We start from the raw sequence: 72,089 nt of genomic DNA, 5'->3' as shown, positions 1-72,089 counted from the left end.
CAAGGCAATTGTTCCATTATCTTAAAAGATACTCTCTCAAAATGACCTGACAGATTCAGAGTCAATATTATCTCCCGGTTCGTTGAAAAATTTAACCCGGACGGAGCATTAAACACCTTTTCAGGAGTCAATCTAATAAATTTTTCTAATCCACAAAACCGCACTAAGTCCAGTCGAACGATGTTAAAACTTGAACCTCCATCCACACAAATGTCTGTTAAGAAATTATGTATTTTACCAACAACAAACGAAGCGACGGTATTATCCAATTCACTAGGAATTGTGTTAACTGAAGCATTAGGTGCTTTGAATTGATCAGACCGTTCATTCGGAAACTTGTTTTTTCTATGAACCTGAGGTTCTACTTTCAAACGATTCTTTACATTAGCAGGGTAAGAATTATTTAATCCTTTATTCAAAGAAAAATTTTTATCACCCACTGGAAATTCTCGCTCTTTAAAACCTTGATCAGGATTTAACATTACTAAATTAGTCTTTTTCCGAGAAGATCCCATCTCCTTATTATATTCCAATTGATTTCGAAAATTTAATTCATGTTTATCAGCAATGTCAATTAACTCGGATCGGGTAACTGGGATGTAATAATTTAACATTTTATATCTATGTTTAGGATTCATACCACATACTATGATGTTTACCATGTCTGACTCGCTATCCATAAAATTTAATACATTCATGGCAATTACTATAGATCTTACATACTGAGTAACTGATTCAGATAGGCGTTGACGTCTATAAATTCTCTCAGAAATAAGTGAATGTAATGCAACAGGCGTAATAAAATTGTTAACAAGCCTAGATTTTAACTCATTCCACACTATTTGATGATTTAATGCTAACAAAATTTCCTTTAATAACGAACCTTCACATTTCCCGACAAGAACAGAAAGAATCATACTCAAAGAGTAGCTAGTATCCATTAGAGTTTCCTCAATTTTAGCTAATATTTCAAAAACTAGGAAACTATTACTGCCATCTGTTATTTTTAATTCCTTAAATTTTGACTCTAGAAAATCATTAGTTCTTTTAAATGTATACTTCATCAGGAGATTATGCTCAACATTTGAAGATTCATTAGTACTAGGCAAAGTTGGCAACCCTGTTAACACATCTTCACCCATCTGAGTTCTCCTAGGTGGAGCACCATACCGCAGATGTAACGAAGTCTTGGGAGTGGAATTTCTAATTTGAGAAACCCTTCGGTAATAATCTCTAAGATTCAAATACCTGGAAGGAACCTCATTCTTATCAGGACCTGAATTTCCAAAATTTATCGAATTCCTATCATTATTTGAACCAGAACTCATTAAAGGCTCATTAAAGGTAACTTGCCTTTGATCTCAAAACGATTCATTCAAACTCCCAATATTAACAAATCTACTAAAATTGTATTCATCCGCACGTGACTGCGAACTACCTCCCTATTCAAAAGTATTAGCTCTCATAGATGGTTGTCTAATATGAAAACTCCCTTGAGTTGGCGGAGTTAGTGACATACTCAACCGTCCAAAATCAGATCTAGAATCTGTTTGAAGATTACCAGTTCTATCTACCGTTATCAATTCGGAATATTGCTCCGGAATATCAATACTGACATACTCCATCGGATGACACATAAGTATTATTATAGAACAATACAAATATAAATAGAATATAAAATAATTATAATGCATACAAAATACAATACTAACTACGAACACTACTGCAACCCAGACTTTTTTGACCAAATGGAAATAATCCTAATAATTCCTTGCTTCACCTTAATTTATCAAAGATACTAGTAATTTATAAATGAACCATAATTTTTAATTATCAATCACGAATTTAATTCTGACATGTAAAAGCAAGATGTGAACTACCATAAATAACAATGAGCTTAATCCTTAGATCAAAAGTAATAATAACGGATGTGAAATACTTACAAAACAAAAAAATTTAAGAGGACTTACCAAACGAAACAAAAAATTTAGAGCGGACTTACAATACAAACCCAAAAATTTTAGAAAGGACTTGGGCTGTGTTTCAAATTTGTAACGCCCCCATCCGTAGCCTAGCGGACAAGGTGGGAAAAACCAATCCAGCCTGACCTCAGAAGGGGCTTTACACGAGCAAGCACCCAGATAGCTCAGGCTGTTATTTCAATTCGGAAATCCAGAGGAGTAATAGTTCATAAATTAACAGTAAATATATATCCAAAAAATCGTCCGCTGAATCGTAAATCTTCAAAATTAAATAATAAAGCAAATTCTCCAGTCAAGTCAGGAACCTCTAAAGTTTGATGCAAATATTCGAGGCCAGTCAAGGACCTCTCACACTTAACTCTAATATGAATACTCAAGGCCAATCCAGGACCTCTCTTGTCTAGTACTAATATATATTCCTTTCTTTTAAAAATAAGAAATAAAATCGTACCTTTATTCGAGTGAAGATTTCCTTCCTTTCAAACCGAAGAACAAGTTTCATAAATACTTATCATAAAAAGAAATTATTTTTATTAATTTGTCGCAATTTAGTTTGAAAATAGAAATTTCCCGACGAAAAATAACCGCAAACAACTTTACTATACTCAATTGAATGCGTTGCAACATCGAAACATATCAAACATAAACCGGTCAAACATACATCAAACAGCACGAACAAGTCAAACGAAGTTTTACTTTCTAGAAAAAGAGAATTAAATTTTACTATCAATTCTTCAGCATTCAAAAACAGCATTAATAAGCCTTTCGGATTTTACTTCTTGAATCAAAAACATGAAAATCAGACCTGTAATGAACACAGGGTAAATGGCACATTTCAAAGGTTTCGGGTACAATCCCTCCACCTTTGTTCCCCTGGATTTGCCGAGCTTATTCGCGATAATTATATATATATTCCGCTGAAATCTAACCAAATGGATCCAACAAGACAACCCACAGAAAACACAGAATAGACGTAGACAGACAATCTAATAGAAAAATTGAAAATTAACTCACCTCTGAAAATCGACGTTTTTACCTCAACTTTCTGTAGTTTCTCTGCCCTCAATCGTCTCGGACTCTCTTATCAAAACAAGAATATTCCACTGTAACGTGAGGTTATGCTAAGGATTCAATTTAAATTATCTCAATTCAGTCAGAAACTCAATTGAGAAAATGGGACGTAGATCCACAATTTCCCACATTCACGAAATCGAAAAAAATGCAGAAACAATTATAATTATGTGATTCTGAGTATTACTCGTGCACCTTTCTGTAATTTGCTTGCTAATAGAAGCAGAGAGGGCTATACCAAGCCTCCCTTTCAACACCTTTATCGATTTTTCAAACAACACTCCTTTCACTAATTTTGCCAAAAAACGCAAATACACGAAATATTGCAGTACATGAAATATCACTATAATCATAATCCTCACTTGTAATGGATATTCTTATTTCTTTCAATAACACACTCTTCTACAAACGAAGACTTCAATACAAGAAACGTGTACCAACACGAAAAGTCCATTTAGATCCGTAATCCATTCGAACAACTGAATCCTCCAGATGTTACCCGTTCGCAAAACACAGCCCAAGTCAGCTAGCCGAAGCCAGCTGCTTGCGGCCGCAAAGGTGTGACCATGCGCAGTCGACGACCAGCGCATAAGCCAAGACCTTGACGTTCTTGGTTACGAAAGGCAAAGGAAATCTTCTCACAAACGTTATTTTTACATTCAATTCTTTCTCTCCTATTTTTAAAAAAATCCGAAGAAGGTTTTTTAAATATAAGCTTATGTCTCCTGTAACACATAATATTAAATACAATAATAGTAATTTTACCCTTTCCTAATCGTAGATTTACATTTTTATTTTTTTATAATTTCTTTTTTTTCCCTGTGACTTGTAACGGGCTCGTTACAAACTCGCCGCCCTGGAAAGAAAAATTCTCAGACCAAGAATTTTTCGACATCTTCTTCTTGGCAAGCTACGGAATACAAAAAGATTATAAGACAAAAAATTTTTAACAAACCTCTATAAACAACAATCAACTGACTAACAATATTATATTTATAACAAACAACGTTAAATATTCTAGACTATTTTCAATTTTTCAAAGACTTTAATATATATAAAGTTAATTTTACTATTATTTACAAATTCAAAATTTTACTTAAATATATATATATATAAATTAATTACTGTATTTACAAATTTTTTTTGTTTCACTATGGCCATAGTAAAATCTATATTTACAAGTAATAAATAATTATTTACAATTTTAATAAAAATAGCAACAATACTGATGAATTTTTATATATACTAACATAATTAATGCAATTGCAATTTTCATTGAACCATAACTAGACTCAAACTTTTAAGGATAAAGCAAGGTCTTTCAAGAAAATTTTTAATTTTCGTCCCCCACTCTATCTAGGTTTCTTCTATCTCTATATACTTTTACTTCTGAAACATGGGAACGGCGATAAGAATTTGGAGTATCATTTTCGTCAGAAACAAGTATCGTATTGGGAGTTAAGAAACTCCTCACTACAAACGGACCATACCACTTATCTGCTAAGGACTTAGCTATTTTATCCTTCAACGAAGATTTAATGTGAGTTTTTAATAACACCTTATCGACAATACTGAAATTTACAGGGTTTCTTCTTCTCATAATCAGCTTCCGCCGTTTACTCCAGCTCCTTTCCATGTTTTCAATAGCGTTATTCCACAATTCAGCCGATGACTTGCCACCATAGTCTGAACTGACGATGTTCCATCGATTCTCTAAAGGTGTAGAATATGGACGTCCGTAGAATAATTCGATAGGACACATCTTCAGTCCCTCATGCTCGCTAATATTCAGTGTAAACTGTAATTGAGGAATAAGATTGCTCCATAGATGTTGCCTTTTTGATATATAGGCACGTAACGCCGCCTTTAAGGTTTTTATAAATCTCTCCGCTGCGTTTCCCTTCGGGTGATAGGGACTGAGTCGGATATGACGAATCCCTAGTCCAAACAAGAAGGTTCTAAATTTCTCACACACAAAGATGGAAGCATTGCCAGTCGATATGGCCTCCGGAAAACCTATTCTACTGAAAATCTCCATCATTTTATTTGCCACCACAGTTGAATTTATGGTCCTCAATTTTTCCAACACAACGAAGCGACTGGCGTTGTCAACTCCTATCAAAATGAAGTTATACCCCTGAGAATTAGGGAGAACACCTACAATGTCAAACATCCAATGAGCATTTATTCTTTTACTGAATTCGGAAGCTAGATGCCCCATCTTCTTCTGATTAACCTCTTTGGATTTCTGACAAATATCACATGTAGAGACATAGTCTCTAACATCCTCTTTCATTTTATCCCAAGTAAATTTCCGCATCAGCTTTTTTAATGTCTTATAAGTACCAGAATGTCCTCCGACTATCCTGTCGTCATGATTATATTCTATCATAACCTTCCGTAGTTTTTTAGAAATTACCACCTTATATGAATTCATGACAGATTTAGTCTTCTTCATAAGTATTTTATTATTAAGAAGGAATCCTGTAATACTTTCCCCACGCTCTAACTTCTCTATTATTTCCATCAGCTCGAGGTCTTCTCGCTGTAATTTATCAATCGAATCTTCTACTAAAGGAAGTTTCCACTTATTGGCTATTTCCATGTTCTTCTTGAAAGCAGCTAGTCCTACAGGTCCTTCCATAATGTCGAACTCAAAAGGATCGTACATCCTGGTCAGAAAATCCGCAACGGTATTGTCTGCTGACCTGACATGTTTTATCTTAAAATTAAACTTACAAAGTATTTCTACCAATGGACCATATTTCAGGAGTCTGTTGCTGTTATTCAAAATCCATGTTAACGCTTTGTTGTCGGTGAGTACGTCAAATTCATTTACGAGATAATGCTTATAACGTGAAATAGTTTTAACCAGGCTGATAAACTCTATTTCATATATGCTTCGGTGCTTATCAGCCTCCGAAAGCCGTTTGCTGAAGTAGGCAACAGGTTGAAGATTGCCATTTTCATTCTCCTGAGAGACGCACCCAGCCACACTCTTCCCAGAGCCGTCCACGTTGACAATGAACCTCTTGTTCAAATCCGGCGTTTTTAAAACTACATTTTCAATTAAAATGTTCATTAATCTATCTAGCAACATTTGGTGCTCCTTCGTCCATTCAAATTTTACCTTAGTAGACTTTAAGGCACTCAACGGTCCCATTAGTTCTTGGAATTCAGAGGCAAATTTAGAGTAGTAATTAAATAAATCTAGTATTTTCATAAGGCCACGTCTATTTCTAGGAGGAGGAATATTTTTAATGGCTGACACCCTACTAGGATCGATTTCCATTTGATCCCCTTCTATCACGTATCCTAAATAGTTAATACGTCTATAAAAGAAGATACATTTGTCTGGGGATACAGTAATACCATAATCTTTAAATCGTTCGAATACCCTTTCAACAGTTTTCATATGTTCTTCGATGGAATTGGAAGCTATCAAGACATCATCGAAAAACAGTTTAACACCCTCGTCTCTCATATCTCCTAAGACTTTTTAAATTGCTCGAGACAAAATATTACTTCCAGTCTTAATTCCTACTGGAAGACGAGTATACTGATAGCACCCTTTTGAAGTTACAATAGTTGTAATGTCTCGGGAACCTTTATCCAACTGGATTTGGAAATACGCACGGCGTAAATCTATTTTCGTGTACACGCGCTTATCAGATAAACCTGTAAGTCATTCCTCTAAATTAGGAGACGGATATACGTCATTCACAATAAGTGAATTAGCCTTAATGTAGTTCCCAACAATACGATGAGTGTTATTCTTATTCCGGACTAGAAAACAGCTACTGGCAAAATTAGAGTGATCAACTTCCTCTAGAATACCTTGATCCAATAACTCTCGAATTTGATCATAAAAAATCTTTTCTTTATTTATTGGAATAGGAAATGGTGTGTCCTTGAATGGTTTATTATCCTTAAGATATAATCTACCAATAAAATTTTTATACACCCTACTTTATCTGATATCACGTCTTTAGACTTTATAGAATCAATGAAAGAGATCACCTCTGGTTCATTGAATCTCCAAGAATCCCGATTATCATTTTGGTTTTTCAACTGTGTGCATTCCGGATTTTTCACCTGCATAGTAGTCTGATCATGTAAACTATCGGATGTTCGAGGCTCGTCCGAAATAAACTTTTTATTTCTCTGAATCAATTTGTGAAAGTTTTCAGCGTGATCGATATCAATATCCGAAACTTCATAGCCGCAGCTACCATCTAAAGAATTCAGCTTATCTACTTTATTCACTGGACCACTGCTATGTCTAAGCTCCACTTTCTTTTCAGCTAAGTTTGTATCATGAGTTACCGCTAAAGTCTTATTCTTTAGTCCTTTCTTCCTACGATTCCTACGCTTGCTTTTCTTTCCACTAGTCTTTGCATCGGGTTTCACAACACTATCTTGATCCTTATCTGGCAACCTAGCATTGTTCGCCGAATGTTCACCTTGACCAAGTTCAACATTCAGAACTGCAGATGTTAAATCGACAACCAAAGGTTGACTCGAATTTTCTTTTGTACTACTATTCCCTAATTTGTCCATTAACTGAGAATTCGCAAAGCACTGTCCCGAATTCTCCAAGTTAATTACGGATATTTCATTTGCACCACTCTGATTTCCATGAAAACGATCAATCACTGAGACACAACTGCCCCTTGAAGATGAGTTATTATACTGAGTCCCAACTGGATTAGTAACCGGACCTTTCAATCGCACCACCCAGTGATTTCCCAAAATTCATACGACTTGCATCCTTCCTCATGGATTCAAGGGAATCTTCGATTTTTCGAACGTCTCCAACTTCTGAATCAATCATAGATATCAGATGATTCAGCTGGATAGCACTAGGCGCTGGAATTTCTAATAATTTGGATTCAAGATCTAAATAATCCAAATCACACTGAATACTCGCATCTTTTTTCCGAAAATTAAATCCATCTTCACAAATAACAATTGATACCATAAAGTTCGAAACAGAAGAACTATCATGTTCGGTAGAGTGATGATCCGTTAACATTTCTTCCCTTTGGCCAGACTCATCACCAGATTTAAATCCCCTCAGATGACTGTTATGTTGAATCATTTTCTTATAATTTAATCTAACCCGTTTCTTTCCACCGCGTAGAATGAAACAGTTTCTAGCATAATCTATAACTGAGTTAGTTGATCGTAAGAAAGGCGTTCCCAGAAGACACATGCAAGGCAATTGTTCCATTATCTTAAAAGATACTCTCTCAAAATGACCTGACAGATTCAGAGTCAATATTATCTCCCGGTTCGTTGAAAAATTTAACCCGGACGGAGCATTAAACACCTTTTCAGGAGTCAATCTAATAAATTTTTCTAATCCACAAAACCGCACTAAGTCCAGTCGAACGATGTTAAAACTTGAACCTCCATCCACACAAATGTCTGTTAAGAAATTATGTATTTTACCAACAACAAACGAAGCGACGGTATTATCCAATTCACTAGGAATTGTGTTAACTGAAGCATTAGGTGCTTTGAATTGATCAGACCGTTCATTCGGAAACTTGTTTTTTCTATGAACCTGAGGTTCTACTTTCAAACGATTCTTTACATTAGCAGGGTAAGAATTATTTAATCCTTTATTCAAAGAAAAATTTTTATCACCCACTGGAAATTCTCGCTCTTTAAAACCTTGATCAGGATTTAACATTACTAAATTAGTCTTTTTCCGAGAAGATCCCATCTCCTTATTATATTCCAATTGATTTCGAAAATTTAATTCATGTTTATCAGCAATGTCAATTAACTCGGATCGGGTAACTGGGATGTAATAATTTAACATTTTATATCTATGTTTAGGATTCATACCACATACTATGATGTTTACCATGTCTGACTCGCTATCCATAAAATTTAATACATTCATGGCAATTACTATAGATCTTACATACTGAGTAACTGATTCAGATAGGCGTTGACGTCTATAAATTCTCTCAGAAATAAGTGAATGTAATGCAACAGGCGTAATAAAATTGTTAACAAGCCTAGATTTTAACTCATTCCACACTATTTGATGATTTAATGCTAACAAAATTTCCTTTAATAACGAACCTTCACATTTCCCGACAAGAACAGAAAGAATCATACTCAAAGAGTAGCTAGTATCCATTAGAGTTTCCTCAATTTTAGCTAATATTTCAAAAACTAGGAAACTATTACTGCCATCTGTTATTTTTAATTCCTTAAATTTTGACTCTAGAAAATCATTAGTTCTTTTAAATGTATACTTCATCAGGAGATTATGCTCAACATTTGAAGATTCATTAGTACTAGGCAAAGTTGGCAACCCTGTTAACACATCTTCACCCATCTGAGTTCTCCTAGGTGGAGCACCATACCGCAGATGTAACGAAGTCTTGGGAGTGGAATTTCTAATTTGAGAAACCCTTCGGTAATAATCTCTAAGATTCAAATACCTGGAAGGAACCTCATTCTTATCAGGACCTGAATTTCCAAAATTTATCGAATTCCTATCATTATTTGAACCAGAACTCATTAAAGGCTCATTAAAGGTAACTTGCCTTTGATCTCAAAACGATTCATTCAAACTCCCAATATTAACAAATCTACTAAAATTGTATTCATCCGCACGTGACTGCGAACTACCTCCCTATTCAAAAGTATTAGCTCTCATAGATGGTTGTCTAATATGAAAACTCCCTTGAGTTGGCGGAGTTAGTGACATACTCAACCGTCCAAAATCAGATCTAGAATCTGTTTGAAGATTACCAGTTCTATCTACCGTTATCAATTCGGAATATTGCTCCGGAATATCAATACTGACATACTCCATCGGATGACACATAAGTATTATTATAGAACAATACAAATATAAATAGAATATAAAATAATTATAATGCATACAAAATACAATACTAACTACGAACACTACTGCAACCCAGACTTTTTTGACCAAATGGAAATAATCCTAATAATTCCTTGCTTCACCTTAATTTATCAAAGATACTAGTAATTTATAAATGAACCATAATTTTTAATTATCAATCACGAATTTAATTCTGACATGTAAAAGCAAGATGTGAACTACCATAAATAACAATGAGCTTAATCCTTAGATCAAAAGTAATAATAACGGATGTGAAATACTTACAAAACAAAAAAATTTAAGAGGACTTACCAAACGAAACAAAAAATTTAGAGCGGACTTACAATACAAACCCAAAAATTTTAGAAAGGACTTGGGCTGTGTTTCAAATTTGTAACGCCCCCATCCGTAGCCTAGCGGACAAGGTGGGAAAAACCAATCCAGCCTGACCTCAGAAGGGGCTTTACACGAGCAAGCACCCAGATAGCTCAGGCTGTTATTTCAATTCGGAAATCCAGAGGAGTAATAGTTCATAAATTAACAGTAAATATATATAAAAAAAATCGTCCGCTGAATCGTAAATCTTCAAAATTAAATAATAAAGCAAATTCTCCAGTCAAGTCAGGAACCTCTAAAGTTTGATGCAAATATTCGAGGCCAGTCAAGGACCTCTCACACTTAACTCTAATATGAATACTCAAGGCCAATCCAGGACCTCTCTTGTCTAGTACTAATATATATTCCTTTCTTTTAAAAATAAGAAATAAAATCGTACCTTTATTCGAGTGAAGATTTCCTTCCTTTCAAACCGAAGAACAAGTTTCATAAATACTTATCATAAAAAGAAATTATTTTTATTAATTTGTCGCAATTTAGTTTGAAAATAGAAATTTCCCGACGAAAAATAACCGCAAACAACTTTACTATACTCAATTGAATGCGTTGCAACATCGAAACATATCAAACATAAACCGGTCAAACATACATCAAACAGCACGAACAAGTCAAACGAAGTTTTACTTTCTAGAAAAAGAGAATTAAATTTTACTATCAATTCTTCAGCATTCAAAAACAGCATTAATAAGCCTTTCGGATTTTACTTCTTGAATCAAAAACATGAAAATCAGACCTGTAATGAACACAGGGTAAATGGCACATTTCAAAGGTTTCGGGTACAATCCCTCCACCTTTGTTCCCCTGGATTTGCCGAGCTTATTCGCGATAATTATATATATATTCCGCTGAAATCTAACCAAATGGATCCAACAAGACAACCCACAGAAAACACAGAATAGACGTAGACAGACAATCTAATAGAAAAATTGAAAATTAACTCACCTCTGAAAATCGACGTTTTTACCTCAACTTTCTGTAGTTTCTCTGCCCTCAATCGTCTCGGACTCTCTTATCAAAACAAGAATATTCCACTGTAACGTGAGGTTATGCTAAGGATTCAATTTAAATTATCTCAATTCAGTCAGAAACTCAATTGAGAAAATGGGACGTAGATCCACAATTTCCCACATTCACGAAATCGAAAAAAATGCAGAAACAATTATAATTATGTGATTCTGAGTATTACTCGTGCACCTTTCTGTAATTTGCTTGCTAATAGAAGCAGAGAGGGCTATACCAAGCCTCCCTTTCAACACCTTTATCGATTTTTCAAACAACACTCCTTTCACTAATTTTGCCAAAAAACGCAAATACACGAAATATTGCAGTACATGAAATATCACTATAATCATAATCCTCACTTGTAATGGATATTCTTATTTCTTTCAATAACACACTCTTCTACAAACGAAGACTTCAATACAAGAAACGTGTACCAACACGAAAAGTCCATTTAGATCCGTAATCCATTCGAACAACTGAATCCTCCAGATGTTACCCGTTCGCAAAACACAGCCCAAGTCAGCTAGCCGAAGCCAGCTGCTTGCGGCCGCAAAGGTGTGACCATGCGCAGTCGACGACCAGCGCATAAGCCAAGACCTTGACGTTCTTGGTTACGAAAGGCAAAGGAAATCTTCTCACAAACGTTATTTTTACATTCAATTCTTTCTCTCCTATTTTTAAAAAAATCCGAAGAAGGTTTTTTAAATATAAGCTTATGTCTCCTGTAACACATAATATTAAATACAATAATAGTAATTTTACCCTTTCCTAATCGTAGATTTACATTTTTATTTTTTTATAATTTCTTTTTTTTCCCTGTGACTTGTAACGGGCTCGTTACAAACTCGCCGCCCTGGAAAGAAAAATTCTCAGACCAAGAATTTTTCGACATCTTCTTCTTGGCAAGCTACGGAATACAAAAAGATTATAAGACAAAAAATTTTTAACAAACCTCTATAAACAACAATCAACTGACTAACAATATTATATTTATAACAAACAACGTTAAATATTCTAGACTATTTTCAATTTTTCAAAGACTTTAATATATATAAAGTTAATTTTACTATTATTTACAAATTCAAAATTTTACTTAAATATATATATATATAAATTAATTACTGTATTTACAAATTTTTTTTGTTTCACTATGGCCATAGTAAAATCTATATTTACAAGTAATAAATAATTATTTACAATTTTAATAAAAATAGCAACAATACTGATGAATTTTTATATATACTAACATAATTAATGCAATTGCAATTTTCATTGAACCATAACTAGACTCAAACTTTTAAGGATAAAGCAAGGTCTTTCAAGAAAATTTTTAATTTTCGTCCCCCACTCTATCTAGGTTTCTTCTATCTCTATATACTTTTACTTCTGAAACATGGGAACGGCGATAAGAATTTGGAGTATCATTTTCGTCAGAAACAAGTATCGTATTGGGAGTTAAGAAACTCCTCACTACAAACGGACCATACCACTTATCTGCTAAGGACTTAGCTATTTTATCCTTCAACGAAGATTTAATGTGAGTTTTTAATAACACCTTATCGACAATACTGAAATTTACAGGGTTTCTTCTTCTCATAATCAGCTTCCGCCGTTTACTCCAGCTCCTTTCCATGTTTTCAATAGCGTTATTCCACAATTCAGCCGATGACTTGCCACCATAGTCTGAACTGACGATGTTCCATCGATTCTCTAAAGGTGTAGAATATGGACGTCCGTAGAATAATTCGATAGGACACATCTTCAGTCCCTCATGCTCGCTAATATTCAGTGTAAACTGTAATTGAGGAATAAGATTGCTCCATAGATGTTGCCTTTTTGATATATAGGCACGTAACGCCGCCTTTAAGGTTTTTATAAATCTCTCCGCTGCGTTTTCCCCCTGGTGATAGGGACTGAGTCGGATATGACGAATCCCTAGTCCAAACAAGAAGGTTCTAAATTTCTCAGACACAAAGATGGAAGCATTGCCAGTCGATATGGCCTCCGGAAAACCTATTCTACTGAAAATCTCCATCATTTTATTTGCCACCACAATTGAATTTATGGTCCTCAATTTTTCCAACACAACGAAGCGACTGGCGTTGTCAACTCCTATCAAAATGAAGTTATACCCCTGAGAATTAGGGAGAACACCTACAATGTCAAACATCCAATGAGCATTTATTCTTTTACTGAATTCGGAAGCTAGATGCCCCATCTTCTTCTGATTAACCTCTTTGGATTTCTGACAAATATCACATGTAGAGACATAGTCTCTAACATCCTCTTTCATTTTATCCCAAGTAAATTTCCGCATCAGCTTTTTTAATGTCTTATAAGTACCAGAATGTCCTCCGACTATCCTGTCGTCATGATTATATTCTATCATAACCTTCCGTAGTTTTTTAGAAATTACCACCTTATATGAATTCATGACAGATTTAGTCTTCTTCATAAGTATTTTATTATTAAGAAGGAATCCTGTAATACTTTCCCCACGCTCTAACTTCTCTATTATTTCCATCAGCTCGAGGTCTTCTCGCTGTAATTTATCAATCGAATCTTCTACTAAAGGAAGTTTCCACTTATTGGCTATTTCCATGTTCTTCTTGAAAGCAGCTAGTCCTACAGGTCCTTCCATAATGTCGAACTCAAAAGGATCGTACATCCTGGTCAGAAAATCCGCAACGGTATTGTCTGCTGACCTGACATGTTTTATCTTAAAATTAAACTTACAAAGTATTTCTACCAATGGACCATATTTCAGGAGTCTGTTGCTGTTATTCAAAATCCATGTTAACGCTTTGTTGTCGGTGAGTACGTCAAATTCATTTACGAGATAATGCTTATAACGTGAAATAGTTTTAACCAGGCTGATAAACTCTATTTCATATATGCTTCGGTGCTTATCAGCCTCCGAAAGCCGTTTGCTGAAGTAGGCAACAGGTTGAAGATTGCCATTTTCATTCTCCTGAGAGACGCACCCAGCCACACTCTTCCCAGAGCCGTCCACGTTGACAATGAACCTCTTGTTCAAATCCGGCGTTTTTAAAACTACATTTTCAATTAAAATGTTCATTAATCTATCTAGCAACATTTGGTGCTCCTTCGTCCATTCAAATTTTACCTTAGTAGACTTTAAGGCACTCAACGGTCCCATTAGTTCTTGGAATTCAGAGGCAAATTTAGAGTAGTAATTAAATAAATCTAGTATTTTCATAAGGCCACGTCTATTTCTAGGAGGAGGAATATTTTTAATGGCTGACACCCTACTAGGATCGATTTCCATTTGATCCCCTTCTATCACGTATCCTAAATAGTTAATACGTCTATAAAAGAAGATACATTTGTCTGGGGATACAGTAATACCATAATCTTTAAATCGTTCGAATACCCTTTCAACAGTTTTCATATGTTCTTCGATGGAATTGGAAGCTATCAAGACATCATCGAAAAACAGTTTAACACCCTCGTCTCTCATATCTCCTAAGACTTTTTAAATTGCTCGAGACAAAATATTACTTCCAGTCTTAATTCCTACTGGAAGACGAGTATACTGATAGCACCCTTTTGAAGTTACAATAGTTGTAATGTCTCGGGAACCTTTATCCAACTGGATTTGGAAATACGCACGGCGTAAATCTATTTTCGTGTACACGCGCTTATCAGATAAACCTGTAAGTCATTCCTCTAAATTAGGAGACGGATATACGTCATTCACAATAAGTGAATTAGCCTTAATGTAGTTCCCAACAATACGATGAGTGTTATTCTTATTCCGGACTAGAAAACAGCTACTGGCAAAATTAGAGTGATCAACTTCCTCTAGAATACCTTGATCCAATAACTCTCGAATTTGATCATAAAAAATCTTTTCTTTATTTATTGGAATAGGAAATGGTGTGTCCTTGAATGGTTTATTATCCTTAAGATATAATCTACCAATAAAATTTTTATACACCCTACTTTATCTGATATCACGTCTTTAGACTTTATAGAATCAATGAAAGAGATCACCTCTGGTTCATTGAATCTCCAAGAATCCCGATTATCATTTTGGTTTTTCAACTGTGTGCATTCCGGATTTTTCACCTGCATAGTAGTCTGATCATGTAAACTATCGGATGTTCGAGGCTCGTCCGAAATAAACTTTTTATTTCTCTGAATCAATTTGTGAAAGTTTTCAGCGTGATCGATATCAATATCCGAAACTTCATAGCCGCAGCTACCATCTAAAGAATTCAGCTTATCTACTTTATTCACTGGACCACTGCTATGTCTAAGCTCCACTTTCTTTTCAGCTAAGTTTGTATCATGAGTTACCGCTAAAGTCTTATTCTTTAGTCCTTTCTTCCTACGATTCCTACGCTTGCTTTTCTTTCCACTAGTCTTTGCATCGGGTTTCACAACACTATCTTGATCCTCATCTGGCAACCTAGCATTGTTCGCCGAATGTTCACCTTGACCAAGTTCAACATTCAGAACTGCAGATGTTAAATCGACAACCAAAGGTTGACTCGAATTTTCTTTTGTACTACTATTCCCTAATTTGTCCATTAACTGAGAATTCGCAAAGCACTGTCCCGAATTCTCCAAGTTAATTACGGATATTTCATTTGCACCACTCTGATTTCCATGAAAACTATCAATCACTGAGACACAACTGCCCCTTGAAGATGAGTTATTATACTGAGTCCCAACTGGATTAGTAACCGGACCTTTCAATCGCACCACCCAGTGATTTCCCAAAATTCATACGACTTGCATCCTTCCTCATGGATTCAATGGAATCTTCGATTTTTCGAACGTCTCCAACTTCTGAATCAATCATAGATATCAGATGATTCAGCTGGATAGCACTAGGCGCTGGAATTTCTAATAATTTGGATTCAAGATCTAAATAATCCAAATCACACTGAATACTCGCATCTTTTTTCCGAAAATTAAATCCATCTTCACAAATAACAATTGATACCATAAAGTTCGAAACAGAAGAACTATCATGTTTGGTAGAGTGATGATCCGTTAACATTTCTTCCCTTTGGCCAGACTCATCACCAGATTTAAATCCCCTCAGATGACTGTTATGTTGAATCATTTTCTTATAATTTAATCTAACCCGTTTCTTTCCACCGCGTAGAATGAAACAGTTTCTAGCATAATCTATAACTGAGTTAGTTGATCGTAAGAAAGGCGTTCCCAGAAGACACATGCAAGGCAATTGTTCCACTATCTTAAAAGATACTCTCTCAAAATGACCTGACAGATTCAGAGTCAATATTATCTCCCGGTTCGTTGAAAAATTTAACCCGGACGGAGCATTAACCACCTTTTCAGGAGTCAATCTAATAAATTTTTCTAATCCACAAAACCGCACTAAGTCCAGTCGAACGATGTTAAAACTTGAACCTCCATCCACACAAATGTCTGTTAAGAAATTATGTATTTTACCAACAACAAACGAAGCGACGGTATTATCCAATTCACTAGGAATTGTGTTAACTGAAGCATTAGGTGCTTTGAATTGATCAGACCGTTCATTCGGAAACTTGTTTTTTCTATGAACCTGAGGTTCTACTTTCAAACGATTCTTTACATTAGCAGGGTAAGAATTATTTAATCCTTTATTCAAAGAAAAATTTTTATCACCCACTGGAAATTCTCGCTCTTTAAAACCTTGATCAGGATTTAACATTACTAAATTAGTCTTTTTCCGAGAAGATCCCATCTCCTTATTATATTCCAATTGATTTCGAAAATTTAATTCATGTTTATCAGCAATGTCAATTAACTCGGATCGGGTAACTGGGATGTAATAATTTAACATTTTATATCTATGTTTAGGATTCATACCACATACTATGATGTTTACCATGTCTGACTCGCTATCCATAAAATTTAATACATTCATGGCAATTACTATAGATCTTACATACTGAGTAACTGATTCAGATAGGCGTTGACGTCTATAAATTCTCTCAGAAATAAGTGGATGTAATGCAACAGGCGTAATAAAATTGTTAACAAGCCTAGATTTTAACTCATTCCACACTATTTGATGATTTAATACTAACAAAATTTCCTTTAATAACGAACCTTCACATTTCCCGACAAGAACAGAAAGAATCATACTCAAAGAGTAGCGAGTATCCATTAGAGTTTCCTCAATTTTAGCTAATATTTCAAAAACTAGGAAACTATTACTGCCATCTGTTATTTTTAATTCCTTAAATTTTGACTCTAGAAAATCATTAGTTCTTTTAAATGTATACTTCATCAGGAGATTATGCTCAACATTTGAAGATTCATTAGTACTAGGCAAAGTTGGCAACCCTGTTAACACATCTTCACCCATCTGAGTTCTCCTAGGTGGAGCACCATACCGCAGATGTAACGAAGTCTTGGGAGTGGAATTTCTAATTTGAGAAACCCTTCGGTAATAATCTCTAAGATTCAAATACCTAGAAGGAACCTCATTCTTATCAGGACCTGAATTTCCAAAATTTATCGAATTCCTATCATTATTTGAACCAGAACTCATTAAATGCTCATTAAAGGTAACTTGCCTTTGATCTCGAAACGATTCATTCAAACTCCCAATATTAACAAATCTACTAAAATTGTATTCATCCGCACGTGACTGCGAACTACCTCCCTATTCAAAAGTATTAGCTCTCATAGATGGTTGTCTAATATGAAAACTCCCTTGAGTTGGCGGAGTTAGTGACATACTCAACCGTCCAAAATCAGATCTAGAATCTGTTTGAAGATTACCAGTTCTATCTACCGTTATCAATTCGGAATATTGCTCCGGAATATCAATACTGACATACTCCATCGGATGACACATAAGTATTATTATAGAACAATACAAATATAAATAGAATATAAATAATATAATTATAATGCATACAAAATACAATACTAACTACGAACACTACTGCAACCCAGACTTTTTTGACCAAATGGAAATAATCCTAATAATTCCTTGCTTCACCTTAATTTATCAAAGATACTAGTAATTTATAAATGAACCATAATTTTTAATTATCAATCACGAATTTAATTCTGACATGTAAAAGCAAGATGTGAACTACCATAAATAACAATGAGCTTAATCCTTAGATCAAAAGTAATAATAACGGATGTGAAATACTTACAAAACAAAAAAATTTAAGAGGACTTACCAAACAAAACAAAAAATTTAGAGCGGACTTACAATACAAACCCAAAAATTTTAGAAAGGACTTGGGCTGTGTTTCAAATTTGTAACGCCCCCATCCGTAGCCTAGCGGACAAGGTGGGAAAAACCAATCCAGCCTGACCTCAGAAGGGGCTTTACACGAGCAAGCACCCGGATAGCTCAGGCTGTTATTTCAATTCGGAAATCCAGAGGAGTAATAGTTCATAAAGTAACAGTAAATATATATATATATATATATATATATATATATATATATATATATATATATATATATATATATATATATATATATACAAATAACAACACAACCAATTCAGGAATAAACGTTTATTACAAATAAATTACAATAATCTTTCTTCTCGCTGCCAAGTCAAAATCTGGTTTCAACAATTATTTTATTTCTCAGTTTGAGAAAAGAGCAAAAATTTAATATAGTTCCAAAAAATCGTCCGCTGAATCGTAAATCTTCAAAATTAAATAATAAAGCAAATTCTCCAGTCAAGTCAGGAACCTCTAAAGTTTGATGCAAATATTCGAGGCCAGTCAAGGACCTCTCACACTTAACTCTAATATGAATACTCAAGGCCAATCCAGGACCTCTCTTGTCTAGTACTAATATATATTCCTTTCTTTTAAAAATAAGAAATAAAATCGTACCTTTATTCGAGTGAAGATTTCCTTCCTTTCAAACCGAAGAACAAGTTTCATAAATACTTATCATAAAAAGAAATTATTTTTATTAATTTGTCGCAATTTAGTTTGAAAATAGAAATTTCCCGACGAAAAATAACCGCAAACAACTTTACTATACTCAATTGAATGCGTTGCAACATCGAAACATATCAAACATAAACCGGTCAAACATACATCAAACAGCACGAACAAGTCAAACGAAGTTTTACTTTCTAGAAAAAGAGAATTAAATTTTACTATCAATTCTTCAGCATTCAAAAACAGCATTAATAAGCCTTTCGGATTTTACTTCTTGAATCAAAAACATGAAAATCAGACCTGTAATGAACACAGGGTAAATGGCACATTTCAAAGGTTTCGGGTACAATCCCTCCACCTTTGTTCCCCTGGATTTGCCGAGCTTATTCGCGATAATTATATATATATTCCGCTGAAATCTAACCAAATGGAGCCAACAAGACAACCCACAGAAAACACAGAATAGACGTAGACAGACAATCTAATAGAAAAATTGAAAATTAACTCACCTCTGAAAATCGACGTTTTTACCTCAACTTTCTGTAGTTTCTCTGCCCTCAATCGTCTCGGACTCTCTTATCAAAACAAGAATATTCCACTGTAACGTGAGGTTATGCTAAGGATTCAATTTAAATTATCTCAATTCAGTCAGAAACTCAATTGAGAAAATGGGACGTAGATCCACAATTTCCCACATTCACGAAATCGAGAAAAAATGCAGAAACAATTATAATTATGTGATTCTGAGTATTACTCGTGCACCTTTCTGTAATTTGCTTGCTAATAGAAGCAGAGAGGGCTATACCAAGCCTCCCTTCCAACACCTTTATCGATTTTTCAAACAACACTCCTTTCACTAATTTTGCCAAAAAACGCAAATACACGAAATATTGCAGTAAATGAAATGTCACTATAATCATAATCCTCACTTGTAATGGATATTCTTATTTCTTTCAATAACACACTCTTCTACAAACGAAGACTTCAATACAAGAAACGTGTACCAACACGAAAAGTCCATTTAGATCCGTAATCCATTCGAACAACTGAATCCTCCAGATGTTACCCGTTCGCAAAACACAGCCCAAGTCAGCTAGCCGAAGCCAGCTGCTTGCGGCCGCAAAGCTGTGACCATGCGCAGTCGACGACCAGCGCATAAGCCAAGACCTTGACGTTCTTGGTTACGAAAGGCAAAGGAAATCTTCTCACAAATGTTATTTTTACATTCAATTCTTTCTCTCCTATTTTTTAAAAAAATCTGAAGATGATTTTTTTTATATAAGCTTATGTCTCCTTCTGTAACACATAATATTAAATACAATAATAGTAATTTTACCCTTTCCGTATCGTAGATTTACATTTTTATTTTTTTATAATTTCTTTTTTTTCCTGTGACTTGTAACGGGCACGTTACAAGGAGCGCAGGCTTGATGATTGTGTGTTAGAGAAAACTCCGGTTTACTTGAAGAGCAGTGGACGGCATTCTACAGTCAAGTGAGTAAACTATGATATTGTAAAATGGATGACCTCTAATTTTCAAAGAGAGCAAATTGTTGGCACACGGTTATGTGGCACGAACGTAATGAAGACATTCATGAAGCATGGAGAGATGTATGTTAGAAATTATTCACAAAGATAGGAAAAGAGTTGCATCTATCAGAAAGATGAAGAATGATATATCTATATTATAGAGTCAAATAGGCTTAACGCAAGAGAGAAAAAATGTCCTTCATTGATAACTTTATTCTGATACATAATGAGTCATATCAGGCCAAGCCTAACATTATTTGACAACTAGTGGATGTGCAAGAAATGTTGGAATTCCTGTAACCAGATGTAATGTATTTCGCCGTGAAGGTAAATGAACTTTCCGCAAAATTGTGCTACATGTTATAATTTTATTTATAAAAAAGATGCAAATACTTGCTGTTCATGGGCAAAATGCGATATCAAAAGCAACAGCCAAGAGATTGTTAAATCGGTTTTGTTCAAGAAATTTCGATGTCCAAAATGCTCCTCATAGTAGACCAACCACAGAAAACTAGATGATGTGCTCGCAAAAGTCGAGCAAGATTAATATCTAAGCAATCATAATATTGTCAATGATTTAAACACCCATCACCAAATAGTATTAAACAATATGAAAAAAATGGCTACAAAACAAGCTCTACGTTTGGGTGCCACATGATATGACTCAAAAGCATTTAGTCGATCGAATCTCTATTTGCGACTCTCTACTGAAATGTAACGAATTCAGTCATTTCTGAAGCGGTTCAGAGTGATGGGGAGTGCAATATGCGAAGAAAAAATCGAGGCTGAAGCAAAATCTGTGTGCAAAATCCACAGTGAAACCCAGGATTGTTATGGTGAGCATTTTGGTGTGATCGGAAAGATATCGTGCATCATGATCTGCTGCCGCTGGGAAGAACAATAAACTCGGGCCTATGCTGTTGAAATGAAATGAAATCTTTGAGTTTTACGTCCCACGGTTATGCCGGTTAGGCTAAAGGAGACGGTGATTATGAGAAATGAATGAAATGGTGGAATGAAGAAAGTGGGAGGAAACGGGAGAACCCCGAGAAAACCCATGCACACGGTGTTTGTCCACCACAAAGTTCACTTGGCAGGAGCAGGGTTTGAACCCGGGACCCCATACACCAGAGGTGAACAGTTTTGTATTCATATACGGAACAAATATGAGGGAAAAGCTTGTATAACAATACACATTTTCCCCTCATATCTATTCTGTCTATCAACTCAAAACTTGGTATATCCATTTATTATCCCTTATAGTATTTTGCGAGATATACTTGGATTGTGTGCTTTTACCCGGGGCCACTCCAGAGGGGTCCAAAGTTGATGGCAGGTTTCTGCAGGGAATTCTCCCGACATTCTTCCAATTTTCCCTGTTCAAGTACATTATGGGCCCCAATACATAGCACAGCTTGTTTCATGCAGAAAAGAATGAACTATGAACCATGACTTTCCAATGAACAGTGTTGATGCAATAGCTATTTCACTGCGAGTCTACGATTTTCTTTATACTAACAGGGTTAATGGGTCCCAGGGACTTACTCCGTTGTCCATAGCACTTAATTTTTTGTTCATGAATATATTTTTGTTATGTTTATCGAATGGACTAGGTTTGATTCGGATGTCCGGATGACAGGTTCATATACGTTCCTTATTAGAACGGGTTAAAGTTAAGTAAGATGAAGTATATAAATGGTAGATATGCGTCATTCGTGTTAGAACAATGATAGGTATCAGTTAATACGTTAGAAAGGTTAGGTATAAACTATAACATTGACTAATGTAAGGAGCCATAAGAGCTTACCTAAATTTCCATATTTTGTATTTAACCACAACAACGACAAATAGACTGTTTTCCATCTCTATCTTCCACAAAACATCACGGTTATATCTCTTACAACCCTTGCAATGAATCCAACCTCCCTTTTTAGCAGAAATTCCTAAATAGTAATTGGGAAGGCAAAAAACACAATGTAGGAATTTCTAGTTCATATTTACACGCATACAAATAGCCTGCTACACCCACTTCTTTCGAAGTAACGCCAAGTCTTTCGAAGTAACATTTTACTCTACCTGCTAGTTTTCTTCTCTAAATCACCGGAAAACAACTTGATCTTCCAATATCACCTAGTGTTTTCTTTTTAGATGTATTGCCTAGAGTAGGAACTAAATCATCTACACAAATTAATAATGTTTGTTGTTATTTAATTCGTTTATATAAGCTTGTGAAAGGGACATTAAATAGCTCTGGCTCCAGTATAGAGAGATCATCATTTACGACAGAAATAAATATTTGCTCCATGCTTTGTTTGCTCCGTTTTAATTCTTTTCTTTTTCTTCTACTTTCTGACCATCTGAAAAGATAAATCATGCGGACGCTTGATGAGAACTGATATAAAGAAATATCATAAAATATGAGTTTTAATTGGATTGTCATTTAAACTGCGGCCTTTTGATTTACCCAAATTACCACGCAAACAGTGAATATTTAATACAAAACGTGGTATAGAAACTACTCACCAGCTGGAGCCAGCGTACAATGCACCAAATGTAACTGATATTAGAATTCCAAACGGTTTCCTTTGTTTACATTTAATAATAAAAACAGTTTAAGGAAAACGAAGTTGAATATTATAACGACATAAACATTGGCACTTCAATACTTAACTTGCTGCAAACAAAAAATCGCGTACCAGGGTGCGAAATCATCTCATTCAAAGTGAGAGGGAAGTTCTTTTAAACGTAATACTTGTACACAAAATCGTAACCTATCAGAAAGAAAACCAGGTAACCTAAGCTTACAGCTTGTCGCAAAACACACTCATTTCCAGCTAATCTGCATTAAATTATAATGAAACCATGAAATAAGAATTTTAAAAAATCATCATTTTTATTCATAAAAATAATAATGGCAATTTGGTAGGTGAAAATGGAACAAGTTTTTTTTTTTTTTTTTTTTTTTTGTAATTTCTAACTGTTCGATACGTGCATAACATTATTTTTAAAAATCACAAGAAAAATATTTGTAATCAAGAAATCGTTGGAAGCAGAAGCAAAATAGTCAAGAATCACCTGTAGTCAAATAACAATGCCTGTCAGTAGTAATTAAAAATTCGGATAAAATCACGAGAAAGACGAAAGCAAACCTCAAGGTAAATTCAAAATCAAGTTAAAAAATACTTATTTTTACATCATTAGATAACAACAATATTTTTCAGAAAATGTAATTAGGACTTTCCTAAGATTTTGTAAATTTTTATGTTAGTGTTTGGCAAAGTAAAAAGGAAAAATAATTAAAACAAACAAGGACAATAGTCCATATAAAATGACCAAGTTTGCAACTAAAAAATAATTTTGTATTCTGAATTCTGGGTCCTGCATCCAGCATCGCAATGGAATGGTCTATACGAAATTACAAATACCGCAAGAGAGACCATTGTTCGGTCAAAACCAAGCGAAATATGCAATAAGGTAAAGTATGACTACAGAGAACTTTAACTGTCTATTTGGCATGTGACATGATATTAGGAGGTCTCTGAAAGTGACAGGAAGATTTGGATGTTTAAATATTTAGCTTATTTCTGTTATAATTGGCCTAGCATTGAGTGATTCTAAAAATTATCCGTTATACAGTTAAGCTAACCTACTATGTCTGGTTTTGAACTCAATACTCTTGATTGTTCACAGTCAAATGATTATATTGTTACCAAATACTATATACTATACTACCATTGTAAGCTAATTTGGTCATCAATAAAATATTGTCATTTGTGACAATAAGAGATTGCAACCATTCGTTTTAATTTCACTCTTTATTTGGGGTAGGAATTCCTAATTAGTTTTAGTTATTGGTCTAATTTAATTTGATCTTTATTTTCTTTAATATTTTAATTTTTTTTCAGACTTACGGTACAGAATAAAACTTGAACAATGCAAGAAAAGTGTACCCTGAACTAAAACATTGTGCTTTATTTTATTGAAATTCAATGTGTTCTACAAGCTTGCATTAATAAACCATCAAGAATAGAAACAAGGGTATTGTTCTAACTGGTGACCTACCAGGCGTGATCTAGTGTTACACCATGGGCGGAGTTATGGGGACGTTGCCCCTCAACTTTTTGACAAAAAATAAAAATGCCACCTATAAGATGGCCATCTACGAAGACCTCCGAGACCAACCAAAAGATCTGCCCCCAGCAGACAATTCCTAGCTCCGCCTATGTGTTATACTTAAAAATGATTGGCCATTTAAGTATTTAATTTTATTTTTGTTCAAATATAAATCCGTGTCTATTGGCTCATGTCCTTTATTAATATAACCACAAGTTAAAAGAATACTGGTTAGATTAGAGTAGAGATGCAAAAAAGCCGGCTTTTTTGAATCGATGTTTTTTTTCACATAAAAAGCCGGCTTTTTTGGGAAAAAAACGAGAATTTTGGAAATTTTGGCTTTTTTCAACTTCATGATTTTTCTATCTAAATAGCTTTCTTATAGTATATTCTATAGTTAGATAAGAATTCCATGACCTGAATGTGATATTTCGCTCTGAAATTCACCATCAAGATGGATGGAGCACATGTTTTACGAATTAAAGCTAACATGAAGAATGTAGTATTTGAGGGTAATTTTAGAGGCTATTTAGCTTTATTTTAACTTTTGAGTTATCGACATCTTTTTTCTTCTCTAGTTTGTCATCCGTGTTTCATTTCTAAGAGCTTTTAGTACTCTAGCTTCTAGCGCAAAAGTTAAACTTGCCCGTTTTTCTATTTATCCGTCAAAGCGTACGTTTTTCAATATATCCGTCAAACCGTACTTCCACATTTCTGTTATACTGTAGCTGTGAAGTGATTTAGCAATAATTTCCCGGACACAACCTTGAATACCAAAGTAGCGGATTTAGAAAAGTACTTTAGGACGGTTTTTTTCTGATTGTTTCGTTTCCTAAAAAGTCCTAATTTTATTTGGGAAGTGCTTGAAGTTTATGAGTACAGGCATAACTAATATTTCGTTTCGTTTATATGTTTAGCAATAATCTTCCGGATACAACTTTAAAAATCATTTTATACTGAGAATCAGTGGCGGATTTAGAAAAGTATTTTGGGAAGGATTTCTTACTAATGTTTAGTTTTTTTTAAACATTCGTAATTTTTATTTGACGGGAGCTTAAAGTTTATGAGTAAAGGCATAAATAATAGATATTTTGTTTGTTGCAGACATTCCGTAACTTTGGGGAATGGGCTTCAGTCCGAAAGACCGCCCCCCTAACCTTCGCAAAACCGTCACTGGTGGTAATTAGTAATAATAACGATTTAAAAGCAATAAGAAAGGAAGTCGCCCAACTCACAGTACACGCACTATTTCTACATTCACAGATGGAATGAAGAAAAGCTTTGTCAGAATGGTCGAATGCTGGTTGAATCCCGGACTTCCCGATAGAAGCGCAAAAGCTAATCACTCAGTCATGTTTGTTGTGCAGTTGTATTTATCTTAACTTAAATATATTTCGTAGTCTTTTTTTTGGGGGGGGAGGGGGAGTTCCGTAATGATATGTTGAATCCCTCTTGTTAAAAATTCAGAAAACTTGAGGATTGGGTAAACTGTGATGGTGGTTCTATAAAACTTAACTGTAGAATTTCAAGAATATACAGAACCAAAAGTTCTAGATGTGCAGCCTTTAAGTGTATCATATAAATCTAGGTATTTCTCTTATGTTTTATTTTAATTTTATTTTGTTTCAAAAAGAGGGCATGGAATATTTTGAAGTAAAAATACTACATACTATTTTGCTAGTTATTTGTGTATTCTTTAAAAAGAAGTTTTACTTTTAGGGTTGGCTGGTTTACACCAACTTTTTTTTTTAATAACTGGTTTAAACCACAAAAATAAAAAGAATGAAAAATGCGAATCGTGTGAACTTCATGGTAACGTTTCCAGATATCAAACCACCTGCAATAGTTTTATTTCCCTTTCACCTTTTAATTAAAGTGTCCCATGTTCAATTCTCTGTCGAACTACAAACCTCCTTTCACGCGTAACCCAAGTAGCGGTTCGGATGTCAGTTTAAGCGAAAGTCTTCTCCTTGATAACCTCGGTATTTCGTAAGGATGTTAAGCCTAAATATACGAAACAAACCAAATTGTATATTTCTACATGCCTAAATGCGTGTTGTTTTATAAAGAAGCCAATATTGCTTAAATATATTGATAGAAATTGGCAAAATTTATCGATTGCCTACGTAGCTTCCAACATTAGCTTGGATTGGACTTTCAATGATATCTACGTACCGGTACTAAATTTGTAATTTAATGCCTCAGTTTTAGCGTACTGATTATGGTACGTTGACCTTTAAATTTTACATGCAAAGCAATAACAGGATTTTCCCGTTATTGTCTTACATTTCAAGTAATGACGGGATTTTCCCAATGGCTAGAGCGGGAGATTCTCAACTTAAGAAATTTACTGACTGCACTTCTTTAAGCTTATGGGAGTTCTTCCGGCATAACCCCGCTGTTGCATAATAACATCAAGGCGAAACAAACTAATTTCTGTGAATATGTAATATAAATACATAAAGCAAAAAATCTAAGTCAAAAAAGCCTGATTTAAACCAAAAAAGCCTTTTTTAAACATCCCCCAAAAAACGGGTTTTTGGCATTTTCAAAAACAACCACGGTTCTTGCCAACTCTGCTTACTTTTGTATATAGGAGGTTAAAAAATTCATATTATATACATTGGTTAATCCTTTGGAATTCTTAATGTAAATATGTTGAAGAAAAATTGTTTGAAATATTTTTTCGAAATTCATAGTTTATTTTCGATGTTTTACAATATTATCAGCATCAACCACTAATTAAATGACTTTTTGTGTTATAGAGAAGCGATACAAAGTCTGTTTTATCAATTTAAAGCAGTATTTTGAAAAAAGCCCAAAATTTTCGAAGCAAAAAAGCAAAGCAGAAAAAAACGAGTTTTTTTTCCAAAAAAGCCGTTTTTTTTTTCAATTCCTTGCATCTCTAGATTAGAGCTCGGTAGGTTACCAGTTAGAATACCGAAATGAGAAGCTGTATTTAAAAAAATAATTACAGCCATCCGTTAAATCTGACAAACATGAGACTACCGGTAACCTGCTAGTACTCTTTATAGAAACAAATTATGTTCATACTCATCTTCATTGTTCTGTATAGTGGTATATTTACTGTCTGCCATATGATTCCCCTTCTTAACCCAAGACTGTGCCACAATTAATGTATTCCACAAATTTAAGTGTGGTCCACACAATTTAACTGTCATTAGGGCTTCTAATGTATCTATTGTTAATCGATTTCTTTCATAGCTTTTCAAGTCATGTGCAACACTGAAACCACGCTCACACTCTGCAGTCGACAGTGGAACTGATTTTATTTTCCGCAACAGCAGTTAAAATACGGGAAGATCATTAATAGATTTGAAACCAGATTTCAAATGTCTCCATTCCATTACGGCTATAGATGGATCTGTACTCAATAATTCAGTAATCTTATAGACATCAGAATTGCCGTAGAATGGGCTGTTTTTTTTTTAAACTTAAAACTTCATCAAATACTTTGAAGCAGGAAATCAGTTCATCTGCTGGAAATCTTCTTCCTAGTTCATCTAAAATCCATTGTAAGATTTGACATCTTACTCGCTCAAATTGAAATGACGTCGAGTCACTATCAACACTATAACACAGATACTTCTCTTTGCAATTCGTGAGATAAACGTCATCATTTTCTTTCATTTCAGTAAGAGTTGTGCACGCAATATGTAGCTGAGTTTCTATTTCTCGATATAATACATTTTTTTTTTTTTTTTTTGCATTTTACTGACCGTAGTTAATACATGTGCAATGTATAAAAACAACCCTAACATAAGTACGGTTTGTCTTGAAGTTAGCTTACGATACAAACCTTCAAATTTTGCCATCGTTTGTTCACTTGACTCTTTTGTCACTTCGGCAGAATACAAATAATCAATTATGGATGGATAGTTTCTATATACTGCTAAGAGCACATCTTTTTCACTGGGAACCCAACAGATTCGAAACAGTTTCTTTACTTTCAAAACACCTTCTTCGCCAATTACTTTGGCAATGTCTCCGAGGCGAGCAAATGCAAAAGGCTTACTGAAGACTTTATAAGTTTGTCAGGCAGATTTTCGAAGTGCTGTACTGCGTTCACGACTCCAAAAACTTTTTTCTGTTACAAAATCAAGCCTATGAGCCATACAATGAATACTGACTAAGAGGGGAGCAAAATTTCTTCTAATGCGAGCAGCAACTCCATCGATCAGATGGTGCTTACCTATGAAAACCGATGCACCATCTGATTCAAGACCCACAAGCTGCTCTTTAATAATATCAGAATCAATGCCATCTTTTGAGAAAGCTCCAATGATCATTTCTATTGCTTTTGTGTCTGCTTTCTCGATGCGTACTATTTTATGAAAACAGCTTTGAGCAATATTCCTCTCATCCACGTACGTAATATACAGAATCAAATGCTTTTCAGAGAGTCGATCTGTAGACTCATCAACGGATATAGAGAAGCAATCAGTAGATTTCAAAAATGTTACCAATTTCTTGTGTAGCTGGTCTGCAATGAAACATGTTATCAAAGCAGCACATTTGTCTGTATGTGTTGTAATTTGATCAGTTCTGGGTGATCCCTGAAACTCCGACCTTGTTTTGCACTAGTATATACAGTACGAAATACTTTTACCGTTATATCCAATTGCTGTTTTTGCTTTCTCAGACATGTTTCCTTTGCTGTTTTTGTGCTTTTTTCCAATGTCTTTTTGTAACTTCTGCATTTAAGCACAATCGATGAACTGAATTTAGTTCATGTCTGTAAAGGGCATCCAAATTTTTGTTTTTACTTTTCTGAGAAACACCTTTCGATGATCACGGCTAGTCATTATTGGCAGTTTTAATCTTATTGTTTTTACACACGAAAGAAGCATGCAGTCAAACAAACATTACACATCATCACCTTCTGTCCTGTTTTCATCTCGGAAACAAGCCATGGTCTATCTTCCACAAATTCTGACATCTTTTCCATTCCATGGGCGGTTGATTTTCTAACAATGCTACATTTTGGTTCATTTTACTTGACATTTTTATCACTTTTTTCACACGAACTCTGTGACAAATGTATTTTAGAAGCTTCCATCACATTTGCACAAAACACTTCTTTTCAGCTTCATCCGTTTCACCACTACTGCATTTGTCAGTGCTTTTGTTCGTGAATAGCGACCCATTATTAGTAACATGCGAATTGTCACCATTTAGTTTGCGCACTTTATTGTCTGACTCAGAATTAACGTTGAAGTATTTTGTAATTACATTATTCGTAGCACTCTTCCTACGTTTCATTTTTGTTACATTCAAGAAGTCAATAACACCACACTCAGTAGGATCACCTTAGTGGTAGAACGACATAAAAGAATAGTTACTTCGGATCTCATCTCTATTTTGTTTTCAGAGTTGCCAGATCAAAGCACAGTTTAATTATTCACTGCATTTTTATTTTTGATTAACGCTAACTGCACTTCGATGACTTTCATTATACTTTTTCTACTGAAATATTTGCAAATATGTTGATAAGTGTGTTGAACTTGTATTAATGGGGAATGTTTGTCTTTGAAAGTATTTTGTAGGGAAACTAACGCTACATTTTCAAGAAATAAGTATGACTTCTGACAAATACCTGCATATTCTCTTTCCCCCAGTAATTCTGCGGTGGGGGGATTATTTTCCAAAATGCAGTGAGGGAGAATTCTCCCTCATTCCCCCAGGATTTTTTACCTTGTCGCGTACTCCTTCAGAACGGGAAGAATGCTTTGTGTTTCTGCGAGTAACTTCGTCAAACCACCACCTATAAATCCACTACAATTTTGCTAATATGGTGAAAGAGCCCTGCTTGTATTACAGTTAAGAAAGTGGTAATCCTGCACATCATAATATTAGAAATGGATATTAAGTTTGTCAAGATCTACCACCGTGATAATTTTGGACAAGAGGATGAATTTCATCGACAGCGTATGATTTATATTAGTCTTGTAATTGACTTTTGAAATGAAAAATCAAGTGAAGGATGAAACAAAATATCCAAAGATAAAAGATGTGTATCAATCGATTATCAAACATTGTTAAGGTTATGAAGTTTAGGAGGCTCAGGTCGGTAGGTCATGTAGCCAAAATGGAAGAAAGTAGAAACGCTTTTATAGTTTTAACTGGAAATCTAAGCGAAAAACGACCAATAGGAAGACCTAGGTGCACATGAGAGGACAATATTAAGATGAATCTCACATACAAAGTAGAAATTGGGTCTAGTTGGCTAAGGACAGAAGTAAGTGAAGAGAATTTGTGAACGCGGCACTGTTCCCTCCGGGTTAGATAGTTAGTTAGTTAGTGTATCACTCGTTAGATCTCATTAAGCTGAACTAAGTAATGAGATTGAGATACCAAAACGTGTTCAAGAATCTAAATATTACACTTATTGATGAATATTTAAATAATTGCTACTTTATTAATAAAAGAACAACGAAACTTCAGTAAATTTAAAACGTTAGACACACAGGGCCGTATGCAGAGTCATTTTGACGCGTGATTAGTGCCATACTAAAGAGTTCGACTAACATATGTTTCCTGCAGTAGTCAGGCCTTTAGTATGACGCTAATCATACGTCAAAACGACTCTGCATAAGGCCCATTGTGTCTAACAATTAACCTGTCTAACAGTCTCGATTTAATCTTCATTCGTGGTTTTCGAGAAAATCGAGAAAAATGTAATTTCTAGAGCGCTAAAAATGTCATTCGTGGTCAACTGAAACAGGCTCAAAAATGGTACTTATTAAAGTGAAATCTATACTGAAATATAATACCAGCAAACCTTTCAATATGACACTAAAAAGATGGCAGCATACACTATGGTTAATAATTAACTCTCTAATTTTAAATATTGCCAACGTTTTTCGAGTTGTGTGTATTTTCTGCTAAATATTCTGGATTTTTTTTTCTCGAAAAAAGTGAAACTTTGATAACAAGTATTTGGTTCACTTTATGCTTATAAAGTAAGATAATCTGAAAATACAAGTCCATGCAAAGGCACTTTACTCCTTAACTAGTTGGATCCTTTAAATTATCCTTATGAATAAATTTATTGTAAAGGAACACAGAAATAAAGACATTAAAGAACTCAACTCATTACGTATATATGTAAATGGATTTTAATCAAGTTTTAAAGTGTCTAAATATCCGTTATACATTTCTAGTCTAAAAGAACGCAAAGCTAATGTCGTATTTCTTAAGCGAGCAGAGCGATAGAATAAAGAATGGTGTTGTAAAGATCAGACAGGAGTTTAAGAAGTTTCGCTTTTCGTCTTCATCTTGCGTACCTTTTCCATGCAGAGTTCCCAGCGTCGACTTATCGCCCTCGCCTGTCACACCGAGTTCGAATTTTCCGCTACATAAACCTTCTTAAGAATCCGCCTAAAAAAGAGGCTGCAGGAGAAATGGTTGAATTATGGGGTGTAAAAATAAGCGATATGTGGTTGATCCCTTTATTGCCTTTAAGGCTGTAAATTACCACGAGAACAGATGCCCTGGAAAAATCTTTACTGGAAAAAGGTGATGGCATTCAGTGTTGCAAACTATAGAGATATTATCACAATATTGTCGTCTAGTTAAAGGACATAATTTAATGTTCAAATACAAAAGTTTCCCGCATTAGCTAAACTGTTAGTACATATTTCTTATCTATATATTACACCCAACTTGGAATCAGTATTACTATTCATAACAATCTCTAGATAAAAATACTTACTTATAACTTCTTAAGATATATTGACATTTATTTAGAAACACTTCTAATAATAATAGGTCCAGTCTCACACATAGCATCATTAAACTTAATGGACGTCAAACCCAAGTAAATCCAAATTCAGTGAGAATAGAACACTCATGTTCGAATTCGAGATTGTGTATTCCATAATTGTAAATTTAGGTTAGTTATAATAGTGTAGATTACATAAATATAGATTTTGGGTACCCCTTGCTTAAACAAACGCTTTTGGTTTAAATTCTTGTGAGAGTTCACTTATTTCGGATATTATGTTATGCTGTAGATTCACGATCCATTTAGCCCAAGGTCTGAAACGGGACTGTAAACTCTAAGCAAACAAACCAACCATAAACAAGTTTTAATATTAATACTTGTAGTAATGATACGTTACTATTTGATACTAGTTTAGGTCAGTTTGAAAATAGGAACGTTTCAAAGAGAAGAGAGAAATAGCATTCTATTATTATTAAAATTACCCTATTATTAAAAAATAACTTCGCATTAAAGTGAACCCTTTATCTAGCAGTTTTGTTCTGTGGTTTTATTGAAAACTTTATTATTCATTCCGGATTTTTCTGAAGAGATATAATTTGTCTGAGGGGATTCATCTTTAAACATGGATATTTAAAAAGTGTGGCAACTTAATTTTGTGAATTCACACATTTTTATTTGTAATGTTTACATCAAACAAACGATTATTAGTCGATTCTAATACATCATGTAACTCAATATCTAAGTTCAGCATTCACTTTACACGTAAATGCTTGACTTTGATATTGAATTATATGAAGTATCAGAATCAAGGAATAATATGCTTTTTTTTTTGATGCAATTCAACGGTAATTCGCTTTCCCGCTCAAGGCACATAGTGTGGTCTGTGCTTAGTACAAACCTCACTCCTATAATTTCTATTATAGAAAGAGGACACTGAAATATAAATACGAATAATCTTACAAGGCAGGGTACCTCGGTGTAACACACCGATTTTGATAAGATTGTACAGACATAGAGAACATCGAAAAAGAAACGACACGTTTTTTCTTTTTATTTTGGCCAACAAGCGCATTGAAAGGGTCAAATATGGGGTCAAAATGATGTTATGTGGAATATAGCGAGAAAGAAAAAAGATGTCGGAAAATGTTCAATATACGAAATACTATCCATAGTCGACGCAAGGCAATGAGGTAGAACGTACCCATGCGAAGAGAGCGGAACATCCAGAAACGGACCAATCACGTGTACAACATTGTCACAATATGTTACGAAAATGAGTGAAAAGGTTGGCAATGAGCAGGGAGAAGGAATAAACGAAAACAGAAAATACGTGTTTTTGCTTTGGGTACATATGTACGAAAGAGACGCAGATTCATCTCAATGCACGAAGATGGGAGAAAACGCAGGAAGGATGCAAATGCCGTTCGTATAGACAGCCAGCGAGACAGTACTGTGCGGTGGGTTGCATATATCGTGTAATGGAACAAAAATACATAGGACAGTAGAATGTAATAGCAGGTAGTCCACATACATAAGATAAACAGCAATATTGGTATCAGTACCACGCACAAGTATCAACATTATATCACTATGAAAATACACGTACAACATAACAGTAATAGTAACATTTTTGTTTTTGGGTTTAACACCTGAATATATATATATATATATATATATATATATATATATATATATATATATATATATAGGGTGTTAATGAACTATACTGACAAATTTTAAGAGGTGATTCCTCACATCAAAATAAGAGAAAAACTTCATATGAACCTATGGCAAAAAGCGCTTGCTTCGAAGGGATGCTTGAAGAATTTAAAATGAATTTTCGAACATAATAAGTAGCAACTCTAAGCTGACTTTTTATAATGTTATTTTGATTAAAGAGTGTCTCCTAAAGGGGAAGGGGGTTGAAGATGCATGTGAAAATACAGTATATCACGAGCTAGCCTAGTTAAGAAGATAAAACTTGGTATATAAACATCTCATTAAACATAAAGGGACTAGTGTCCCAGTATCTTAGATAATTCCCTTTTTAAGGGAGGAAGGGTGGCATTTTCTATAATTTCTTTCTTCACATTGAAACCGCGGAGTTGTTTGTTTCTTTTTTATGACCGCATCATGTAGAAACAGTTGATCCATTTGAGATGAACTTTGAAACTAAGTTAGTACCTGCCTCAAGCTGGAATTTTACTATGTCCGTTTGATTGAAACCCAACCGGGTAGAAGTTCAAAATTTCTGCGAAAAATAAAATGTCTTATGTGCTTTTATCATTTCATTCCCTATGGGTGGTTCAAAAATTTTTCATAAATCTATTCTTTCCTGTTATTTGGTTAGTCTATTATATAAAAATGAAAGCGATCTTAACTGTGATTGAATCACGGGAAGGCAGCTGAACCGTTTAAACTGAATTTTTGCTTGGAAATGATTATCATCTACCTAGAATTAATATTTTATTATGTTACGTTGATTAAAATGCATATTCTAAGAGGAAGGAGGAAAGCAAAATTTATGCTAAAAATTAAATATCTCACAAGCCTCTCAAGTTAGGAAAATGAAACTTGCTATATAAAATCCTTATTTAAATTAAGCGGACTCTTGTTCCAATGTTTTTAAGGATTCCTGTTTTATGAAGGGGGGGGGGGTTCCTACAGCTTGAAAGCGATGTTGCATTTTGTTTGCGATCGCATCACGGAAAAACGGTTGAAAAGTTTGGATATCAATTTTAAAACATACATCCTAAGGGAGGGGGATAATGGTTTCAAAATTTCTGCAAAAAATAGAGTCTTTCATGGGTTTTCATCATTACACTCTCATTGAAATGCTTATCCTAAAGATGGTTCAAACATTTTCAATAACCTCATTCAGCGGTACGAAAAACAAACATTTCAGTTACTCTTTACTAACAATTAATATTGAAGAACAACTTGCATATCACAAGAAATATTTTATATATGCATAAGAAGCGTTCGGACAGCGAAATCTAATAAGAGAGTGGTTTTGTTTATGGAAATATCGGCAAGTGCTTATGTTTTCCTACCAAAAATGGATAAACATATGGTAAGAATTTACCAGTTGGTAGATGAGGATATTAATGTGGTCAGCTTGATCAGGAGATAACAGTGAGGAGTGTAATGTTAGCGGATATTGTAGTGATGTGCAGCACTGAAACAGTCTAACATACTACTATAGGTTGCATTCAGATGCATTGAAACCAATAAAATTTGGTGCTTAGCTAAAAGAGTGACTTTAAGCACTATTCCCGAGTTATTTCAGTTATGACTTGATGATTTCTAAATTTCCAAAGCATGGGAGGCTTTGTGAAATGGTTATGTGCCTAAGTCCATTTAATTATTAACAGGTATCAGCTCACAAAGATGAACCTATAAAGAGAAACATTTTTCATATTAATTTAGTGTCCCAAGAATACACGACATTTAGACTTTAGTCCCTCTATTGTGAAGTAAGTGGCAGAAATAATCTTTTCTGGTGTCAATATTGGTTGCCATATACAGAAACGGATTTAAGATTGATGGGGCCCTAAGCTATTGAAGGTAATGGGGCCCTTTATATATCCAGCTATGCAACCAGTTTGTTCAGAACGTAGGGACCCTATATATAGAAATAAGCAAAGGAGTGATATTTTACAGAACAGGATAACAGAAGGGGGATCCATTGTTTACATCTAAGAAGCTATATATAACGCAAATTACTGTTGCTTTTATTTGTTTTTTGAACCTTATATATTGGAAATATACAACCAGTTCTTTTTTCCTTTAATTTTTTGGGCCCCCAAACAAGTGGAGCTCTAAGCTATAGTTTGTTTATCTTATACGTGAATCCGACATTGGCCATGTAGAAAGTAAAGAACAATAATTGACAACCGTTCGCTTGATATATGAAGAGCGTTTCTTCAAAACTTGATAGAGCACAAAACATCTTTTTTACAGGAGTTGCATTTTTGTTATTATTGTATATACATAATTTCAATCGAGTCCTGACAAAACGCTCATCATTTAGTATTCTATACACACACTATATATATATATATATATATATATATATATATATATATATATATATATATATATATCCATTTCTCAAAATTTACTCTATCGAGTTTTGAAAAAAAAAGCTCCTCACATATTTAGGAACACAAAAATAGGTTCTATCTTAGCTCTAATCCATCTATCGAAATTGAAGAGGTAAAAGTTTGTTCAGTTTTAATATTGATCGCTACAAAGTCAAAATGGCAGAGGATAGCGATAAATGGTTTTTGATATGGATTCAATATTCCATAAGCAAGTTCCATCACCGCTATTTTTGTTAGACTGAAATCTACTACTTCCAGTTTAAAGGTACGGATTCTGATAGGGAAGAATCAATAAATGATATCGAGAATATTTTTTTAGGGTGCCAATTAAACGTACCAAGAGTATATGCCGTCTCCGCACAAACCACCAATGGTAAGAGTGTCGCTTTCAGGTATATAATATAGTCTTCTTGAGATAGTAATGGAATATATTAACATTTTCAATTTGTATATGAAAATTACATTCAGTATATTGCATGTAGCTGTGTAATGTATTAATCGCTTTTCTGATTTTTGGAATTAAGAATAGGAATTGGATTTCTAGGCTTTCCGCATTTATGCCCATCTTAGCCCGTCTCGTATGAGTGATGATGTCCCACAGTAATCACACTGCCTGAGGAATTGGGAAGAAACAAAGGAATAGAAGGAAGAGAACGACCTGGGACCATTGTGTGAGGTACCATCCTGATGTTTGCCTTGTATGAATGAGGAAAATCCAGGAAAGTCTCACTCAGGATGGCTGTTCTGAAGATGGTTTACACTTTTCGACCGAGTATCCCCGCCTGGAATCGAACCCAAGATCGCTCGTACAAAAGTGAGAGTGGTAATAAGTACGCTACACCGGACAACGCTTGTCTGATTTCTGTTAAGGGTAATTATTTAATACTAAATTGTTGTTAGGCTATTATTGAACTACTTTTTGAACAGATTAGATAATTTGGTTTGCAACATTGATGAGGAAGCCAAAGTGGATGCTCGTGCAAGAGAGAGAGAAAACTAAACAGGAAGATATATATGTGGTATGGGAGAACACTAATGGGACGAAGTCACGGGAGTTGTCTGCCAAAATACTCAAAGTTCCCCTCTCCCTAACATTCTACAAGGCAAAGGTCGGAAAAGGTTCACATTTTCAGTCCAAACTAAAGACCGTCAGCTGCATAACATTGCATTGAACAAATGTGACACTGACAGATATTTCGTTCCACCGACAACAGGCTAACTATACAGTTGCTGCGAGAAAAGATTGAAAGAAGCTACGCATGTCTTCCAAACGATCACTTTCTTTGAGTTCATCGTCACACGCGCACTCATCTCTTCAGTGCAAGAGATATACTCACAGCTAAGACTCCACAAGTATGTTGTGTCTTCAGATTGGTCTGTGCTATCTTTGGCATCCTGATATACTAGGTATCTATCCTTGATCCTTTGTAACAGTGGTGGAGAAGCTATTGCTTAACACAAATGATCACAAAAATGTTATTATTCACGTAAGACAACACAGTAAGGTTGTCTTAGGAATCACTATTTGGAACATGCGACAAAAGGATGACTATTATCACTTGAATTATCTATGTTTTCTCAGGGAATTGATGTGATTTTGAAAATTTATTGCTTTACGAAATCTCTGCATTCATCTAGTAATTTTTAAAATGAAATTTTGTATTTTAAGTGTTGCTTTGAGACATACAGTATGTACGCACATGAAATATTTTACTTATTCCATGCTCTAAGCTGCCAAGTCCTAAAAATTATTTAGCTGATCAAGTACTAAAACGCTGAGGTCCTAAAGTGCTGAAGTCCTAAAACTTCAGAACACTTAAATTTAATATTTTTGCTAATAATTTGAGGACTTATGCAGTTTAGGATTTGTGGACTTTAGGACTTATGAACCTTATACAATCAAAAGGTACTGACCACTACATTAAACCTTCTTGCTTCAATTTGTTAAACGAAATCATGTTATACTGCACTTACTAACGAGAGATGTTATAGTAGTAAAGTATAAACAAAATTATAAGGGTTTTTCGGAAAACTTTGTCCAAAGGAAGTTCACTCCCAAAAGTAAACTACCATTTGAGGTTATTTATTTCAGAAATGACTAATGACATATATTAGGAGAGTTTATAAAATGTAAACTAAATTACACCAGTCTTTTACTTTTCAGCAAATCGAAAAAAAATCGTCCCCAAAAGTTAATTGCTCCTCGCAGAATTTTTTTTATGGTAAATGAGTTATGCTGTATTGTCAAGTTATTAATTCAATATTTATTCATAAAACATGAACAGCAACGCCTAAACCAATTTTGAGAAAATTGTACGAAAAAACTCATTGCGAAGAATAAACTACTACTAGTAGATGTTTTCAGGGAAAATATGTTATGCTGTATTGTCAGGTTATTAATGAAATATTAGTTTATGAAATACGAAAAAAATCGCTTGAGTCGTTTTTCAGAAAATCGTCCGAAAAGAGTTTATCCCCAGCATAAATTACCTCCATAGTTTGTTTCCATAGAAGTGGCTTAAACCATAGTATAAAGTTGTTAGTGAAATGGTATTTATATATGAAATATAAACAAAATCATTTTCGAGAAAGTCACGTTTATTTTGTTTTCACTCACGAGTAAACTACCTTTAATTTTGGGTTAGTAAGAAAATTAAAAAAAAAACTCTTTTAGAGAATCATAAAAAACTGAAGTTCAAAACTTTTTGCGGATACATTGAAATGCATTGAATCTGGGCAAGTGAACATGTTTACGTTGGATGAACAGTCGGACATGTGTTCTGAAACTACTTTTTCGGTATGTAGAGAATCATGAAACATGTAAATTCGTTGAAATCTCGAATTCGATTTTTTGACAATCGCCATATTTGTTTTGTAATCGTAGGCTGAATATGGACCACACAAGTTTGGTTTCAATTGTGTCGATCCTTCTAGGCTAGACCCAAAATCCGTAACACTTTCATTTTACAGAAACTACAATTTTGCATGTACAAACGATCCCTTAACGATTGAGACCATTTTAACGCCAATTGTTGATGGTGGAAGAGCTGGCGCCTAACTTAGATACATCAATATCTCACGCATTCTTCTGTACACAAACAAAAATTAGTGGCACCGACCTTACTGATTTTTAAAATATTTTTTGGACAGCCCCTTACCCTGCCCCAACGAACTTAAAGCTTCTTAAGTGTTTAGTTAGGCAACACACACAAAACCTATGACAGAAAAGCTACTTGTGGTCGTTTTTAGAGTTGCCTGATGGCTATAATACAATTATTTTATTAAAAGAAACTAGCAATGCCAGTGAATAATTTTAAAATGTTTATGAGTCAAAGTACAGCCATATTAGCTCAGTTGTAGGAATTAATATCCAGATTTTGTTTGGAATGCCACGTTAAGTATGATTATAGGCATAGCCCTTGATATAACAGGATTTTCTTTGTGCAACCCTTCGCTTATTTTGCTCTGTACGCAAAATAAACCAGAATTCATCACGGGAAAATGGTTGCACATCGAGTTACGCCCACCCACCCACCCAGTAAACATACGTTGACATCTGACCTGGTCTTGAAGCGCGGCATTCTTGTTCTAGACTTCAGTTTGGCTTTAATGTAGATATCTCTTGCGTTCTGGCGGCACTTTTTCGACGCTGCCTCGGACACCAGCTTCACTGTGAGTTCCACAGCTTGACTATGGCAAGGGAATGTTGTTGTTAGAGTAGCTGAAGTTCGGATGTTTTCTTCAAGCTGCTGATTCGTTATGTTTCGTATGATTGGCGGCTATGTTAGACATTTAAGCCAATTAATCATGTCGTAGTAGTTTTAAGCTGTAAAGTTTTATTTAGGAATAACGAAGTCACGCGGGCGGCTTGATCTCAGAGTCTCCTGGTTGTGGCACTTTTTAAATCCTTCTCCAGCCTAACGTTCGAATATGCAGATTTTCATCTGATGTCATCGCTATCAGCAGGTTTTCATAATGAGTGTAGTATCCGTTTGTTTGTAGAACAGAATGAACTGTGTGTTGTAGATTTTCTGGCAGAAAACGTGATAGCTTAACTGTGCTAAACAGATGTATGGCGCCCATTTCGCACGAAGGATTTCGCAGTATTGAAAACCATACGGGAGCGTATACTTTAACAATGTAAAGGCAAAGTAGACACAAACTTGAACTAGGTTTATCAGTACTGATGTAGTGGCAAAGCATCCTACAGGCCAATGTAAGCCATCGTGAATGTGATAATGGTCCTGGTTTTCTGTCTGCTAGATCGGTAGTACACATTCCTGTAGCAACAGCCTTACAAATTTCAAAGAGATAATTCTGGTCGCTGCTTAAACCATCTGTTTTTTCCATTTCACACACCCATTCAACGGGAATGGGTGTAAAGGAGATGATCGGTGAACGTTCACAATCCTTTAATTTCTTTCCGATGGGGCCGGAAAAAGCGTTGGGTCCGGTCGTCCCACCATCCAATTCGGTAACCAGGTGTCGAAATGGCAACTCGTTGGTATGAAGAAGGCAAATGAGATGCTGTAGTTCCTTTCCTAGGGATCTTTGTATCTGACTTATCACGCCGTTATCCCATCCTGTGACTATGGCTCCATTGCTGCCGACTGCCTCAAGACTTGACACGTCGTATTGGTTCTTCTCTAAAAGCTCCAATATAGAGTTGGCACTATCCTTGCCAGTGCGGTGGCATGACCCAAGTATTCTGAACCGGGCTCCGATAGAACTGTGATATGCTTTTCTGTAACCTCTCGTCTTCGTAGTTTGCAGTTAATTTTTTCTTGCACAAGAGTTGCATCATTTTTTCCGTAGAAGTAGATACTTGTAATCGCCCGGCCTAGGTGAGCCTTTTCTTTCTGGATCTTCTCACCCAGTTTATCTTTTCCTTTTCGTACCTCAGATCTGTCAGCAACAAAATTTTTGTCCTCTGGCTTTATGAGTCTCGCGTCCTGAAGTACAGCAGAAGCGATCAAAGCAACCTGTCTGTCTGAAACTCCAGTTCTAAACTCTGCCTCGCTCTATTTTGAAGACAGATGCGCTTTAGGCTACGTTTCCTTCTTGGTCGCGCCTCGGAGTCAGATCCCGACGTGCTTCCCGATTCAACAGCTTCGCTGGATTCCTCTGACGACGCCAGTATCTTTGACCTGTGCCTATGCCTGTTCCCACTAGTTGATGAACTTGCTTCAACACTTCCAGCGTCTTTCTTGGTTATCTGCCCCTTAAATCTGCTCATTTTACGGGAAAACATCTTTGACAGAGATTTGCTTGTTCGGACGTCAATGTTACCAATGCTCAATTTCCGTGATGTTCTCTGGTCCAAAAGAAACTTGAATTCTCGTTTTGGAATCTTGCGTGTTCTCTCACAGTTGCATTCTTCGGCGGTTTTACATTTGCTAGACGCATCATCTGTATGGTCTCCGTGTAAGGACCTCAAGCTTGTTTTGTTAAACTTTGCTCATCAAAAGATTTCTAAAACTGCCTTACTAAAATATGAAATGTAGAGTGGGGCGGTTGCTCTCCTGTCCCACTGACGCCCCTGTTTAGCGGCTGTCATATGAAACTATCCCACACCCTTTCGCATGGTTTAGTTACATTTGTTTTGGACTCTTGGCGGCGAAGATATTACGTTTTGAAATACAATTCATTTGCTGAGCAAAAGTGAACTTTGGATTGAAAGTGGATTTGGATCCATTCTGCTCTGAACGCCCCAAACTTTACCTTTATTCAATAAATTATTGATTTAAAAAACAACCAATTACATAGACTTGCAGAAAATATTCTAAAGTTAACACAACATGAAGTGCGCTTCAAACATTACTTTTAGAAAATTTATTATTTTTAAAAAAAATATTATCATCGGTGTTCTGAAATAGTAATCAAATTTTGCAACAAAAATCTCACTCGTCTCAACAAAACGCGATCTTAGCCCCCAAAAGGCGTAATTAGAAAACTTTCACTAGCAGAAACTCCGAAATGACTTGTTTTAGGGCTAAAATAACCACACAAACGGATTTCTGATAAAATTATGGCCTTAAAACATGTAACATGACTCCCTTTGCATTTGAAATTTCGAATACCCATCAAAGACGCTCGCCATAGCACCATCTGATATGTCAGACCACTTCCAAGTTTCATCATTCTCCCTCAATCCGTTCTCAATACACAATGATGGTGAGGACTTTTGTTTTGCCATGTATATTGATAGATTGTGTTAAATCTCTATACAAAGTAGATTTTAAAATCTACCTAAAAAAGCTTATTACAACCAAGAAAGTACTTACGAGAGTTACTGGCAAGAGGGTGTAATAAAGGGGGTCGTGATATGAAGTTAAGAATTACTAAATTATACTGCAATATACTGTACCCAACACAGTGTAGTCTTAACGAGAATAAAATAAATGAAAATATCGGTTTCAAGAGCAAAAAAGTCTTAATAAATACGGTAATACATGATTTTGAAATATGTTTAAAACCATGTTTTAAACTGTTCAAAATGTTTAAAACGTATTTATTTCTTGTGTGTTTTAAAACATGTTTAAAACATTTTGAACACCTTTTTCATGTTTTAAACACGTTTCGTTCTTCTTTAAAGAAAACTATTTTTTCCAACCCTATCAATAACTAACGGAAATTTTCTCATTAGATTTACTTTATGAAAAATTGAATTATCTAATGTATGGTTATTATTTTTCTCTACAGAGTTAATAGGTGTAATCGAATTGTGAAGCCAATTTCCATACTGACACTCGTGAGAAACAATCTACTATAAATGATAACTATTGTGTAAAATAAACCAATTTATTTTGGATAATACATTTTATAGTAGTACCGAACATGAAATGAAGGGTCTAGCGCCCTTCTTCCATGATATGGTCTTCGATGAACAGGACATAGGTCCTGTTTGGAAGATTCTTTCTCCTAAAGAGAAAAACAGAACCATACAGCTTGTGTTGGAATATGAGAACTTCTACATTTGTAGAATAAATTATTAATGCAAAACATAAGCCTAAGTAGAGATCATTTTACACTAAAAGGGGTGTTAATATATTGCCAGATTTACCTAATCTTGTAATTACAAATTAGCGAACTATCTAATTAACGTTAACTATATGAACTATAGAACATGAAAGATTTCTGCAACGCTGGCAAAATTCTTACTATTAAAAATTTATCTATAATCAACAAGATTTGATTTTCACTATGTATTCATAACAGAACGAGAATTATCTTAATATTGTCTCCCATCTTAATATAGGTTTTCCTATAGATCTTTTTCCGGAATGTTCTGCCACTTTAAGTTTTTAAACTGATGATAGTTTCCTTCGTAAATTTGATGACCGTGAGATTTTATGTTGTAACACCATAAATTTGGAGTTATGTGTTGATAACATATAGACACTTTATTCAATATTGAAATTGAGTCAACTTAATTGTAATTTATAATTGAACAATTCATTTTAAAAAGGAAATAATATAATTTTACATTATAATTTAAACGACTTACACTAGTATGATTGAAAACATCATAATGTCTACTCAGCTGTGAAACATTCTTAAATAATTTCCGCTAGCAAAATTCTCTGTAGAAACAAACTGATTAATTGTAAAATGTAGAAAATATGAATTAAATAGAAGACCATTGTATTGTATTGGCGAAATACTTAACGCCCAGAGACTACACTATAAGACAAATCTTTTACAAGAGTTGATTTTTCTCTGGAAACTCAAATAAAGTGAAATGCAGTGTAGTATTTCTACTTGACTACCTATCATTGAGAGACCTGATCGTATAGACATTGTTTCTTGGAACCATCGCACCTTTTTGTTAGTTGAATTCACAGTAAATCTTAATAATACTTGAGAAAAGTTATTAAGACGTAGTACTTGTTTGAGCACTAAATAAAATGTGTTGACCTTGTTATAGAGATATCTAGAATATAATTTCTACATCCTTGTGATGGGCATCTGCCTAAAACAAAGCATGATTTATTAGGATATACGTATCTACGGAAAACTAGAGTATTTCTGTTTAAAATAATGTTTCGTTTCTGTTCCAAAGTCGAACAAAACATTTTATATGTAACTTTACGGTATAAGCACTATTTTAATGTTACCATTCTAGAATACAACCTCATTGTTATACTTTTAGTGCAATATCAACATTAAATTGATATCTTAAACACCATATCGAATCAAATATACTGAAGAGAAAAATATAATTGATTGAAGACTGAAAAGATTTACAATCGGACAAGACGAGAGCTGAGACGACTCACATGCCAGAGAGATTGAAAGATTCAGAGAGATATAGGGATGAGAAATAAACAATAAAAGAAGAAAGTGAAGCATAAAGAAGGAAAAAATCTGGCGTATATATATTTTTTACTGTCTACATAGCTAACTAATATCTCTGTTCAATCTTATTACTTATCTAACCATAAATTGTGTACTACTACTATATCTTTATCTACTATGTACTATATCTTTAATTGTAAATTACATGTATATTCGTATTTCACCACAATAGCAAATATTATAATTTGTTAGGGCATATTACCAAAATTATTAGGCTTTACAGAATATTCATCCTTTTAATGACAACCATATCATAAAATGCTAATAAGCTAACGAGCGAAGTAGCTCAAGTGATAGAGCGTTGACTCCGCATTTGGCAGGTCGTGGGTTCGATTCCCGCTGCCGACCATCCTGACTGGGGTTTCCCAGGGTTTCCCTCAGTTCTACCAGCCAAATACCGAGATGGGACCTACTAAAACAGGCCCTGACCCATACCTTCCCAATTCCCTTCCATTGTTGTTGTTGTTAGATATTCAGTGTAAAATGAGTTGTATCTGTTGATTGTCAAATAAATAAATAAAATCAGATCATGTATGGAGCCATACTACTGTTTAATTTACAAATTCATAGTACCTATTCCGGACTTACAGTTCACTTTCAAATTCAACCAACCGAAGTCTATGTTTAATGTGGCTACTTGTACACTCATTTACCTACAAAGTTTTCTTAATATTCGATCAGTCTTAACCCATCATTTGGACTCTACAAGTTGCTAATTTACGTGTCGCCAATTGCTATATATCAATAATTCTACTTCTTTTTATTTTGCTTTCCATAACAGATTTTTCTCCCCTTATTCTTTCCTAAAAGTTCGCATGAGATGTTCAAGATTATTCTTGTGTACTTGAATGTTATATCAAAATTTACCATGTACATTTAAACGAATACAAAGGAAGAATGTAATTAGAAAATTAATAATCATATTAATGTATCTACATAAACTAACTTCTAAGAAATTCTTCACACAAATAGAAACATTAATAATAAACACTAGAAAGTAATAATGTGAGTTGTGCGCTAATTGTAAATCACTTTTGGATGTATATATTGGATAACAGACAAAGTGAGAAAGGGTAAAAATAAATTTGGAGACTCTGAAACTTTCATTACAGAAGCAATGATTTTCCATGGTTCTTCTACGCGTCGCTGTGTAAAGGGAAGGGAAAGAGACACAATTTAGAGTTTATGACAGCAATTCAAGCCGTTTCCTCCGGTCGGAGTATTTAGACGCAATTGAAATCCCTCGGCATGTCTGATTTGTATAAAACGTGTTTTCCTCAGACCAAGTTTTATTTCAAGCGACTTTCTTCTCTGTTATGAGACAAGTTTAGAGCTCGCAGAAGCGATGAAGAGGGCGGTTTGAGGGAAAGAAGTGGAAGTATAATAAACGATGAAAAACAGAAGAGATTTCCAGGTAATGACATTTTATCGTATCACCCACCTTTGAATTTCTAGGCGGTCTCAGGCGGGTAGAGAGGGGGAAATCTTAAAACGCTTTTCATAGTGTCCAAACTTTTCCATTAATAGCAATGAATAGAAGTTGACAAAAACTAATCGGTCTCACACTTTAATTTTCAGCGTTGAGTAAATTTATAGCTAATTTCCGCTCGAAATTAATTATCTCAAAAATAGCCAAGCCAAATATAGTACATAGTTAGTCTAAAGAGTGGATCTAAATCTAAACTATCAATTTGTAGGGTGTACATAAAATAACATCGGGGCCTCAATTTGTTGTGCCTCTTAGATTAGGTTTATAACGTTCTTCATAGCAAGAATTAAACAGTAAAGATAAAAATCTACTTTCTGTATGTGCCTAATCACACTGCTACTCACTAACATACAGGATTTGCAGCGCAGGACTGAAATATTTACCACTTCCATTAATCTTGACATGCAAATTAAAGTATAGGAAAGTCTGTGTGCCACATGATATAAGATACTCACATTGAGTAGCAGTGCGGGAGCTTCTGTGGTTCCCATGTTAAGTTGCAGGTCCATGTCCCACATAACATTGCTGCTGAAAGCAACGCAAACCTCCATAAGTCCAATGTTACTCTTTCTTTTAATGTGTGACTCATTATTGTAAGTCATCACAGATATTGAGAAATATTACATAGCTTTAAAACTCCCACATTATTTTATATACAACCTGTATTCTAGGAGAAAAGTAATAATTGAGTTTAGAATACAGCATGTAGTTATCTAAACTCATTATGTTTTCAATGAGTACGGAAAAATTTGCTTCATTCAGTTATTTATTTATTTATTTATATCAAAGTACACAGGCATACACCCATAACATACCTTCTTGACTTACATAATTGATGGTAACATGACCTTACAAAGAAGAAAAATAAAACATGGAAAGAAAAGAAAAAAATTCTAAAAAATAAAAGGGAAACAATGTACAATCCAGCCACGAGAACAATAATATATATATATATATATATATATATATATATATATATATATATATATATATATATGATGAAACTCAAAAGTTATTTATAAATGTTGTTTATATAACACCATCTTCCCCAAAAGTGTACATCAAGATTATTTTAATCATTTAGAACAGAACAACTGTTTAGTTGCTTCCGACATCTTTATAGTTGGAGACTTTAATATAAAATAAATTGGTAATTCAAATCATAATCTCTTAAGAGGATCGAGAACGTGTCAAAGGCTCCAACAATTTATTTCATATTTTAACATGACTTCATATAATACTATATAAAATTATAACCTAAGAACCTTAGATTTGGTTCTAGCGAATGTCACAGTGGAACTCGAGCAAGACGAGTCTCCATTAGTACCTGAAGATGTTAATCATCCTAGTTTATCGATTTCAGTACCATCAGTCAAAAAAATGCCCATAAGTAAGACAAAGTAAAGGAAATATTATAATTATATGAAAGCTGATTTTTACAAATTATACTGTACACTGCGTGATTATGACTGGAAAAACCTATATGATTTCGATAATGTCGACTTAGCATTAATCTTTCTATATGATTCTTTATATAAATGTTTTGATAATTGTATACCAATATGTACGCAAGTTAGGAAGTCAAGGTATCCGGTTTACCAGAGAAATAATTCAAACTATTAAAATTAAGAAAAAATGTGCTAAAAAGCGCAAATTCTCTAGGTATTATGACGAAAGATTCAGGAGCTTAATGTCGGAATTAAAACAGCTTATACATAGAACTTATGATGAATACATAGAACAACTCCAAATGAATGTCAATGATAATATAAAACGTTTTTGGTCATTTGTAAATACCAAACAACAACATAACATAAGAAATCTAGTGTACACTTTGAATAATGAGAACTTTTCCCAAGGCAATATTTCAAACGGTTTTGCAAAATATTTTTCCTCAGTTTACAGTCAAACCAACTTTAGTTATAAAATTAACGACGTTCTTGGAGATTTTCCGAACATACATCACAAACTTTATATTTTGCATTTTAACTATGTTACTTCAGATGAGGTTAAAAGTGCTACTAAGCATCTCAAACTCAAACAATCTCGCGGCCCAGATGGAAGTCCTTCTTATGTTATTAAAGCATGTGGAGTGGTTCTATCCGAACAAATTAAATTTATTATTAATTTGTCATTGAAAACTAACATTTCTCCTCAAAAATAAAAAAGAAACAAAAATAACTCCAATTTTGAAATCAGGTAAATCGAACGTTATGACAAATTATAGGCCTATTTCAATAATTAATTCAATGTGTAAAGTATATGAATACATACTATACGAAAAGGTGTTTAATTATGTGAAAATTTGCATTTCTCCAAATCTACATGGCTTTTTCCCTAACAGATCAACAGTAACTAACTTGTTGGAATTCTCACAGAAGATCTACAATTGTTTTGAAAAGAAGGAACAAATGGATGTAATATATTTGGAATTCGCTAAGGCTTTTGACAAAATAGATCATGAAATACTAATCAAGAAACTTATAACATTCGGATTATCCAAAAATTTAATTAGGTTGTTTCTATCTTATTTACATAATAGAAATCAATATTTAGAGTTTCAACAAGAAATTTCTTATCAGTTTGTAAGTTCATCTGGTGTTCCGCAAGGTTCCAATCTTAGTCCTTTGTTGTTTTTAATTTTAATTAATGATTTGCCTGAGGTTGTAAAAAATTCCAATTGTTTGTTATTTGCCGACGATGTAAAGATTTATAAATCAGTTACAGTTGAAGAAGATAGCAAAATTTTACAACAAAACTTGAATAAAATCATAGATTGGTGTGGTTTAAATAAACTACAACTGAACGTAAATAAGTGTAGAAGTGTAACCTTTAGTAGAAAAAACAAATTAGTTAAATATGTATACAAAATTAATAATATCCAAATAGAGAATGTTACATCGATTAGAGATCTTTGTGTAATTTTTGATTGTAAATTAACATTTGGTAATCATTTAGTTAGTGTTATAGACTCAGCAAATAGAGCCTTAGGTTTTGTTGTCAGAAACGCAAAAATATTTTCACAACCATCAGTAATTATCAAGTTATATGCAACCCTAGTTAGAAGCAAATTGGAGTATGCGTCGGTAATCTGGAGTCCCCACTAGCTCCCTCGTGGCTAAGCGGTTAGCGTACGCGCCTTTGGCGTGGGAGATCCGGGTTCGATTCCCGGCGGGAGCTCATGTGGTTCGGATTCCCCGTTAATCAGTAGGTCCACGTCTCATATAGCCTCGCTGCTGAACGAGGCGCTAAACTAAAATCACCTCACCTGGAGTCCCCACTTTAAGAGAGACATCCAAGCAATTGAGGTGATTCAAAACAAATTTTTGAGATATTTATATTATAAAACATTTAAACCAGATTCAACAACTTACTTGTCAGTGTCACTTTTAAGCTCGCTATTCAACCTAAGTAGCTTAAAGAATAGAAGAATTGTACATTCTCTTATTATTTTAAGAAATATATTGACAAATAGAATTAATAGTTCAACACTTTGCTGCATATCCCTTTCTATGTACCAAGATATCGCTCCAAAAATCAAAATATCTTTTATATACCTATGTCGAAAAGTTCAACTCATGCATACTCACCTATTATAAGAATGCTGAGAGTCTATCATAAATTAAATGATAAGATAGATCTATTTTCATATGGAAAAGTTAAATTTGTTAAACTTCTATATGAAATACTGCATAATGTCCATGTATGATCTATCATTATTTGTTAACATACTGATATATATATATATATATATATATATATATATATATATATATATATATATATATATATATATATTATTGTGAGTGATTCACAATTTTGTGCATTATATGTTGAACTCATGAAACTCATGAATAGTTTTATATAACTTCTTAACCGCCACAAGCACACCCCTATCTCCAGGTTTACCTGATAACGTAAGGTCTCTATCATTTCTAAAAGCATTATACCTGTTATCGAATAATTCAGCAGTCTTAACATCAGTATTAAAAAATGTTTCTGTTAAGGCTATAATATCATAGTTACTACTTAAAATGTTTTTGAGAAAGAGGTGAGTTTTGGTCTTGAGACCCCTAACATTTTGATAATACAATGACAGTTTATTTTTGTACTCCATCTCCTATACGAGTATTTATAAATATTAACCAATTGATATCAGTGAGATAATAAATCCTTATATACATGAAAAGGTATAATTATAATGAAATTAATAAGGATTTTATGACCAAAGAAATAGTGAAAGAGCTCTTTTATTAAGTATCGATTTTATGCCAAACGTCATATAAACATTTTACAAAAGTAATTCAGAATTTGTTTTTATTTGTTGAGATCTAGGTTGTAGTTTATACCTATTATCAGAGTACAACTTTTAGTAATTAGTTAATTCGAACATATTGCGGGCACATAACAAGTAAGAGAATTAATATTCTTACCTTAAAAGTCTATAATACTTAATTATTTTAAAATATGGTAAAGTATATTATTCTCCGATCTTCCTATATCTGTTCATTATTTTTCTTTTTGTAATTTAGTATACCTGAATCAAAAACAAATTGAAAATGATATCACATTTAATGGTTTGTTTCAGTCAGATTCAGATTTTTTGCTTCGTAAAAGTGATTTTCCTGATTTTCTTATGTAAGAAAAAGTTGATCAGATTGAACCGTACTATTTACTTGTGATCTTCTTCGGTTTTCCACACATGGCTCCGAAGTCTCTTCTACAGATATATTGTATACTGTGTATTTTACTATAATTGTATCAACTATAGGATTTTTTAAATTGAACGTTGCTAGGAAGATGAATCATAAATACAAATATGAGAAGTCGAGAAAAAGTATCCTTTTCTTTAAAAAATGTTCCATTCTTACAGTGGGAAATTTTGAGATTTTAAGACATTTTTATCTTAATGGCGAAATAACAGTACTTTCCATCTTTCTTTCCCTATTATAACACACACACACAATTACGGTATTATAAACACACACAAGAAAATAACAATTTTCAAACATCAAAGAAAATAGATAATTCGATTGGAAAATAATGTAATAAATTGGGAAATGCAATGGTTTTCATAGCTCCAAGGAATTGTCCGTAGAGTTATTAGAGTTAAGTTTAAGGAGGAAAATATTTTAGGACAAACATTTAGGTATATGATGTTAAGGGTAGCTGTACTGAAAATACTGTATGTTTAGACGTTGTTCTACGGAATTATCTGTTAAAGAACATGGGTGGGTAAGTATAGTGAAATGACCCCAGATGAATCCTGAGACGACAAGTGGGTAGTATATAGGTACCTCCAAGATACATTAATCCCTCACGTTTCAAACCACAACTCTCATTGGTTCATGAGAAATGGCGCAAAATCGGAAAAGTGGGATTAATTTATTTCTCACGAATGGCTCGATCGATTTTGTTCAAACTTGGATGTATGTATAGGTGTATACAAGGTCTTCGTCTGAAAAAATAAGCAGCTGCTTCCGACCATTTTCCCTCCTAAAAAAATTCGATTCAATATCAAAATTCAATTCGATTCAAATTCGATTCATAGCCCCTTTTGACCTATGATGCTCTGCGAGTACAATTATGAAAAAATAAATTTTAGATATCGCTTTAACCCTACAATTACATATATTTTTTCCAAAATTGTATGACGGATACGCCATGGTCAAAATTAACCAAAACCAACCATACCACACCTATAAGGGAGCAAATGCAAAAAGAAGAGTTATTGATGTAGTTTTTGCATATTTGGTAAGTAAATGTTTGAGAAATCACACCTGAAAAGCGCCAAATTTACTGAGACCCCATTTGATGGCCTGTTGCGTCATCATTCCCTGTTTGGGATATAATGAAACTGTTGATATTAGCAATTTATTTGAGAATGAATATCCTTGTCACTTTAGAACAAAGACGAAACAATGAATGATTGAGATTGTGTGAATATGTCGCGAAAACAGAAATATTGACTGCCAGGAGCGTATGTTGCGATTTTTATTGGGGGCAAGACTCTCCATCTACATAAGAATTGTACGTTTTATATTAGTAAATTAGTAGTCAATGGATTAAAATATAGACTCTCTAAAACTTATATTGAGGACAAAGATTATGAAGTACCTGTCTGCATTTAAAGGCAAAAAATCACAATTTTCCGCTGCAGAAGCAAATGATATTAGGTTTGTTACAAGAATTAGTTAGTAGTTGAAGCTACACATGGCATTCTGAAAGAAAAGTATCGTTTGTTGGATGAAATATTCGACAATGAAATGATAGCAAGTATCGGCTCGTATTATAGAATTGCTAGTTCTCTACACAATAAATTCTCCATACGGGTGACACCAGATGCGAACCACTCCGCAATCACCGCTATCATAAAATCTGCGAAAACTTCAGGAAACGAAAACGCCTTTGCAGCGTTTGTTGAACAGAATAAATTGCGAACAAGAGAACTTTCGTTTACGTCTATTTCTTCACAGGATCTTGAGGTTTTTTCCTCGAATGATCGAAAAATATTTTTAAGGACTGTTTTGTTGATCCTTCCAATATAAACATGCAATATGTTATTTGGCTGAAATGTTGGACGAAAGAGGTAATATTAATACGTAGTATGTTAAAGATAAGGACAAGATATTGAAAACGACAGTTTATTCAAGACATACGAAAAGCAAGACATACAAATGCCTCATATAAAACCAAATACAAAAGGTTACAAAAGCGTTATTTGATATTGTTGCGACTGTGCAAATGGCTTGCGAACAGTTGGCTCTTGCTCGCATATTGCAGCCATTATTTATTACCTAAGTTATGGAGGACATTTGTTGAAGATCCCAAAACCAGCACAAATATTGAGCAAAATATTCAATCACGACAACATTTTGTGGTCACAAATGAAAACAGTGGAAAGTACTGAACTACATACATACTACAATGTTCCCTTCATCTTTATTTGTTTCACACATTGAAATCTTGTACTTCTTACATGTAACTTATTTTTCGTTTGTATTATATTTTCTTCTGTTTCTTGGATGAAATGTACCTTTTATTCAAATGTTGCAGTTTTCCACTACTTTACTTCTTATCCCCATCCCCCCTCTCAGGGCCTGTGAGAGACACTACAACAAAGGTTGGATTACATTATGGTGTTGTTGATGGTTATTCTCTTTCCAGTTAAAGTTATTTCACTTTCATTGGACACTATATTTGTAGGTAACATTGATTTTTTTAGATGAATACTCACACTGAAACTTCAGGAATCCTCAAATGGGATACTTACGAGGGTTTAATGGCAATTTTAACCTCTTATTCATGTTCAGGCTGATTGATTCATACGAAATTACACCAATATCAACAGTTTCACTTTGGCTGAAAGTGGGGATAGGGACGCCACAAGCAATCAAATGGGACCTCAGTGAGTTTGGCGCTTTTCAGGTGTGATTCTCATTCATTCTGTAATGAAACCATGAACTGAGAATTTAAAAAATCATTTTTTCATAAACATTATAATGGCAATTTGGTAGGTGAAGATGGAACTAAGTTTTCTGTAATATTTTAACTTTTGGATACGTGCATAACATTATTTTTAAAAATCACAAGGACAGCACTTGTAATCAAGAAATCGTTGGAAGCAGAAGCAAAATAGTCAAGAATCATCTGTAGTCAAATAACATTGCTTGTCAGTAGTAATTAACAATTCGGATAAAATCATGAAAAAGATGAAAGCAAACCTCAGGGTAAATTAAAATTCAAAAATACTTATTTTTACATCATTAGATAACAACAATATTTTGTCAGAAAATGTAATTAGGACTTTCCTAAGATTTTGTAAATTTTTATGTTGGCTTTTGGCAAAGTTAAAAGAAAAAATAATTAAGGCAAACAAGGACAATAGTCCATATAAAATGACCAAGTTTGCAACTAAAAAATCATTCTGCATTCTGCATTCTGGGTCCTGTATCCAGAATCGCAATGGAATGGTCTATACGAAATTACAAATGCAGCAAGAAAGACCATTGTCCGGCCAAGACCAAGCGAAATATGCAATAAGGTAATGTATGACTACAGAGAACTTTAACTGTATATTTTGCATGTGACATGAAATTAGGAGGTCTCTGAAAGTGACAGGCAGATTTGAATGTTTAAATATTTAGCTTATTTCCGTTTGGTTAAGCATCGAGTAAAATTATAATGATCTGTAATACAATTAATCTGACATACTATGTCTGGTTGTTAATTCAGTACTCTTGGATGCTCACTGTTAAATAATTTATATCGTTACAAAAATATCCACTATACTACCATTGTAAGTCAGTTGTTTCATCAATAAAATATTGTCATTTTATGACAATAAGAGATTGCAACCATTCGTTTAATTTCACTCTTTTAATTTGATTTAAGAATTCACTGTTCCCTTAGTCACTGACTTGATAAAATTTATTTTGATTTTTATTTCTTTAATATTTTAATTTTTTTGACTTATGGTACAATTCACTTAGCAAATATGCTAAAGCTACATCAATAGCTATTCTTTTCGCAATTACCCCCTTATAGGTGTGGTATGGTTGGTTTTTGGGTAATTTTGATCATACCCGTGATACAATTTTGGAAAAAAATATATGTAATTGTAGGGTTAAAGCGACATCTAAAATTTATTTTTTCATAATTGTGCTCGCAGAACATCATAGGTTAAAAGGGGCTCAAACATTGAATTGAACTTTTTTAGGAGGGAAAATGGTCGGGAGCAGCTGCTAATTTTTTCAGACAAAGCCCTTGTATACACCTATACATACATCCAAGTTTGAACAAACTCGATCGAGCCACTCTTAAGAAATAAATTAATCTTGCTTTTCCGATTTCGCGCAATTTCTCATGAACCAATAAGAGTTGAAGTTTGAAACGTGAGGGATTAATGTATCCTTGCGGTACCTAATAACACACAATTGTGATCCTAAGATTCATCTGGGACCATTTCACTATACTTATCCACTCATGCCCTTTATGCATAAACTAAGACTTCTGTTAGTAACATGTTTTAGGAGCTAAGGACCCATTTTACGTGTGAGTGTAGGCTGAGTAAGTAAAGTAATTCGAGAAGGAGGAAACTTTTCATATGATCCCAAAATTTTCTTTCTCAAACCTGTTGATATGATTTAATAGTGAGGAATAGAAATCTATGAATAATGGATTTTTTTTGTTATTGTGATAACTAATGTTATACCCAAACTAGCCTCAATGCATTACGTTTACAAACTGAACTCAGATTCCTGTAATAGAATATCTGAAATTCTCAATTAACTGTTTCCTGAATGGAGAGTGAGAAGTTAGCATAATTTTATACGAAAGCAAGAACAATTGTATTTGTTGCTTTGTTCATGGTAAATATTTTGTTGCATTCAGGTTTGAATTTAGCCAGCTCACAAAACACGTATGAAAAGATGAGGTGGCTGGGGTACCAAAACGACTACTATAAATACACGAAACACTAATAAGTGGTTAGGCAACCCAAATTACACTAGGCGTTAGGTTGGTTGCATAACTTAGTGATAACTTACCAAGCGAAAATAAAAAAAAAATTCATGAACAGATTAAGAGATTTTAAACAGAATGAATCAGTTTTACTCACAACTCGCTCTGCTTATATTCCTTATAAGACATATGGGGTTGCAGATCGTCCAACCGAATAATAAAATGATGTATATCTTTAGTACGAACTAAATTAAATATTTTAATCAGAACAATACAGTAACATATCAAACATTATGTACATAAGTTAAAATTAAAGCTAAGCTAGTACAATCAGTGGTCTCTTTCTTTTGAAGGTAGGTATATTAATCTTAACTTCTCAAATACTGATTCTTCTGTTGGTTTGGGAATTATGTAGCAGTCAGTACGAATATTATTGTGTAGAATATTTTAAGTTGTTAGAAATAAATAATGTTCTTGGGAGCCTAATTTAGATTTTACATGAAAATATTGAGTTTAAGTAGTGACAGTTATCAGATCAGATTTCTTTAACCTAAATACTCATCTTGAATTTATAGTCGGAAAACATTTTTAGTTCGGCGTATATTTTGTTACTTTCTGTGTCCATCTTCCTGTGAAACAAGGTAGGGAAATTAAATGTTCCTAATAATAATAATAATGCTTTTTAGGGACTGAGAAAGGTGGTGATGTCTTAAGTTCACCCACCTTGCAGTGAAATAGCTATAGAAGGCATCCTGTCCTTGCCTGATTTTGTTCACATCTGAGCCTTGCCGATGTCGATCATCTTCAGCCTCAATGTGACAATGGTTGAGCTGCTGCCCACTACATAATATCTCTCTTCGTCTGGCTCCTATACCTAAAGACCTGTCCGGCATGGGAAGCCCTCTGATAGCGAAGCTAGCTCTGGCATATTTTTTGGCATCATTAGGGCAAACAACCCCCACCCCACCCACCCACACACACCGCGACAATGTGAAGATATTGAACAAGAATAGCTAATGAAGGACTACAGATCATGAAGATAATAGGAAAAAGAAGAAACAGCAGCTTGGCCATCTTATTCGGCACTCTCAATGGATCACTGTGCTGATGAAGGGAAAGGCAAAAGGAAAACCAAAAAGAGGAACACCAAGGATAGAATATTTAGATGTAGTTACGAAGAAGATACCTTATCAAAGTATAAAACAGCTCTCAAAAGGGAGAGAAAAGTTTTAAAATTTCCATGTTGTCCACCAACCTATGGTTAAGGGTATTATTATTATTATTATTATTATTATTTTTATTAATAATAATAATAATAATAATAATAATAATAATAATAATAATAATAATAATAATGTAATATATATATATATATTGCGACATTCACTTACGGGTATGAAAGGAAGGATTATGAAGGATAACTCTAATAGGGAACCACATTTCAGTGTAAGGTACTTCGGTTTGCTATATTCAAGTTGTTACATAAATTATCTTCGAGTTAAATCAACGAATATTTTGTTCGTTCTAAACATAGCAAAGAATACATCTTTTTGTGGGCATACACAGAGAATCATTTCAAAGTATGCTGAATATTGTATACATACATATTCACTGAAAAATACATAAAAAATATTTATGCATGCTGAATATTGTATACATACATATTCACTGAAAAATACATAGAAGTTATTTACGCTCTTTCCTACAACACTTATATCATAACTTTAGCGTCTGTCTTTTCCCCATAAAAGTAAAAGTTAATATCCGTTACAGAAGTTTCACGTTTTCGTAGTTATAATATTATTTTAAAATATAAACCAACAAAGTAATTTTTTTCGTTCAGAGCACAAGGGAATCAATTCCAATTACCGAAGTGGTGAGAATTAACATATACATATTTTTTAAAAATATTATAAGTGTAATTTACAATATTTAGACATAAATACTTTTAGTCATCCAGTCTAGTTTTGGTTATCCAGTTTGGAATCAAAACCACTTTTGGTCATCCCTTGTAAACTGAAAGCGTCATGTAACACTCATTTGCATATGGATTATTATTGTATAAGGATTGTTGGTTCGAGAATTCATTTAAAATAAACACAAGGAAACGGAAAGCGACCTTGCGGTTAAATTCTCTTTATCAATAATTTTAAAACTTCGTAATATTGGTTCTCCTAAAATGTACTGTCCATAGAATACGACATTTCAAGAATTTCAAAATGGTAGAACTTTTCATTTTTTTCATTTGATCATTTACTTTTGGGCAAAAATTCTTAGCTTCTATTCTTGTCTCAGAGGGTTATAATTCATTTAATTATCCTTATAAATACAAGGAACATAAATATAATTTAATAGATCTTAATATCTAATTTCTTCAATATTTATTGCGACGATGAGATTTCTTCCACTAAGTCCTGCATGGTATTCTGCCCAAAAGAAGGTTCTGGCCTATTTGCCTAATATAGCTTGTGCAACTACTACACCAATAGGGACTATGCATAAGGTAGCCAGTTCCCTTTACCCATGATTCACCAAGTTACATTATCTAGAAAATCAAGTAAAAGGAAAAAACTATGGAATCCACAGAGAAAGGAAACTATCAACATCAGAAACTGAAATATTAAGTATAACAAGAACTTAATATTTATGGATATGATATATAAATATTCATTAGTTCATGTTAGTTATAAAATTACTTTTATTTATTTATTATTGTTGTTATAGACAGATCTTTGACCGGAGTTCGTGTATGGAGTAAGTATAAAAACAGTAAGTTGACTAATGATGTATACTGTCAGTTACAACCTTACATACAGATATGCACACACACACATGTGTCCTCAAAATATCTATACACTGTTTAATTGCGAATTGTGTAATTGTGGTACATTGATGGATTGACTCTGAAACAAAGTGACGGAAACATCTTATTTTTGGTAGTATTACAGCTTAATGCTTGATATTTTGCTTTTACATTGCATCCCGATAACGGTTTCATTTTCTTCTTTTGCGTAGGAGGCGTTAGTGAAGCAACATGACAACAATACTGACATTTGAAGAAAGGTAGGCGGTCTTGAGTTGGTACATAGAATACGAAATCATCGGGGAGAAGCATTTCAGATCTTCATCTGGAGACGCGAATTGCATTATGTGGGAACCTCGTAGATAAAGAACCATAGAGTAGATCTACCTACCCATTAAATAGTTACACAAATTCTTTCTAGATGTTAAGATGGCAGGTAAAGTCGATAGATGACACTAGCACCATCTACTGGCATAAAAAATGATGTAATTGTTTGATGATTCGTAGAACAATGCTAATGCTGCAACGTTGCTACAATAGGAAATTTTTGATTCATCATACTAGCTGAAGAATGTCCCGGAGGGTATAACGTTATAAAGCTGTTTCGTTTTTCTTACCTGTAGAATAGCATTCTGTTGTCCGTGGGTGTCATTTTTTAGAACACCCGATATATATATATATATATATATATATATATATATATATATATATATATATATATATATATATATATATATATATATATATATTGATGTACTTGACTACATTTTTGGTTAATACATGCATACAATTTTCCTATGAAAATGCTAGGTCTAGTACCTCGCAACCGTAAAAACGTATAATGAAAAGCTTTAAGTTCTACGTCCCATGGTTATATCGGCTAAGCTAAGGGAGACAGTGTTGATGACAAATTAATGTAATGGTGGAATGAAGGATGTGGGAGGAAACGGGATAAACCCGAAGAAAGCCACGCACACGGTGTTTGCCCAACACAAACCTCACTTGACGCGAGCTGGGATCGAACCAGGGACCCCAATTACCAGAGGTGAACGATGTACCACTGAGCCACCGCGGCTCTAAATCCGTATAATGTTTTTATATATACGTAATTCAAAGGATCCTAATTATTAATAACTTATATTAAGTAAGCGTAACAATCGTATAAATCCATTCCAAGTGCATCTTTTGAAGTTAGTGGCGCCAATCGTTGGTTCATTGGTGTTCTGTCATGAAGAGGATTGATGAATCAGCGAATAAATGAAGGTTGGTGTGCATGACATAGAGACGAAGCTGCCGACAGGTTGATCACATCGGCTTGATTCGCGTCGCCGTGACGATGACTGATGATGCTCCCACAGTCGGCTGTTAGAAGCGGGGTGGGTTCCCCACTATGACGAATCGCTCGGCGGTAAGTATAGTTATTCTCTGCTTGACACTGATGTATGGAAGGGGGTACGAAGATCGCGAGGAACCCTATAAATTTGAGAGACGAGCTCCGGGATCTCTTCTTTTTTATGCTTCTCCTACCTCTTTCATTCTATACTCTGATCAGAATTGCCAACCAAAGCCTTTTAATATCACCTGTCAAAGAGAGAAAACTCTCGAAGATTCCCTTGAGATATCGAAGCTTTCTTATGTAAAATTTACTTTTCTCAAAACAAGACATAGGCTTCTAGTTTTGCATTTTAGTTTCTGCCAACATTTTCTAGACCAGGTGCTCTTTACCCTTTAATTCAAACAGTTTCTCAATTGCCTCATTAGAGATCGTAGTGACTCAGTGGTGGAGCGATCACTTCTGGTCTCTAGTTCGTTCCCAGCTTGTTCCAATTGGATTTTATGGTGAACAATACCTATAATGAGCTTTCTTAAGGTTTACTCATTTCACCCCACCTCTTCATTCATTACCATCACCGCCTCCCTTACCCTTACCCTACTTTAGAACCCTCTTACATTAAACGCGAAATTTCATTTAACTTCATTTCATTTTACTTCAATTGCCACATGCTGCTGAATTAATAGCGTAATTATTGTATTCAAGCGGAAATCAAACACGCGCTACACGGTAGCGACAATTTGATCATTACTTTTAAAACAGTAAACTATGAAGATCATATTTGATTCAAATACCTATTGTCATTGATCAACAGGAAAAATTTAAACATTTTTTCCTGTTGATCAAGAACTGAAAGAAGAAAGTGGTCAACTTATATCAGGTTGTCTAAAAAGTATTGAGCCTTTGGAGGTCAAAACTGAGAACAATTTTTTGTAATTTGAAAATAACATAATGAAACCATATATTAGTCGCCCAGTCCCGAAACGTTTCTTCTCCACTTTTTTGGAACGTGTTCATGGTAAGAGCATATATATATATATATAAGATGTGCCTTTCACAGGCCTCTTTTGAAACTGTTTTAACACCACTCATGAAATTCTGCGGATAGCAAAACAAATAGTAATAGCCTGAAGGCGTCAGGTCCGGGTAATAGGGTCAATGCAATAAAAAATTCCCAGCCAGTTATCTCAATTTCAGACGAGTCGTTAAAGATGTATGCGGTCTGGCGTTGTCAGAGTGGTATACAAGACACTTTCTGTTGATCAATTCCGAGCCATGCATTTGAATTAATATGTGCAATTACGTTAATTGTTCAACTGTAGCAGTCCGAGTCTATTGTTCTCCTCGGCGGGAGCAGCTGATGATGCGCAATGCCCTGTTATTCCCATGCAATATAAGCATAACTTTCCCGGACATCACTGGGCGTTTTGCCACTGATTAATGGAGCTTCTCGCTTGGACCATGATTTTTATCTCACATTATTGTCTTAAGTTATTCACTTTTCATCACTCACGAGTAACCGCTTCAGAAATGGCCCAAATTCATTACGCTTCAATAGAGATTTGCTGATGGAAATTCGATCGAGTAAGTGTTTTTGAGTTAGATCATGTGATACCCAAACGTTGAGCTTGCTTTTGTAGCCATCATTCTCCGAATGGTTTAACAGAGTTTGATAATGATGTTTAAGTCATTGGTGATGGCATGCCTGCTTATATATATATAGATCTTCCTAGCCTTTCACCAATATATCGTCCACTTTCGCTCTGATGGGTTGCCCTCTGCGAAGAGCATCTTAGATATCGAAATTTTGAGGACAAAGATGGCTGAACAATTTCTGCTGATAGTCTTAATAACGTATCTTACCCATAAACAGTACAAGTTTCTTCACGAATTTTCGCAGCATTTTCGACTTTTGTAAAATAAAATTGTAAAATGTAGCGTACTTAATTTTGTTCACTACTCCTAACGGTACAATACATGTACCTATGTACCTTACATCTTATTCTAAGAATTCCAACAATTTTTACACATCTTCTACTTTAACTGTCAGCTGTCAAATGACGTTATGCCTGACCCGCTGCTACTCATATATCCTGATAATTGGAACGCTCGAGCGCAAAAGGTTTTATATTTTTTAGACTACCTTATATAACTGGACTTTCTAAATACCTTATATATAGCTTTCGAAATATGAGTATGGAGAAGAATGGAGATAATTAGTTGGTCAAGTGAAAAATGAATGAGAGTGTGCTAGAAATGATTGGAGAGAAAAGAACAGTTTTATATATTATTGTGAAGAGGAAGAAAAACTGGTTGGGACATTGCCTAACAAGGGAATGAAGGGAAAATTGATATCGAGTTGGAACGTTGTGCATACATGAATCGAAAGCACTAATGATGGTGATTAAGAATCTGTGATAAAAAGTTTCCACATAAATGTATTGAAGGAGTTCTGTCGATTTGTCACTTTTCACATTTTGCGAGATTTTGTTGTTTTGAAATTAGTTAAGTAGGTGAAAACAAAACGATGAACTCAACTCACAGAGCTTGCTGCCTTCTAAAGCTAATCATCTACGTGAAATGCATAGTGGGAAAGCATCATAGGCCATATTGCACGTATAATAAAGTCCCTGTGTGGTACTGCCATCTATGCGGTAAAGTGCGCAACAACTTCGATTCTCCTATGCCTAGCTTCGGACTGTAAACACACGCGAACAGTTGTCAGTGTGCTCTCGCCGAGGTAACAAGGTGCTTGTTTTGATGTGTACTCAAATATTGTTCATTTGTTACTTCAAGGTGCAAAATGCCGCAAATGAATATTGGCAACGTCTTGGCAATTGTAACTGAACAAGTCAGCGACTATATCCAGCGGAATCGGAGGCACATTTACATACATCACGAAGGAGCTGTTCGATTTTGGATGAAGACCCTGATTATGAACCATCGACATCAGCAGGTCGTCCGAAAAATTCAGACACTCAGAAATACACAGAAGACGAGATGAGGATGGTTTTTGATTGTGCATGGACACCGCGAGGCAAATGCAGAAAAATCACTGCCATCCGTAAGAAACACTCTTGGGCACCAGACTGACCTGTCATTCGTGCGTGGAAAAGGCAATTTGCTTCTGGTGGCAATAGAGAATTAAAGCTCAAGCAAATAAGCGACTATACGTTTGCCGATTTCAACGCAACTGCTGTGGCTGGGCATCCAATACACGACGACGACATACGAATCTGCGCGATGAAAAATGCAGTCAAACTTGATTTTGCTCATTCGTTCGATCGAGGCTTCGTTTTGGTGGGTACAGCATTTAAAAAAGCCCGTGGAATTACCAGCCGCCGAATCACGAGTCGCGTGACGAAGCCCTGCTTCGAAGATCAGGAGCTTTTGAAAACGGAAGCAGACAAATTTGCTACCCGCATCAGCAACACAAGCAATAAAAAACGCATCGCTGCCGCAAACGTTTTGAACGCCGATCAGAGTGGTGTTCAATATAAAATGGCAGGAAATCGCACTCTGTCATTCAAAGGACAAGATAGACTTGGAAACGTTGTGCAGTCAACAAATGCTACAACCCACTCTTTCACTATGTTGCCAATAGTTGCGATGAGCGGAGTTGTTCATGACAAAATGATGGTAACACTCCAAGAGCCTAGCGGAAAATTTGGGCCAAGGGTGTGGAAAACTGACCAAACCCGAAAATCCGAAAATCTAGTACTTGATGCATCGAAAAGTGGCATCATGACAAGTGACGGCCGCGACAAGTTTGTTAAAGACTTGCTGTTTGCAGCGATTTCACCGAACGAAGAAAATATTTCTACTTGACCATTGGGGTCCGTTTACAGACTACACGCGAATTGCCGGGTGTATGCCAAATGGCGCAATGTTGAAGGTTGAGAATATCCCTGAGAATCATTACTGCATATCTTATGTCAACTAATACATTTGATTCTGTTATGCTTCAAACATTATGTTTAATCAAATATGAGTAACGAAAACATTTCCAAACGATTTCTAATGCGTGAATTAGTCGTTTGTATGAGTTTGGTAGCGATTCGAATTGAAATAACGTGAAAAAGTGCGAAAACTGAAAAGTGACAAATCGACATAACTCCTTCAATACATTTATGTGGAAACTTTTTATTACAGATTCTTAATCAGCATCATTAGTACTTTCGATTGATATATGCACAACGTTCCAACTCGATATCAATTCTCCCTTCATTTTCTTGTAAGAAAGAACTGTATCGTGAAGAACGTGCTAGAGGATATGGTGACAGGAAAGAGAGGGAGGGAGCGAAGAAGGCTACAATTGATGGACAATATCAAAACAGAAAAATCGTACTTGAAAACGAAGAACTTAGTGGATAACCATGGAGCGTCTAAGTTTCTCGATTGCAACAACTGATCTGCCAATATTGACAGAATATCTATGATGGTAATGATGATATAACTGAATTATTTTATCAATTAAAAAAAAGTGACGCAGTCAGCGCATAGCTTTTGTACTGTCTGGTATTTCTGACCAACTGTTGCATTTTAAGTGTAAAAGTTCCCATTTGGACAAAGTATCCTACTACGGCCAAGATTCTCTGTGAGACAATATTAATCAGGATTTAAAAAAATGCAAATGTACTCTAACGAATGATGTAGTTAAGTATTATGACTCAGAATTTATTATTGATTGTAAAGTAACCATCTTACCAAAGTTGTATCATTCATACATAATATGTGTTTTTCCTGCTAAGTTGGAACTTTACTTCCGCTTCTTGATTAACTTGGTTTCTTTTCTAACCAGTAGTCACTTCCGGACGCCCTTATGCACTCGAACTTTGAATTCTTTTAAACCTGAGAATCTCTATTTCTGTTTTGTCTGAACTTTACTTCAAATTTTTCGAATGAAGTTATTTTTCATTTACTAAATATAGGCCCTACCATAATAGTCTAATCCTTCGTATCAACCATTGACAGAATTGAAATCAACCATTCCGATTACGAATTTTTGGAATTTTACTCCCTCTTTCTATGATTTCTTCTTCTTTTCTCTGTCTCGTGCTCATCCGTTGGTTCATATAGCTGTAAAACCAGATTCTTTTTCTTCCCCTTCCGTTTTACTATTATTATTATCTTGTTTAAAATTTTAAATATTATCCAAACCATGACTTTGTTTTGTATCACTTGGTATACTGAAACTTTTAGTGGCTAAAACTACATCATTCCAATAAGTGTAGCATATAACAAGTAAAAATATCAATTATAGCACTTATACTCGTGACAATTATTCTCTCTTCCGATGTATTTTTGTTGTTCACATAGGTACAAACGTGTCTCTATTTGTTTAAGAAGTTACCATATTTTCGTGAATAGAATACTAAAATATTATTATTAGTGTTGCCCCGAGACGAAATGAAACAATTTTTGTGATCACATACAACTTGACACGACAAGCTTTTGTAATAAAAACATATATGCATATCTAGACTAGACTGTTCTTTCACAGGTTCGTTTTCGGGATGAGACTGCTCAAATCTAGCCTAGTGGCCATTACTAATTTTTTATTATTCATGAATAATGCAATCCCAATCCAAAACGAAGGAGTCGGTATCGAATATAGAAGTAGAAGAGGAGAAAATAGAACAGGTGACTGTTTTCGGTACCCGAGTAGTGTTAATAGTGATTATATGAAGTGTGAACCTGAAATAAAAACAAGGATAGGAGGGGCAAAAGAAGGCTCTAGACAGAAGAAGACTATTATGTGGGACCTTGAATAACTCATAAAAATGCTTCGTGTGGAGTATTGTACTGTATAGGCCAGAAACATGAACAATACTCACAAATGATGAAAAACGACTATAAGCTTTCGAAATGTGGATATAGAGAAGAATGGAGAGAATTAGCTGGGTCGAACGGAAAAGAATGTGACGCTGTTAGGAATGGCGGGAATAAAAGAGTAATTTTATATATTATTAAGGAGAGGAAGAGAAACTGTTTGGGACATTGGCTAAGAAGGAACTCTATAATGAGGGACCTGCTAAAGTATATGGTGGCAGGAAAGAGAGGGAGGGGGAGAAGGAGACTACAATTAATGGACGGTATCAAAACAGAAAAATCATACATGAAGACTAAGAGGTTAGCGAAAGACCGTGGAACATAGAAGCTTCTCAGTTGCACCAAGTGACCTGCCAATAATGGCAGAATACCTGTGATGATAATGAATCCAAAACACTTCGTGTCGAAAAAAAAGCCAAGTCCCGAATAAGTACAGAAAAGTAAAGTTATCAGTACAGTCAAATTCTTCAGCCAGAGTAAGTTATGATATCGATTCTGCCAAATTCCTGAAATAAATTTCCTCATCCTAAAAGTATTTGAAAAACTTGGCCAACTATTTACATTATGAATACAAAAATTCTTCAGCCAAGGTAAATTCTGATTTGATGTAACCATTTGACAAAGTTCTTCAGAAACATTCAGAATGAGGAGATTTATTTTAAAAACTTGACAGAATGAATAGCCTGTCATAACTTCCTTGGCTGATTGATAATTAATTAGTTGGAAAATTCTTCAAATACTTTAATATTGAAGACATTTATTTCAAGAAGTTGACAGAATCGATATTATAACTTACCTTGGTTGAAGAATTTAGCTGTATGGGCAACTTTACTATTTTGTATTGTTTCGGAACTTGACTTTCTTTCTGAAACGAAGTGTTTTGGATTGGGATATCAAAACGTTTTACATGTAGATTTAATTTGACTGGTTGCTGCACTTATATAGCCTACTTCATTATATTCTGCAATAAATTGTTTAAGAAAAGATAAGATCCCAACAAACCAATACCAGATTAGCGTTCAACATTAAATTCCTTGTAATTTTTGATATCATAAATATTTTTTGTGATTTCTTTTTTAAATTTTGGCGCTTTTCTTCAATATAAAAGCCGAAAAATGTCGTTCATATGACTATATTTATGTATAATTTTAATAGTTGATTTGGAAGAGTTTTAGCTTTACTTTAAAGGAAAAATTATTTTTGTGAAAATTAATTCCACCTTTTCTTCTAATTCAACTCTACTAAATGGGTACCTTCGAAGGTTGATGACGCTGTTTCCTCCCATGTGGTGAAACCAGGAGTGTTGAAATTCTCTAGATATGGAAATATTACCCCTTTCAATGTGCGAAATTTTGTACTTCTAGTTAGTCATGAAAATAATTCTTTTCAGTTAAGAGTTTGGGAAAAGATAAAGACATTCTAAAATTGCTTGATTTTTCCATTAGTCAGCAGTATAACGTCTTGAAAATAACCTTTTCGATCTTGTCCACAGTTTACACGAAAAAAGCAGTTTCAAGGAGTTCTCCTATGAACTCATGCACTTAAAGTTTAGTAGTTTTGTAGAATGTAGATTTTGACATTATGGTAAGCAGAGGGGTCATGGAGACTCACTGCTAAACCGCTTATCTCTCGTGCGTTGAGTTCCTCGTTCAATTCTGGCTTTTATCATGTGGGTTTGTGGTATATAACAGCGTGTGCGTGGGATTCCTCGGATTGTGAAAATATATTTTTAGTATTTTTTCTTTTTAAATTTCGGATCCCTTTAGTTGCAGATCCCTGGAGGTGATCGTCTCGCTTTTAATACTAGCCTGCTAGAAACTGCATGCAATTTGGTGTGACTGACATTATTAGTTATTTAGTCAGCAGTCATGTCGTGTTGAATATTATCATTTCAGTTATACAAGGAGTAGTCTGGGATATGGATGGTGCTGTTTGGTCCCTTAGCTGTGGTACCAAGTGTCTTGCAAATTTCCTGGAAATACAGTATATGCTACTGTTATCAATATGCTAAACTTTCGTATTTGTAGGCAGTCAGGAACATATCAAACTTCATCAGTGAACGAGTCAACCATACAACCACGAAAATCGCAGTTTGAGGGGTCCATATTTCAACCCCCGATGATCTTCCACTCCTAAAATTTGGTGCTTTTGTATAATATACCGTTAAAATAACTGCATAATTTCGTGTTGCTGACATTATTAGCGACTGTGCTGTTATATCTTGAAAATGACAATTTCGGTCTATGTAGTTGTGCGTGTAAAACTAGCTTGCAGCGCAGCTGGAACTTGGTCTCGTGCGTTCCAGCGTATGCTGATAATGGTCTACAATCACTACTTCCTATACTTGTAGAATTTTTATTATCTATTCATACAAAAAAGAAAAAAAGAAAAGAAGTACTCATAAAGTTATTGCTACTGTTTACTTCACACAGCAACTAACATTGAAATACCTCAAAATAATGACTACTGGCACGAGTAATTCGGTTTTCGATTCCAAATGTTTTTAACCAAAGAAGATGCTAAATATTGCCCATTTCCAAATCACTGACTATTCAATATTGGCGTTCGAAGCAGAAAGAATCAATGGAAGAAAATAACTTGTTTACACAGAGGAGTAAACTACATACATATAAGTGTAGAGTGATGGTTTCGTTTGTAAAATTAAATAAATATTGGCCTTGAAACCAGACGAGATGTGTATAGGTTACACTAAATTATCTGCGTATATCTATCTGTTCATCTTGTATATGTAAATGAGAATACGTTGGACTAAAGAAAAAAGTGTGACTACAATATAAATCCATGTATATTTTACTCGTATACTCCCAAACTCCTGTGTGACACTTTCACAGGCTGGTTGTTACTACAGAAATTTAGGAAGAAATAAATTGATGCGTAATTTATAGACCCTATTCCATGTCATTGTTTATATTCTACATCAATATATGTAGGTACAGTAGAAACAATGTTTGGAGTAATATTTTATAACGGTGAAACTACATGCGTCAATTTGAAACATATTTACCAATCTACGTATTTATATATTTATTTAATTTGCTCTTAAAAGGCATGAAATTATACAATATTATAGTACTAATAAGTACTAGCTCTTGCTTGCAATGACTAATCTTCATCTTTAAACTGAAACCAAGGAAGTGTATATAACATAGGTTATTTGGAAACTGAGCAGGTGGAACGGGTAGTTGCTACTCCTACTACTCCTATTGAAAATCTGAACGGAAATCTAATGCTACTCCAACTTGTTACTTTTGCACTTTGAGTTTATTTAACAATAGTAGGAGTAATATTACTATCATTATTTTCAGACAAAATAATTCTAGAGACATATGATATTAAGTAATATGTATACACACGAACAAAAGTGCTTTCACAATTTCAATTTTCACATCCTTCAATATTAGACAACCAACTTTGCAGTGATGTTTGCTGGGTTAAGAACTAGGTAAGACGTTCTACAAGTGTTCAAGTTTGTTCAAAAGATGTCAGTGTAGCAAACTGTAAAAAGTAGAATAAAATCCGTGCCTCTGCAACGAATGAACAATCGATAAAACACACCGTTTAGTATCAACAGAGCGATTGCTATCATGAGACAGAAACAAAGTGATTCTATTTAACCTCAGATATACCAAGGAAAAATTAACGTTGTTCAAATTTTCATTTTGCTTCACATGATGCAGTATTGTGTAAAATCTCTGGATGTTTTACATTATTCGTTTCAACATTACCTCACTTTTGTTAGTTTCCAGTTTTAATATCTCTACTGAAACTTTATGAAAAAAGTATCACGTCGTGCGGAGTGATTTGACTACCATCTTTGTCTTCAAAAAAATCTTTTATGCGTAAAACCATCATATTTTTCATTTTTTTAAACAAAATAAGTAATATTATTAAGTGTCGTTTACACATTAAAGCTAACCAGAATATTTGCCGTTGTTACATTATTGGTTTCCAGAATGTGCGAAAAATACAATCGAAAACACAAAATGAAAATATAAGAGAATAAAAACGAAATGCAGTGTATGGCAGTTTAATTTGTAAACCCATGCTATCAACACAAAATAGTCATACGTTTCAAATATGACAAATACTAAAAACGTACTTCTTTGAGTATTTTGTGAGTACATAACATGAGTTTGTGTAATTTAATCTCCAATTAACAATACAAACATATCTCCATTAGAACCATTTGCGAAATCAAAGGAATACAAATTCTCTCTTGTAGAACACCGTAACATATCATTCACTATTCTTTGCTATATTTTAAGTAAGCGAGAACAGTAATTTCGTAAAGAAGAATAAACAAAAATGTCCTAAAACATAATCAAATGTGAATATGGATTTCTGTTCCTGATAATATTTTAATAAGATTTATCTCCATTCTGTCGGTTAACATATGCATAGATGTAGAACATTGAGCAAAGATAATTTATCATTCACCATGTAAGAACAAATTACTTAAATGTATTAGTTTGCAGTAGAGTGGATTTGAACTGAAGACCTTGGTATCATTAGACCAGCGCAAATAACGCCTCGACTATTCTTCCAATACTGGCCCGTTCTCCTAACTTGATAGTTGTCTTCATGAAATGAAAGCCAAAGAGAGAGAACGAAAAAATGTTTGAATATAAAAACAGAGAAATAAACACAGATGGATTCCACTTTCTGAATGAAAGTTAGAGTAGCCAAGTTTCGATTAGGACAACTCTTTTGAAGCTAATAACCGAGCAGCAGTCGGTCAAATCATATTTTGCTCATATAACCAATTATTGTGATAGTAGTTACCGAGAAAATTGTTAAAAATATGTTTCCACCAACTTACTCGGTTAATTTAGCCAAGAAGAATGAGGCGTTAAGCGTTTATTTTGTTTTAATTCTCGGTTAAAAGGTATTTTGTTATCCACTTGATTAAATGAGCAAAGTAAGATTTGCCAAGTAGTACTATTATAAAATTTTCTGTATTCTGCTCCTCCAATTCATAAAAAATAACACTTGTGTTTTTCACTTGCACTTGTTCACTGTTTCACTAACCCTGGACCAGTTACCAGGTATTCCCATCCGTACTCTATCCTGGTGTGCCAAGTACACCAGGAAATGAGGGTCACTAAATCCACTGTCCGCTTGTATGAGTAGTATGATAAGTGCATCCCTATAAAAGCAAGTCTGCTACAACCAGGGTCAGTTGATCTTCAGTTGAGTCACTTTGGAAGTGCTCTATCAGAATGTCGATTAGACTTCGGTGTCTTGTTAATAGTGCCAAGATGAGTGGACAACGTGACTCTCTTTTATTACAGTCAGGTTATCAGGTAGCTTCCTCTTACCTACCATCAGAAAAAGGAAACTTCTTTTCTTTCTGTTTAGTAACTTACTGATACTTATACGGAATCCTGAGACCATTTCCTCAGTACTATTTTATTGGTATTTTACTACAGAAGATATACATTATTAGAGACTTGATCGTTTATTTGTTCCAGCAGTACGTCAGTCTTCTTACTGATCGCTTAATGTACATTGAAGACTAACCTTTTTCTTACAAGTTCAAAGAAGATACAAGTTCTTCCACTACTGTTGGAATCTGTAACTGTTCTGAGATCAATATTAAACAGTATACATCCTGCAAGAAATTCTGAGTGATCCTTCCCCCTCTGTAAACTTAATTGTTTACTATCAACTCTTTGTCGTGAGAACGCATTTACTTGTTTGAAGGTAGCCTTGGATTTTTGGCGCGTTACCCTATAACCTTTCTACTTTCCAAGTCCTTTCTACTTCCTCAAAGTAGTTTTGCTGTATGGTTTTGTTTTTTGTCATAACTCTGAATATATCAGAGATGCTCTGCAAATTACGAACTTCAATTACTTCACTAAAAACTTTTGTGTGGGTGTCCTAGGATCGGCATTCGTATACTTGTGTGTTAGCAGTGGTGAAAGCCAAGTCACTCCTGCTAGCACCATACACGACTTTTACCTTAATATAGACATTATAATTACATAATATGATATTGTCTATTGATGAAAAAATTCCCGTTATCATTTGAGATGTCAATTTCTTACCCTTAGTT

Source organism: Thermobia domestica, chromosome 5, assembly GCF_964235325.1.
Source record: "Thermobia domestica chromosome 5, izTheDome1.hap1.1, whole genome shotgun sequence".
In the NCBI taxonomy this organism is placed as follows: domain Eukaryota; kingdom Metazoa; phylum Arthropoda; class Insecta; order Zygentoma; family Lepismatidae; genus Thermobia; species Thermobia domestica.
The sequence above is the reverse complement of the archived record's forward strand: the minus strand, read 5'-3'. Positions refer to the sequence as shown.